General features: G+C 32.1%; 3 protein-coding genes and 1 pseudogene across 3 annotated transcripts in view; 2 read left to right on the plus strand and 2 right to left on the minus strand.

Moving 5' to 3' along the window:
* Positions 1–31,119: 31,119 nt before the first annotated feature.
* Positions 31,120–32,437, plus strand: LOC114169180 (acidic endochitinase-like). Its single transcript, XM_028054218.2, has 2 exons — positions 31,120–31,435; positions 31,520–32,437. Exons 1-2 carry the CDS (start codon positions 31,154–31,156, stop codon positions 32,216–32,218), a joined length of 981 nt encoding a protein of 326 aa, XP_027910019.1. The 5' UTR covers positions 31,120–31,153; the 3' UTR covers positions 32,219–32,437.
* Positions 32,438–32,802: 365 nt separating this feature from the next.
* LOC146880947 (hevamine-A-like) lies at positions 32,803–33,734 on the plus strand (annotated as a pseudogene).
* A 3,763-nt stretch (positions 33,735–37,497) lies between these two features.
* LOC146880948 (uncharacterized) lies at positions 37,498–37,885 on the minus strand. The gene is made up of 3 exons (XM_085669185.1): positions 37,853–37,885; positions 37,676–37,771; positions 37,498–37,593 (listed from the first exon to the last, which is right to left on the minus strand). Exons 1-3 carry the CDS (start codon positions 37,883–37,885, stop codon positions 37,498–37,500), a joined length of 225 nt encoding a protein of 74 aa, XP_085525311.1.
* Positions 37,886–67,210: 29,325 nt separating this feature from the next.
* The window catches only part of LOC114170490 (uncharacterized), a 4,950-nt gene continuing 71 nt past the window's right edge, over positions 67,211–72,089 (minus strand). The window contains exons 1-11 of the mRNA XM_028055977.2: positions 72,001–72,089; positions 71,118–71,174; positions 70,473–70,559; positions 70,190–70,279; positions 69,960–70,049; positions 69,791–69,859; positions 69,182–69,271; positions 69,028–69,117; positions 67,906–68,001; positions 67,660–67,767; positions 67,211–67,480 (exon numbers count right to left, since the gene is read on the minus strand). The exon at positions 72,001–72,089 is cut by the window's right edge and continues 71 nt beyond it. Of these exons, the coding sequence (XP_027911778.1) occupies positions 67,369–67,480; positions 67,660–67,767; positions 67,906–68,001; positions 69,028–69,117; positions 69,182–69,271; positions 69,791–69,859; positions 69,960–70,049; positions 70,190–70,279; positions 70,473–70,559; positions 71,118–71,174; positions 72,001–72,086 (975 nt within the window). The 5' untranslated portion in view covers positions 72,087–72,089 and the 3' untranslated portion in view covers positions 67,211–67,368. The remainder of the gene's footprint in view (positions 67,481–67,659; positions 67,768–67,905; positions 68,002–69,027; positions 69,118–69,181; positions 69,272–69,790; positions 69,860–69,959; positions 70,050–70,189; positions 70,280–70,472; positions 70,560–71,117; positions 71,175–72,000) is intronic.

The following is a 72,089-nucleotide window of genomic DNA, read 5'->3' on the forward strand; positions in this document are numbered from 1 at the left end:
ATTAAAGCATTATCTTCACATTAATTAAATTAGGATTATATTTATAAAAAAATATATTATTTTGATTGAAAAACGATAAATTTAAGTAATTATTATGAATGTTTTATTTATTTTTCTGTAATTTATGTTATATATTTATTACATTACAATAAGAGTGAATTGAATTAATTTATTTTTTATAATAGAGGAATCAAAACGTTCTCTTAATTCTCAAAATATTAATATAAACATTCAAAATTATCAAATATTATTGAGGAACATTCTAAAATTTAAAAATATGTATATAACTTGACAAAATAAATTAATTAAACATTCAAACTATTCAAATATTATTGAGCAACATTCTAATATTTGAAAATATGAAATTGTAAACTTATATAATTAGAAGTAGTAAATAATTATAACAAAAAAATTTAAAAAAATGTAAAAAAATGTTGGTGGATTAAGTGAGACTGGTTCAGTTTAACCCACTCTTGAAAAAACTAAAATTTTCTCAATCCAATCCGACTCAAACTCGTGGTGAGATGGGTTGACTCACCGGTTGAAATTCATTTTGAAATATGGACGTACTAAAGATGCAATGCAACAAAAATGGGACACATTCCATTCAATTTCGCCTTTCATGTACAAGTATTTCATGACCATAAGAAAAAAAGTGAGTTCCACTTAATTTAATAAATTACGTATTGAATTTGTATCATTGTATCCATAATTCAAAAGTAGATGAAGATTAAGAAATGTTCATAATAAATCCAGTTGTTGCTCCTAATTGTTTCTCCTGTCCTTCCTCTACTATAGTCTAACTTGAAGAAGTAAAAGATAGGAGGGTCCTATGACAAATATGATCATAAATCCTTAAATAATGGTCCCATACCAATTTATCATGCCATGCAAATGCCCAATTAGCGCGAACCATGCATGCATCTACACTCAAATATAGGTCACCTGTTCATAAGCCATGCATTACTTGTATTATGTAAACAAAATCCGAAATAAATTTAAGTATATGATCGGGTCCAATCATATAAAGGATATATTAAATAAATAAATTGACTAAAACTGATAATTGTGATTGAGTTTGGATAACAGACTAGAATTTTATATATAGTCGACTCAATTCAAATTTATATTTTAATATTTATAAATTTGTAAACATATTTTAAATATTAAATTTTGAACAATCTAAATATGGTGCTTGTCTAATTGCCCTAGGATAATTGAAGCATATAAAAATCCTAAGAAGAAATACAAGGATAGTTGTAAAGAGATGGATGTTTAGAATAAAGCTTGCACCTACAATTGAATTAAAAGTTGAGTATGATTGGATTCAAAGTGAAAATATTATTCTTTGAGCATTAATTGTCAAGGATGAGTTCCCACAAGCCTTAATAGCCTCCAAGCACTCCAAAATGTTAAGGATGAGTTTCCCTTGCGAAAACACGAAGAAATAGGTCCAACTTGCAACATCAGAAAAAGTGGCGTCTGACGGAAGCCTCTCAGCGTCAGGTGCGACCTCTAAAGCAGGTGCAGAAAATCTTTGTGTACCGCCTGACGATCTCCAGGTTCCGCTGGTGGTGAGTCCCTTGAAAGCCTGTCCCCTGGCGCTTGTTGTTGCTTGCCAGACGCTAAGTCCCTGGAAACATGTTGTGACTTGGCACTAGCCTTATGTCGCCCGACGGTGGTTGTTTCTTTCATATTTTGATGTTTTTAAACTTTGTCTTGCTACTCAATATTACTCACTTGTCTGGGTTTTTGGAACAAAGCTTTCAATCTACAAAAAGACACAAAAAATTTTTGCTAATAAAATGTAACTTAGATAATAGTACAAATTAACATTATCATAGACATCTTAAGTCCTACAAAGAACACTATAGTTATGACTCTAGGAAAATTGATACTTGCAACTCAAATTGATAAAAAAAAAGTATATATATACCCAAACCTTCAGAAGACGAAAACGAAAAGAATACTTATGGATGAAACCTTTGGAGTATATAAGTTTTGAACCTTGGGATCCGGAAAAGATGAGAACACACAAGTTGGAAAACATGGAACCTTCTAATATAGAAGGGTTTTAAAGTTATGACTTGATGAACACAAAGACTACATCCCTAACTAGAGATTAAACAAGGAGGATGGAGAGAAAGAGAAAAAAATGATAACCTCATATGAAACCAACAACTAGAGACAAAATAGCATTGGGTCAACCAAGGAAGTTATAGAACCTACTGGGGTTCTAACACAAGCATATCAGTTGAGGAAAAACCTGTGAGCTCAAGAAGATTAAGTCCTTAACTAGAAGTTGAAAAATCAGTAACACAAGAATCAAATGAAGTTCCTGTGTAAACTGCTAAAAGGAATAAAAGTTCACTGTCACCAACATGACAAAAAGAGCAAGGACTATATGAACTAGAGCACTCGTTCAATCCCAAAGGAAGATAGCTCAACCGAAATAATTATTAGATAATAATGGGTCAATTATGGCTTCCTTTGTAAGACCCGAGAAATTTAAATAATTAAATAAATAATTATTTAATAAATACAGGTAGTGGGAGTCTTTATGGCATTTAATGCTGGCTATTATGATGTGAAAGAGTATTAGCTCAAATGGTTGAGAGTACAAAGTTATGTTGAAAGGACTTGGGTTCGAGTCTTGTGTATGTCAAATTGTGTGTTATTTTAGGAATAATCCTAGATGGAAGGGTTAGGAAACTATCTATTAATCTCTTCCTATGAAAGAAGATTTTAAGTTTTGTTTGATTGAATTATTGTTTACAATAAAAAAATATGTGATGCATTTGTTTTATATTTTAGAAATTTTGATTGTAATGGTGATATAATATCATCAAATTTTCATTTGAATGTTAAGTATGTGATTGATGAATTTTAGTGATACGAAATCTAATATAGCATGAATGCATTGAGGTTTTCTTGATTTGTGGGTGAATGATGCAAAGGAAAGGTTAGGGTTTATGTTTTTCTTTTACAGTAACGTGACTTGGGGTTGCATTCTAGAGCTTTCATTTTTTTAGTTATATGAAAAAGTAGATAAATCTGGTGTTATGTTATGTTATAATATGTTAGAAGGATATTTTACGACATTTATCATATAGTAATTTAAATAATATTAAAAAAAAAGAAACAAATTATTTGTTTTGGTGCAGAGCATCGATTACACTAAATAGTTTTTTTAATATATTTAAAGAAGGTTAGAAGTGGGACTGACTTTCTTTCTTTTTTGTTGTATTTGTTATTATATATGACTTGTAGCTTTTGGGCATTAAGCTTTGGTAGTGACTAAACTTTCCGTATGCTGTAGTTAAGGTTTTAGAATAATTAATAATTTTCTTTGGTAGTGTTTTCTTATACAAATTATGATGTGGTATAATTAGTAATTTTTAATATTAGTAATTTGTAAGAGGGGAAAGGAATAGTTGTAGAAAGTGGTTTATAAATGGGGATTGTAGAGGTGATTTTATTAATTTGGGTTGGTATTTAATTAATTGACTTTAGTTGTATTCGACTTCTAGGGTGCCTGTTTAGAGTTCTTCTAAACACAACAAATTTATTATTATTATTACTATTATTATTATTATTATTATTATTTTACTATTATTGTTATTATTATTCTTATCATTATTATTATTACTATTATTATTATCCTTAATATTATTATTATTTTTAATTTATTTTACTATTATTATTTTTATTTTCATTATTATTTTTATTATTATCATTATAATTATAATTATTATTCTTATTCTTATTATTAATTTTATTTTATTTTATTATTATTATTATTTTAATCATCGTCATCATCATAATTATTATTATTATTATTTTTATCTTATTTTATTATTATTATTAGTATTATAATAATAATTATTGTTATTTATATTATAATTATAATTATAATTTTTATTTTTATTGTTATTACTATTTTTATTTTTATTATTTTATTTTACTACTATTATTATTGTTATTATTTTTATCATTGTTTTATTTTATTTATGCTTTTATTATCATTATTATTGTTTTATTATTTATGCTTTATTTAATTATTATTATTATTTTATTTTATTAGTATTATTATTTTATTATTATTGTTTCATTTTATTTTATTATTATTTTCATTAATTTTATTATTATGATTATTATTATCATTATTATTGTTGTTATTTTTATTATTATCATTATTACTATTTTATTGCCAGTACAATAAGTATTATTATCAATGGACAAAATATACTTTTATTCTTTATAACTTAAAAAATGTCTTCCTCGTTATTTATTGATAGAAATAGAAACAAGATAAATAATAATTTATTAATATTTCATGAAAATTTAAGTGGAGTTATTTACACAGGATCTTCTATCCTAACCTATGATCCTGACATTCCCACCCTGCCAAGTCCCTGCTGCGGTGATAAAAGACAAACTAATGGAACCAAAGATGTGTTAGTAAAAAAATCTCAAATGTACAATCATAACTCAACATTATAAACAACGATCTCCACATGTTAGGGTTGTTAGGTGGTTACTAGTTTATTGGACTTACATTGATTTAATTAAGAAAAATAAAAAGAAAGTTTTTTTATGAGCTCTTGGTCCATTATGGAATTTAAATATGCACCCTTTGCATCATATTTGTTATGAGAGAAAATAGTGTGAAGAGAGAGAGATATAAGTTGTGAGTGTCTCTAGTGAAAAGCCATTAGAGATAGTGAAGAAGAAGAAAAGAGCAACCAGTCCATCCTGTGCAAGCCTGTGTAGAGAAGTTACTCTGGAGAGAAGGTTTCATTCCTCATCTCATATATTGGGGTTTCTCTATTGTTTATTTAAAGTACCCATTGGGGTTTGTTATTCCCCTTGTTGGTGAAGAGAATAATGCTCTATTGATCCTTAAAATCTCCAAGAGAACTTGTGGTGTACCCATTAATTATTATTAGTGAATTTTTTTATTGAACTAGGTCCCATGGGTTTTTCCTCCATATTGAGGTTTTTCCATATTAAAAAGTTTTGGTGTTTGTTGGTTCGTCCCTTATCTGTTTTATGCATTTTATTATTTTGCATATTACTTATTTAGGGAAGATTTGATCTAGGTTTTGCTTCTGCTTGTTTATCTTTTAATTTTGAGAGAGATCTTCACAACAATTGGTATGAGAAAGAAGAAATGTAGAAGATTCCATATTTATCTGCAGTTGGTAGCTTGATGTATGTCATGGTGTGTACAAGGCTAGGCATTGCTCATGTGGTTGGTGTTATGAGTCCTTTCCTTGCTAATCTTGGAAAAAAGCATTGGAAAGTTGTGAAATGGATACTAAGGTATCTCAAAGGTACTTGTAGATTTTTTTATGCTTTAGAAGTGGTAAGCCTATGTTGAATGGTTACACAAATGCAGACATGGTTGGTAATGTCGATTCTAGAAAATCTACTTCTAGTTATATGATGATTGGAGGAGCAATGTCATAACAATCTAGACTATAAAAATGTGTTGCTCTATCTTCTACAGAGGCAGAATATGTTGTTGTTACATAAGCTACTAAGGAGCTCTTATGGATGTACAAATTCCTATAGGAGTTGAGATTATCACAATTGTGATAGACAAAGTACAATCCATCTCAGTAAAAACTCAACTTTTCATTCAAGGTTAAAACATATTGAAGTCCAATATCATTAGAGAAAATCCATACTAATGAGAATGGGTCAAATATGATGACAAATATCTTACCTGCAAGAAAATATGCTATTTGCAAGGAGAAAACCAGTTTGGTTTACTATGGTCCAAATTAATTATTGAGGGAGAGATTTTTTAGGTGGTCACAAATTTATTGGGACCACACTGATTTAATTAAGAAAAATAAAAAGGAGGTATTTTTTTTATCGAATCTTAGCCCATTATGTAATTTAAATATGCAACCCTTGCATCATATTTGTTATGAAAGAAAATATATTGGGGTTCCTCTGTTATTTATTTAAAGTGCCCATTGGGGTTTGGTATCCACCTTGTTGGTGAAGAGAATAATGCTCTGTTGATCCTTGGAATCTCCAAGAGGACTTGTGGTGTACCCATTAATTATTATTAGTGAAAGTTTTTACTAAACTAGGTTCCATGGGTTTTTTCTCCATATTGAGGTTTTTTCACGTTAAAAAGTTTTAGTGTTTGCTTGTTCCTCCCTTATTTGTTTTATGCATTTTATTATTTTGCATATTATTTATTTAGGGAAGATTTGATCTAGGTTTTGCTTCTGCTTATTTATCTATTAATTTTGAGAGAGATCTTAACAAGAGTTATATATGTTTGTCGTTATATTTTCATGAATAGATATTGTAGAACCAATAATCATCATTGGCTTTACCAATAGAATAATGTGTTGAAAGTAGTTCTCATTAAATTAGGCTTGAGTTCATACCCTTAGAAGCGAATGAGAGTATGAAAATGAAAGAGATAGAAGGAGTTTCTGAGTACATCGCTCAGTTTGAAACTTTGGTGAACCAACACAACAAAAATGGAGAGACGTTACACGCTAGTTGAGCTGTACAAAAACAACGAAAGAAGAAACTTTGGTGAACCAACACCAAAAACCTTAGGGCAATGAGTTTATGGATCTTCCTCCTTATATAATGCTCCACTTTCTCTAGCCAATATGGAACTTAGACTCACACTTGGATTCCGATAATCTCCCTCTCATGGGTGAGTCCCTTCCACCACATTGGTACACTCCCCCTCCAGCAGAAGCATTCGAGTACCTCCTTCTTGTACCACCGTTCTTCTTAACGGGACACGCTTACTTGGAACATTTGCCAGGAATACTTTCGATACAAAGACATTGTACTCGTTTGAGCTGGTCACCAAGACTAATCATCGACTATCATACCACTTGTTAGGTCTATATAGGGGGTTTCACTTGGTTAGAAGTGGACTTTAATCCTAACTCAATCCCACAAGTCCAGCTTGTAAGGTTAACTTTGCACCCACTTATAGACTATGAAATTGTCTTATCTCTAGTCAATGTGAGAGTTCAAACACACCTCCTTCACGTCAAGTTATATACATCTCGTACGTGGGACTAGACATTAATGGGTGGTCTAATAGAGGCCTGATAGCGGGTGGAACAAAATGTCCAAGAAATCTCGCTAGGATAGGATAACTTTTGGCCTAGTGGTGAGCGCTCTTGTCATAATAATTGGTATCAGAGCCAAGATCACGAGTTTGATTCCTAGTGGGTAATTGTTAAGTGGGAGATTGTTGCGGGTTGCACAATAGTCCCATGGTAGTGGCCAAGTGGGTCAAGTCACAATCCAAGAGTAAGATTCCTAGTAGAACAATTGTTGATGGGGAGATTGTTGCAGGTGGCATCAGTCACAATCGAATCGTAGTGCTTGGGCTGTTAAAATTTTAAGTAAAAAGAGTTGCGCCTTGACTAATGGCTATAACTTTTGCCCTAATGGTAGGTGTTTGATCCTAACACACATAAACACTCACTTTTATTTTAGGTGTGAGCACATTTAAATTATTTGGAAAAAGAAAGGTATCAAGTACCACGTGCAGTTACACACTGGTGCAGGTAAGGATTTTGGCACTGATTATTTTGGGCATTCTACTTCGGTTCTTTAAATGAACCATATTCATATGAGGTAAAAAGGATAGGGTATTAGGCCTCAGTTCAGAACCAAGGCCTATTCTTCACTTTATGCTTCGGTTCTTTTTTAACCAAAGCTTATTCCTATTTTTTTTAAATTCTTGTTTCAATGCCAATGCACTTCCCAACACAACCATATAATCACAAAAATATAGAGTCACCATCATCATAAAACCATTAACATTAAATAAAAGGGAATAAAAAAATATTTGCATTAGAGAGAAATAATTATGAAACAGAAAAATAAAATGCAAAAGAAGAGTCAAACCTCTCATCATTTTCAAAATGGGAAGTAAAGGGAATGAAACGTTTGCAGTTGAAACGAGACTGCTAATTCGCATAGGCGACGAAGAATGGAAGGGAGGGAAAAGAGTGGAGTGGCAGTGAATGTAACACACCATTTAATTTAATGAACGAAATTAAAGGAAGCATCACACTAAATAATATCTTAGCGTAGTCTCGGAGTTTAAACACCACTCCTTACAACCCAAGGCACACCACGATGCCCAAAAAGAAACAAGTTATAAAGTTTAATAGAATCATATAGAAATCTAAAAGACAAACTAGTACATGGGCCATAGCCCTAAAGAAAAGCCCAACAAGAACAGGAAGTCCAGCCCAAGAAGACTAAGCAGCGGAATCATCTCTCCCCTGTTGACCACGAGTACCTCTCGCATCTGCTCCCATCAATAAATTGATGATCATCGCAAGAGTAGAAGAACAACATACAGAGCAATCAAATAAACAAAGGGTAAGCTAGAGCCAAAAAGATTTTATCATGCAATCAGATATACTTTCATAGTCCAATATACATCTATCATCCAAGCATGTTATGACCTTCCAAATCAATACACTAAGACTCGACTCGACTCATCCGGATACATATAACCTGGTCAGATTCAGCGAATGCTTGCACTTGTGGTGGATACCTCTGCTCACCCCCGAGCTAAGTGTTACAAGTGTTATAATGAATCAATTCCCTCACACACAAGGTTAGCCCTTAATGAGTTTCAGGCCTCCTACTACTCTCACCACAGGAGTTAGTCCGCTTTAAGTGAGACTAACTGACTCCTTAGTGTCAGGATGCAATCCTTACCTTGAACCCTTACCAAGTTATATTGATGGGGCACCATCATGGACACCCACTAAAAGGGGCCATGGAATTACGTCCCGACCATTGAAGCACGACCCTGAAGTCTCACCTAGAAACTCCAAGGAATTACGCATTGACTCATACCAAACATATTCAAACAGCCAAGTAACATTTCTCATACATGTATATATATAATATGCCAACCTTTATAGCCAATTCCTTTCATGTTCCAGGTCAAACCCATTCCAACTCCTCATACTCCGTCCATGTATGTAGTATTTCAATTCATCTCATTATCATGTTACTTTCATAACCAACCATCTCATGTTCATCACATGCCAAGAGTCATTCAAGTTCATCATTCATAACTCATACACCCTTCCATACATGCATATTCCTTTCCCTCATGTCATCATAAAATAATCAAATCAAATGCAAGCCATACATTCAAGGGTAGGGAAAACGCCAAACCAAAAGCACTCTCGCCCAGCTCTTCGCTCAGGCTAAAGGGCCTCGCTCAGGCGAGCTCCCCTCGCCTAGGTGAGAGTTGACACACATAACAGTGACCTCTGCGCGTTCTCGCTTAGGTGAGACTCTCCTCGCTTGAGCGAGACGCTCGCTCGCTCAAAACTGAGTTGGTCGCCTGGCGACCCCTCGTGTAAAAATGTCTGGGCAAGTCTCTGCTCATCTCGCCTGGGCGAGACAGGCTCGCTTGGGCGAGATTATTAGATCTCGCCACTGTTTCCTGCGACAACCACTCATACCAAATCAAACCAACATGCTAAAACATTCCAAGCATTCAAAACATCATATCAACCATAGACTCTTAGCTCAACAACAAAACAATAGGAAAAACGAAATACATGAGTAGGTTCTAGCTTCCCTTACATGGGATACACTAGTGGAAAGTTCCGACACTTAAGCGAATGAGCACTACAGCTCCAGGAGCAGTTTTAAGAGCTGAAAATCTCAATACAAAGGGAGAACGAGATTATTACGAGGAACCTTAACGGCAAACACAAAGATTAAACTAAAGGGGAATAGTATGCATCGAAAGTAACTTATGTGAGCGGAAGAAAGAGGTTGAACTCAGTTGAACTTGGATAGATTCCAAACCCTAGCAGAGCGTTCTGTTGAGAAAGAGAGAGTGTGAGGGAACTGTGTTTGCAAGAATGCAACAGTGAGAAGGGGTTTGGCTGCCTTAGGGGCCTTGGACACCCTATGGACCAGCCCTTAGACACATTAGATTAGAGGCATCCTTTAAAATTATGGTAGAAAAAAAAAGAGGGTTTTACGGTGAAAGTGGCGACATTTCGCGATGAGAAATGGAGGGGACTGGAATATGGTTAGAGTGGAGGAGTGGAGTGGCATAAATCGAAAAGCTTTGGTAGGGACGTAAAATTTTAAGCCTGACAAATGAATAGGCCTTGATTCTTTTAATACCGCGATCTATAATTGTGCAAAAAAATTCAAAACTGCTAAACAAGGTGACATGTTTGAAAATTTCTGCGCAAGTATAAGCCTTGGTTCTGTACTACTACATGTCTCAATTCTTTTAGAACCAATGTCTATAGTTGAACAGAAAATTTCAAAAATACCGACAAGTTTTGAAGTATAGATTTTTCTTGAAATGGAAACATATGAGATGATTTCTTAAATATTTTTTGTACTAGTTGATATTATCACTCATACCTTTATTTTAGGGTTGTCGGACGATGCAAATGACCAAATATACATCTAAACGACTCTATAAAATAATATAGACTGCATGGTTGTATTAAGAAAATCAATACCAAAAGTTTAAATAAACATGATGTTAGTGACCCTATTTATTAAAGTAGCAAACTTTTAGACTAAAATATAAAATCTGGTACTAAAAATAAATAAACCAAAATTTTAGATAATATACTAATGTGTGCGATTTGTTTATATCTCAAATTGAACAAGAAACGGAGAGGGAGAAATTATGCTATGTGGTCACCCATATTTATTTTTAATTGTTCAGACTTTATTTAGATAAGACTCAGAGTATATTTTGAACTTCAAAGGAAGCATCAGAGTCAAAGACTCATGTGAAGATAAGAAGTTTTAGTGACGATTAAATATTTATGGTAAAGAGTCGTCCTAGTGTTTAACTTCCTTTGAATTTTGTTTGTACCCATTACACGAGGTATTTCCAAAGCAGGATAGATCTTTAAATGGCCAGATGGCTCCATAGCTCCCCAAATTATTTATATTTATGTCATTTAATATATAATTTTAATTTTTTTTTAAATTTAATAAATATATTTTATATATTTGATATTTTTAAAATCTTTTGATGTCTGTATTTATATATAAAGAGAATTTTCTCTACTTTTGTCTATACTTAATTTTTATTCTCACAAAAAAATTAAATACAGTGTTTTTATTTATTTAAATTTTTTTTGATACAATTTGGTCATTTTGTTAAATTTTTTGAAATAGATCAATGTTTTTTCATCAAAATTGAAGTTGTGAATTAGAATAATTTGTTTTTTGGTGTAATTAACATAATCATAGTGTTAACTTTGATGAAAAGTTCTTGATTCACTTCAAAATATTTAACCAAAAAAACTAAAATGCATCAATTTTTTTTTAAAAAAGACCAAATTAAGACTAAAAATATTAGAGGTGCAACTTGACATTTATAGATGAAAACAAGGACAAAGAAATAATTCAACCATAATTTTTGCAGCCAAAATATTGATTGAAGATCTATACTATTTACAAGGCCTTTCTAACTTAGCACATAACCTACATGAAAAGTTGTTTAGAAAATTTTCATTTTTTGAAAATGATATACCAAACAAAGATACAAACGACTCTATAAAATGATATATGTGTAGGGAAGTATTAACAACCTATAACACATATCCAAAAATGGTACCTTTCATTATACGTAATGTTGTAGTTTTTTTTAATTTTTTTTTCCAAAAATAACTACACAACCATACACAAAAAATAAATAATATTTTTTGAAGATTTTGGGTCCAATAAAAATTGACCTCACTACTATATATTTTCATTCACAATAAAAAAAACAGGATTTTTGTAATTCAAATAGAAAAATTATTTAGAAGATTTTTCATTTTTGTGAGTGACCAAACGTATACATCTAAACGACTATATAAAGTAATATAGTATACATTGTTTAATAGGTTAAATATATTTTTGGTCTTTTAATTTTCAGTGACAATTGGAATTAGTTCCTCTTCGAAACTTTAATCTAATTTTTTAGTGTTCGAACTTTATAAATGTTTGAATTTAGTCATTTTAACCAAATTTTGTTAAGTTTATTTGATGTTTCAAACGTTTTTCTTGATAGCATTTGAGTTGTTAACATCGTTTGACACATTTCCGCTTCAATTTTAGTTTAGAGACTATCATGAAACATGTTTGAGATGTTAAATAAACTTAAGAAATTAGGTTAAAATGACTAAATCCTACATATCTAAAGCCGAGGGGCTAAATTGGACTAAAGTTTCAAAGATAGACTAATTTTAATTTTCACTTAAAGTTAAAGGACAAAAACACATTTAACCCTTGTTTTATTAATAGAATCAATGCGAAAATTATAAATAAAGATAATGCTAGAGACCATATTTGTTAAAGTATAAAAATTTTAAACTATAAAAAATAAAATCTGTAACTAGAAAAAAAAATCTTGACTTTAAACAATATATGTGTGTAAAAAAATCAAATGCGATAGCTACAACGGCCAACTACATTTTGCATGATAAACTATATATAATCACATTGTAAACGCATAAGCACCACACCTTTGTTTATCTCAAATTGAGCAAGAAAATCACCTAATAAAAGATGTGGATCCCACGTATGTTTGGAATTCTCTTATGTAAAGAAAGCCGAACCCACAAAACACCGTTCATATTCCCATGTTCACATATATGGACGTACTATGCATTCAATGCAACAAAAATGGGGCCACATTCCATTGAATTTGCAAATTTCATATACAAATATTTCATCATAAGACAAAAATGGGTCCCACTTAATTCAATAAATACCCTGGAAGAAAATCTCCATGCGTGGCCATCGAGAGTTCATCGATCCATAAATCAGGAAGGCATGCATTAGACAAAAGTTAAATTGGTGTGAAAAAAAAAATCAAATCATAAGGTAATGTGAAAATCAAGTGTGAATTGATCAAAGAGATCTAAAGGTTAAAATTGATGATAAAATCAATTAAAAGAACTGTGATCAAAGTTTCAAATTTAATAAGATATTTTGATTAAAGATTTAATTTGAATAATATCATAAATGATCGAATATCTCTAACAGGAAATTATGTCTAATTGAATATCGCTAATGTTGTCGTATGTTTATCGACCAATCACCAAAAAGAGAAATAATTTACAAATCATAGACCACAAGAGAATTTTTAGAAGATTGAAGTCACAATGCACTATATTTAAAATTCAAATTATTGAATGACCGAAAAAGGAAAAAAAGTGATAATTCACGAGAAGAAATATACTATGAAGCCAATATCAACAACTTTTGGATGAAGAAGGAAGAAGATATATTGAAGATATGCATTATTGAATATGCATGGTGACTATAAGTACCAAGATCAAGATGATGAAGATGAGAGAAAATATCAAAGTGTTGAGACATTGTCATATCAATTCTTGAAGATTCACATTGTATTATCCTTTACAATTAAGTATATCTAGTGAGCGTAACTGTACTCTCTTGAGTGAGAGATTGTTGTGTTTATTGTAATATTGAGTTTTATATCTCATCGGGAGATGAAGAAAGATATCACGAGATGTTAAACTCGTTGTAACTTGAAGAAGTTTATAGTTCTATTTCTTGGAGAAGGTTAAACCTGTGATACGTGGAGATGATGATACTTGTTGTAATCTAGAGAGGTTGATACTCGTGCTATGTAAGGAATTTGATCAATGAACGATTTTGTTACCGAAATTAGTGACCGATTTAATGACTAAAATCAATCATCAATTTAGTGACTAAAATCAGTATGTAATCTCCATGAACTTACTTACAGGGTTATTTGTATGTAATTACATACAGAAATTACCTATAAATAGAATTGAAGAAATTACCTACAAATCTAAAAGGTTTACCTATGGATTTCAAGTTATAGGTAACTTTATTTTACCTATGGATTTTGATTATTACTTTTGAATTGGTTGGTGGTAATCAAACATTTTTTGTTGTAAAATTTATTTCAATAGCTTACTATTATATGTTCTGCTTTAATGGTGATTTAATCACTACAAAAAAAAGAATATATAGCATGGGTCATTTTATGGAGGTTAAAAAGACCTCCACAAATAAAGATCGTATGGACCGATTACGATAGATCTAATAAAAGCTGAAAATAAAGGGGGTTTTTATTTTTTTTAGGAGGTTTATGACCTCCACAGATTGCAACACATTCTTCTCTGGGTGAATTCACGTGTTCCCTCCCAAATCAGAAAACTTAATAAATTTTCCCTTTCACTCAAAAACCTAAGTAGTGCCAATCGAAAACCTAAGTTCAGATTTCACTCGATTCACGTGTCGTAGCCTCCGTTGCACTGATCTTCGTCGCGCCAGCTCCGTCGCACCGTCTTTGTCGTGCCAGCTCCGTCGCGTCGTCTCCGTTGCGCCAGCTCCGTCGTGCCGTCTTCGTTGCGCCAGCACCGTCGTGCCGTCTTCGTCGCGCCATCTCTGTCGGCGTTCTCTTCGTCGCGCAATCTCTGTCGGCGTTCTCTTCGTCGCTTCATCTCGGTCGCGTTGTCTTCGTTTCCCCGTCTCCGTCGCGCCATCCCCGTCGTAGCCTCGGTGATAGCCTCTTTTGTAGCGAATCAGTGACTTTGTGATTCAGCTTCGTTACGCCCTCTCCGTCACTCTGGCCCTCCATCACATGTGGTTGTGATCCAGTGGCTTCTGTAGAGTCAAGGTACACCTAGATTTTTCGGTTACCTAGGTTCCTTATCGATATATCTTTTATGTTCCTGGTTAAAATTTTATGTTCTAGTGGCTTATGTTTTGTTTTTTCTTTAACAGGCGATTCAAACATTGCTATCAAAAAGGGTGTTGCCTCTATGTCCTATCCCGGTAGTTATTCACTTCTCTAGTAGATAAACATTAAGGTTAATTTTGCTCTGTTAGCTATTTTATGTGAACAAAATAAGAAGATAAAGTGAATTGAACTTTTTCAGTATGTTTAAGTCAACTTCTGCATTTTAGTTGCATTTGTATTTGTTGGTGGAGCCTTATATATTAAGCATTCTAACTCATTAGTAACTCATTCACTTTAGAATGCATTTGAGTGTGCCATGTTGAGATTGATCAAAACCAAGGGTATTTATATTCAATGGCATATGCATAAGTGAACAATTCTGGCATGTTTGGATGAGTCTATAAACAAAGTTAATCACAAAATAAAAAAAAAAGAACAACATGTTTATGTAGGCAAAAAACTTCCAGCTTCAAAGTTATTATTCAAGTTATTTCAAATAGTTGAACATGTTTGTGGCAAGACAAGCATATATCATACACAGTGCAAGTCTTCATTTCAACAACATCAAAAATGGGTTTTGAACCTGTTGTTTTGGTTAGAAGAGAGCAATACACTGCCTCTTCATTTAAGATGAGAAATAATAGTTATGTTTCAAGAAACTGATAAAAACCTAGTATTAATGCTTTGAAGAAAGAGTGGTTGAAATCAAGTTTTTTGAGATTTGAAGTGGTTTTTTACTTGAGGAAAGTTCTATTTCCATTTAAGATGGTGGAAGGATCTGGGAGGTTGCAAATGCAGGCACCAGAGCTGTTGCAGAAACCAGTTTTGCAGCGATCATCTTCACATTCAAAGGAATACACATTCAGTGGCCCCAAAAGAAATGAAACAACAACTACTTGATATATTCCTGTTGTGATTGACATTTTGGACATTTACTTGTTTTGTGTGTGAGGTTTTTCCTTCACTTTATATTTCTTTTTCGTTGATACAATGGTTTAGATCAGTGAGATAGTTACTTAAGATTCAAGCAAAGGTTAGAAAGTTTTTTATGAGCTCAAACTTGGAAATTAAGTTAAAGCTGAGAAAGAGAGGATATTTTAATTTTAGTTACCGATATTGGGTTTCATAACATAATTCTTAATTCTTGAAGACTATTTGTTAGAACATGGAATTTTTTAGGTCGAAAGTGGCCTTTTTGATATTGGAAACTGTGAGAGTTTAAAAAGGTACGGATTAGGGATGTCAAAAATATTCGTACCCGCGGGTATCCGCGGATAAAACCCGCAATGGGTAGAAAACAGATATTAAAAATGGATACCCGCTACCCGCGGATACGAGTATTTTTGATACCCGCATGTTAACGGGGCGGGTACGGGTATCATAGTATCCGTACCCGTAGATACCCGTACCCGCTAAACTTTAATTCACAAAAAGAAGACCTACAATCGACCGCAATCATCCTCACAGAAATTACGATGCTATAACTGTGGAGGAGAGCACTTGAGGAGGGATTGTACAGAGCCGGCTGGTAGCGGAGGGAGTGGTGCTAGCACTCGCAAATGCTATGCATGTGATCAGCCGGGGCACTTCGCTAATAAGTGTCCTAATAGAAAGACCACATCGGGGGCACGATCTTTGCATTGACCAACACGGAGGCCACTCAATCAGGTAGCCTTATACTCAACTTTTGCTTATTGTTGGGTAACCAGGTGTTAGTGTTGTTTGATTAAAGAGCTTCACACTCCTTAATATCTCACGACTGCGTGAAGAAGCTGGGATTGTCGACTCGTGATCTGGGATGTGAGTTAATAGTCTCAACACCAGCATCTGGACAGGTTTCAACTAATTATGCTGGTGTTGGATGCTCGATGGAGGTAGAGGGCAAGCGATTCAAGATGAACCTCGTATGTTTGCCTTTGGAGGGACTAGACGTGATATTAGGAATGAACTGGTTGTCAAGCAATCACATAGTCATTGATTGTGGACGACGTAGAGTGGTGTTCCGAGAATTGGAAGGGATTGAGTTGACCTACTTGTTTCATGATAGTGGCTCATGGACAAAAGAAAAACTCAGAAGAACATATCAGAAGTATACCAGTAGTAGACGAGTATGCTGACATCTTTCCTGATGAAATACCCAAATTGCCACCTAGTAGGGATGTAGAATTCTTTATTGATCTAATTCCTAGAGCGGGTCCTGTGTCGACGGCTCCTTACAGAATGGTGCCAGCAGAGTTGGCAGAGTTGAAAAAGCAGATCGAGGATTTGCTAGAAAAGAAGTTTATCAGGCCGAGTGCCTCGCCTTGGGGAGCTCTAGCGTTACTGGTGAAGAAGAAGGATGGGAGTTCTCAGCTTTGTGTGGATTACCGATAGTTGAACAAACTGACAATAAAGAACAAGTACCCGTTGCCGAGGATTGACAATCTGTTAGATTAGTTGAGAGGGCAGGCGTGTTTTTTAAGATTGACTTACGATCTGGATATCATCAGATCTTAGTCAAACCAGAGGACGTTCAGAATACCGCGTTTCGATCAAGATATGGGCATTATGAGTATGTAGTGATGCCATTCAGAGTGACTAATGCTCATGCAGTCTTCATGGATTACATGAACCACATTTTCCGCCCCTATTTGGACAAGTTTGTGGTGGTGTTCATAGATGACATCCTCATCTACTCTCAGAATAAGGAGGAGCATGCAGATCATCTAAGGATTCTGTTGGAGGTATTGAGAGAACACCAGTTGTATGGTAAATTGTCTAAATGTGAGTTCTGGTTAGAAGAGGTACAGTTTCTGGGCACGTTATCTCTTCCAAGGGTATTGCAATAAACCCGAGCAAGATTGAGACAATGTTGAAGTAGGAAAGACCTTAGACGGTAATGAAAGTCAGAAGCTTCTTAGGGCTGGCAGGATACTACAAGAGGTTTGTAGAGGGGTTCTCTAAAATGGTGAGTCCTTTAACTCAGCTCACTAGAAAGGACCAACCTTTCTCCTGGACGGATAAGTGTGAAGTGTGTTTTGAAGAGATGAAGAAGAGATTGACCACAACTCCAGTACTTGTTATTCCAAACACAAGTAAAAAGTTTGAGGTATACTGCGATGCATCCTATCAAGGTTTGGGATGTGTATTGATGCAGGAAAAGAGGCCAGTAGCTTACGCTTCTCGACAGTTAAAAGTGCATGAGAAGAACTACCCCACCCATGACCTAGAATTGGCTGCTGTAGTGTTTGCTCTCAAGACATGGAGACACTACTTGTATGGCTCCCAGTTCCAGGTTTTCAGTGATCACAAAAGTCTAAAATACCTGTTTGATCTGAAGGAGTTGAATATAAGACAACGGTGATGGATGGAGTATCTCAAGGACTACGATTTTGAGTTGCTTTATCATCTTGGTAAAGCAAATGTAGTGGCGGATGCCTTGAGTCAGAAGAGGATGCATATATCAGCAATGATGGTGAAGGAGCTGGAATTGATTGAGAAACTCAGGGATAACCTAGGTATACAATTGGGGGAAGATTCTATTAGGTGTAGTGTTCTGACATTGACCAGTAATATTTTAGAAACTATCCGAGATCAACAGAAGAATGATGCTGAGCTGCAGCAATATGTGAGCTGGTTGGGTACTGAAAAAGGGAATGAATACAGGATGGGATCAGATGGCATCCTGCGATTCAGAGATAGAATTTGCGTGTCGGGAAATTGGAGATTGAGGAAGCAGATTCTAGAGGAGGGACATAAAACTCGTCTTAGCATGAATAAGATGTATCAGGATCTGAAACAGTCCTTTTGGTGGAATGGTATGAAAACTGATGTTGCCGACTTCGTGGCATCATGCTTGGTGTGTCAGAAGGCCAAGATTGAACACTAGCGACCTGGGGGTACTCTAGAGCCGTTAGACATCCCGTAGTGGAAATGGTATAATATTGCCATGGAATTTTTTGACTCACTTACCGAGGTCTGTTAAAGGGCATGATTCAATCTGGGTAATAGTGGACAGGTTGACTAAGTGTGCCCATTTCCTCGCCATTAATTAGAAGTGGTCTTTGGATAAGTTGACTGAGTTGTATGTTCGATAAGTGGTCCGGTTGCATGGTGTGCCAACCAGTATAGTATCCGATAGAGACCCAAGATTCACATCTCGCTTTTGGCAGTCTCTATAGGCAGCATTGGGGACCTAGTTGAGGATGCGTTCTGCATATCATCCCCAGACTGATCTTAATGCCCAAAAGCTACAAGTCATATATAATATCAAATACAACAAAAAAGAAAGAAAGTCAGTCTCACTTCTAACCTTCTTTAAATATATTTTAAAAAAATTATTTAGTGTAATCGATGCTCTGCACCAAAACAGATAATTTGTTTCCTTTTTTTAATATTATTTAAATTACTATATGATAAATGTCATATAATATCCTCCTAACATATTATAACATACCATAACACCACATTTATCTACTTTTTCATATAACTAAAAAAGTGAAAGCTCTAGAATGCAACCCTAGGTCACGTTATTGTAAAAGAAAAACATAAACCCTAACATTTCCTTTGCATCATTCACCCACAAATCAAGAAAGCCTCAATGCATTCATGCTATATTAGATTTCGTATCACTAAAATTCATCAATTACATACTTAACATTCAAATGAAAATTTGATGATACTATATCACCATTACAATCAAAATTTCTTAAATATAAAACAAATGCATCACATGTTTTTTTATTGTAAACAATAATTCAATCAAACAAAACTTAAAATCTTCTTTCATAGGAAGAGATTAAACTAGTTAGCTCCCCTTACCCGGTTCTCCTTGCTCAAATGAAAAATGCTAGAGTCCTCCTGAACCACAATTGATCAAACTCGTATTCCTTCCCTCACCCTTGCAGAAACGACCCCATGTGTCCTTCGTTCAGCCTCTTTGTGTGCATAATACTCTCCTCTAGCCCCCACAAGTTTAAAGTCTCAAAAACTCACCTTATCACCTTTCACTCTCTTCTTAACTAAGCCTTAATTAGGAGTGATGATGGGAAAACGAAAATTAATAAAAGTTTGATTGATGGACATCGGAGAGCCATTAATAAGTAGTTTCCTAACCCTTCCATCTACTCTTCTGACCCTTCCCATCCATGCCAAAAACAATTTTAGCAAAAAGAATCCTTATTTTGCTTAAGTTAAGGTTCGGACACACAACTATACAAATGTTAAGTCAATGCATAACCATTAAACCAATTCAGATTTCATGATAATTCCTAAAATTCTAGGATTATATTATCACTCATCATGATCAATGATAATATCAAAATAATACACAATTAAAATAACACACAATTTGACAGACACAAGACTTGAACCCAAGTCCTTTCAACATAACTTTGTACTCTCAACCATTTAAGCTAGTATTATTTCACGTCATAATAGTCAGCATTAAATGCCATAAAGGCTCCCACTACCTGCATTTATTAAATAATTATTTATTTAATTATTTAAATTCCTCAGGTCTTACAAAGGAAGCCAGAACTGACCCATTATTATCTAATAATTCTTCCGGTTGAGCTATCTTCCTTTGGGATTGAGCGAGTGCTCTAGTTCATATAGTCCTTGCTCTTTTTGTCATGTTGGTGACATGGAACTTTTATTCCTTTTAGCAGTTTACACAGGAACTTCATTTGATTCTTGTGTTACTGATTTTTCAACTTCTAGTTAAGGACTTAATCTTCTTGAGTTCACAAGTTTTTCCTCAACTGATATGCTTGTGTTAGAACCCCAGTAGGTTCTATAACTTCCTTGGTTGACCCAATGCTATTTTGTCTCTAATTGTTGGTTTCATATGAGGTTATCATTTTTTTCTCTTTCTCTCCATCCTCCTTGTTTAATCTCTAGTTAGGGATGTAGTCTTTGTGTTCACCAAGTCATAATTTTAAAACCCTTCTATATGAGGAGGTTCCATGTTTTCCAACTTGTGTGTTCTCATCTTTTCCAGATCCCAAGGTTCAAAACTTATATACTCCAAAGGTTTCATCCATAAGTATTCTTTTCGTTTTCGTCTTCTGAAGGTTTGGGTATATATATACTTTTTTTTTATCAATTTGAGTTGCAAGTATCAATTTTCCTAGAGTCATAACTATAGTGTTCTTTGTAGGACTTAAGATGTCTATGATAATGTTAATTTGTACTATTATCTAAGTTACATTTTATTAGCAAAAATTTTTTGTGTCTTTTTGTAGATTGAAAGCTTTGTTCCAAAAACCCAGACAAGTGAGTAATATTGAGTAGCAAGACAAAGTTTAAAAACATCAAAATATGAAAGAAACAACCACCGTCGGGCGACATAAGGCTAGTGCCAAGTCACAACATGTTTCCAGGGACTTAGCGTCTGGCAAGCAACAACAAGCGCCAGGGGACAGGCTTTCAAGGGACTCACCACCAGCGGAACCTGGAGATCGTCAGGCGGTACACAAAGATTTTCTGCACCTGCTTTAGAGGTCGCACCTGACGCTGAGAGGCTTCCGTCAGACGCCACTTTTTCTGATGTTGCAAGTTGGACCTATTTCTTCGTGTTTTCGCAAGGGAAACTCATCCTTAACATTTTGGAGTGCTTGGAGGCTATTAAGGCTTGTGGGAACTCATCCTTGACAATTAATGCTCAAAGAATAATATTTTCACTTTGAATCCAATCATACTCAACTTTTAATTCAATTGTAGGTGCAAGCTTTATTCTAAACATCCATCTCTTTACAACTATCCTTGTATTTCTTCTTAGGATTTTTATATGCTTCAATTATCCTAGGGCAATTAGACAAGCACCATATTTAGATTGTTCAAAATTTAATATTTAAAATATGTTTACAAATTTATAAATATTAAAATATAAATTTGAATTGAGTCGACTATATATAAAATTCTAGTCTGTTATCCAAACTCAATCACAATTATCAGTTTTAGTCAATTTATTTATTTAATATATCCTTTATATGATTGGACCCGATCATATACTTAAATTTATTTCGGATTTTGTTTACATAATACAAGTAATGCATGGCTTATGAACAGGTGACCTATATTTGAGTGTAGATGCATGCATGGTTCGCGCTAATTGGGCATTTGCATGGCATGATAAATTGGTATGGGACCATTATTTAAGGATTTATGATCATATTTGTCATAGGACCCTCCTATCTTTTACTTCTTCAAGTTAGACTATAGTAGAGGAAGGACAGGAGAAACAATTAGGAGCAACAACTGGATTTATTATGAACATTTCTTAATCTTCATCTACTTTTGAATTATGGATACAATGATACAAATTCAATACGTAATTTATTAAATTAAGTGGAACTCACTTTTTTTCTTATGGTCATGAAATACTTGTACATGAAAGGCGAAATTGAATGGAATGTGTCCCATTTTTGTTGCATTGCATCTTTAGTACGTCCATATTTCAAAATGAATTTCAACCGGTGAGTCAACCCATCTCACCACGAGTTTGAGTCGGATTGGATTGAGAAAATTTTAGTTTTTTCAAGAGTGGGTTAAACTGAACCAGTCTCACTTAATCCACCAACATTTTTTTACATTTTTTTAAATTTTTTTGTTATAATTATTTACTACTTCTAATTATATAAGTTTACAATTTCATATTTTCAAATATTAGAATGTTGCTCAATAATATTTGAATAGTTTGAATGTTTAATTAATTTATTTTGTCAAGTTATATACATATTTTTAAATTTTAGAATGTTCCTCAATAATATTTGATAATTTTGAATGTTTATATTAATATTTTGAGAATTAAGAGAACGTTTTGATTCCTCTATTATAAAAAATAAATTAATTCAATTCACTCTTATTGTAATGTAATAAATATATAACATAAATTACAGAAAAATAAATAAAACATTCATAATAATTACTTAAATTTATCGTTTTTCAATCAAAATAATATATTTTTTTATAAATATAATCCTAATTTAATTAATGTGAAGATAATGCTTTAATAACAATAGCAATATATAATGCACCGATATTTCGATTTGGATCACGTATCTATGTCCGACATGTATTTGTGTTCGATACTTGATAAAATTTTATTAATATTTATCAATGAAGGATATAGTGTGTAAAGCAATACTACTTGTATGAATAATAATTTATAAATTTTTTATGTTGACAATTTAATAAATATGGTTTTAATTTGGATTTATACCATAACAATCATATATTTATGACATTTTTAAGAATTAATGTTCCTAAAATATATTAAAAAAAGGTACTATGATGGAAAAATGTTCAATGAGATAAAAGTCACCCTAAATAATTCATATTAAAAGTTCCTAAAATAGATTAGTTTAAATTTCTTACAGTAAACACTAGTAAATTTAGTTTGTAAGCTAAAAACTAAATTATTAACATTGGCGAAAACACTGTTAAATTATATAAGTTGTAAGAAAGAAAAAAAAAATCACTTATGCACTAACGTATAACAAAAGAACAAAAATATGATGTTCTCACTAAAAAATGATTTTTTTCAACAATTGATTAATGCATTTTCACACACATATGAGAAACGTGATGGCGGCAAAAAGAATTGTCATGATTGACATCATTTGTTTAGTAAAAAGAATTTTCTATTCTTATTTGGGTGTTATTAGACTTGTTCAATCAATATATATAAACTTAATTAATGATAATATAGATATATTAGTTATATTTTAAGATAATTTATTACTTAGTTTTTACTTTTTGTTTTAATCTTACGAATGTTTTGAAGTTGAAAATATTAAAATATAAATTGAAAAATTATAGAATGAAATTTATAATAATCAAAAGTGTGATTTTTTTAATTACAAATATCTAATTTAAAATTTTGAAATAAAATATTAAATATAATCTTTTAATTTATTCTTTTACAAATATAATTATCGAAAACATTATAGGGAGTTCTATTTAGAAAAGTTTTAAAAATCAAAATGAAAATTTTTAAAGAAAAATAAGACTAACAAATAAGTCTTTTATTTATTATAAAAAAAGTAAAACAAATAATACACAATAAAAAAGAAAATGAATTACACTGCTCACACAAAAAACTGGTACAAGAACCTCTATCGGGACTAAGAGGTATGAATGATCCTCATATGTCGGTATTCGATTGTAGGAATTTTAATAAAAAAATAATAATTACTTAAATTTATCGTTTTTTCAATTAAAATAATATTTTTTTTATAAATGTAATATTGTTTTAATTAATGCGAAGATAATGCTTTAATAACAATACCGACAAAAAGAAAAAGCTTTATTATTTAATGAATACATTTTATGTTTTTAAACAAAATAAGTTTAGTTCTTATAGTAAATCGTAGTAAATTTAGTTTGTAAGCTAACAACTAAATTATTAATATTATATAAGTTTTAAGAATTTAAAAATAAATAAAGATATGAATAATTTCATTTATGCGTTAAGGTCATCGATCATAAAAGAACAAAAATATGACGTTCTAACTAAAAAATGAGTTTTATTTTTTCCAAACAATTGATTAATGCATTTTTACATACACAAGTTATACTCCCAACCGGAGCGAACAATTTTCTCTTCATACACAAACTTTGGAAATTATAAATCATTGACAAAAGAGGCCATAAACTATGATTGGTACTTAAATTTTCATAAGCATTCATTCCATCTATAGCTATTTATGAACTGATCTGTTTTTTGAACTGGACTAACCGAATTGTACTATTTTAAAATCGAATTGTACTGATTTTAAACCAAACTGTTCTATTTTTGAACTAAACTGTGTTATTTTTCAATTAAATTGTACTAATTTTGAATTAAACTGCATTATTTTTAAACAAAACCTCATTATTTTTGAATTGAACTGCATTATTTTTGAACTAAGCTAAACTACTTTTAAATTGAATTAGTTGTGAACTGTTTTTGAATTGCTTAACTAAATTATTCTACTAAATATTGTATTTCAATTAAAAAACTAGAAAAGGTAGTATTTGCCTATCATCATTACTTCATAAATCACATTCTATAGTAAACTAATATTTCACTAACCACCAGTTTTTCTTTTTTTTAATTGATGGAATTTGAAAAATATTTAGAAAAATGAAAAAATATTAGGAATGAAAAAGTGGAAGATGGTCGATGGAATTGAAAACTTGATGGTAATCCTTGTCTTTTGTCTAGCTGTACATAGGTTGGAGAGAAAAAGAAAGACCTTGTCGAATGTATTTTTATTTCTTTTGAATCGAAAAAATTCAGCTTCAAGTTATATGCAGTTAACCATTTAACCATTGGTTCTGTTTTTATTAAACTGTTTTTATTATAGTTCAGTTTAATTTTCTCTTTAATCAGTTTAGTAAATTTAGTTTAATTTAGTATCGTTAATTGATAATTTGGTACAATTCAATTAATTTTGTCCACCCATACACTAAAGTAATAACAAAAGAACAAAAATATGATGTTGTCACTAAAAACTGATTTTTTTTCAATAATTGATTAATGCATTTTCACACACATATGAGAAACTGTGATAGAGGCAAAAAGAATTGTCATGATTGACACCATTTATTTGGCAAAAAGAATTTTCTATAGTCATTTAGGTGTTGTTAGACTTATTTGATTAATGTATGTCAAATTTATACTCAATTAATGACAATATATAGATGTAAATTTTGGTAGTAAACCCTAGTAAATTTAGATTATAATCTAACAACTAATTATTAACTTTACCAAATACACTTTTAAATTATTTAAGTTTTAAGAAAGAAAAAAAATGAATTATTGCATTTATGCATTAAGGTAATCATGAAAGAACAAAAATATGATGTTCTAACTAAAAAATGACATTTTTTTCAACGATTGATTAATGCATCTTCACATATCAAAAACGCGATTGAGGAAAAAATGATTGTTGAAGATAATTAGTTTGTTAGTTTTTACTTTTGTTTTAGTTTTATTAAAGTTAGAAGGTCTTAAAAAAATTAAAATTTTATAAAATATAATTTATAATATTAAGAAATATGATTTTTGTAATTACAAATATCTAATTTAAAACTTTGAAATAAACTATTGAATAAAGTTTTTTAATTTATTTTAAAAAAAAATATAATTATTTGAAAACATTACAGGGATTACTATCTTAAAAAATTTTAAAAATCGAAATGAAATTTTTTAAATAAAATAAGACTAAAAAATTAGTCATTTATTTATTATAAAAAAAGTAAAGCAAATAATACACAAAAACGAATTACACTGCTGAAACAAAAAAGTGGTACAAGAAGCTCTACCGTGACTAAGAGGTATGAATGATCCTGATATGTAGGTATTGGATTGTAGGAAATTTAATATAGTAAATTTAGTTTGTAAGCTAACAACTAAATTATCAAGATTATATAAGTTTTAAGAATTAAAAAAAAAAGATATGAATTATTTCATTTATGCATTAAGGTAATGAATCATAAAAGAACAAAAATATGAGTGATATGCATACATGTTAATACTTTAATTCTTAACTACTATCTTTATAGTAATATTTTGAGAATTAGTTCAACATTTTGATTTCACTATTATAAAAAATAAATCGAGTCATTTCACTTTTATTGTAATACAACAAATCTATAAAATAAATTGCAAAAAAAAAAAATCATTCGTAAATGAATCAAGTTACTAACCCACCAATCTTTAGTGGATCGAATCGGATTGCGAAATTTTTGGTTTACCAAAAAATAAGCCAGATTGAACGGGTCAATTTTTAATTCAACCGGTGATGAGCTAACCTGTGTGAGCCGGGTTAGCTTACTTTGATACCCCTAATAAAATTCTTTTATGTAAAGAAAAACGGGACCTCAATACACCATTCGTACACATGGACGTACTACACATGCAATGCAACAAAAATGGGTCGCATTCCATTCAATTTCAAGTTTCATGTACAGGTATTTCATGACCATAAGACAAAAGTGAGTCCCACTTAATTTAATAAATTACGTAATGAATTTGGATTATTGTATTCATAATTCAAAAGTACATGAACATTATGAAATGTTCATAATAAATCCAGTTGTTGCTCCTGTTGAAAAGTATATGAACATTATGAATTGTACCAATAATTCGAGTTGTTGCTCTTAAGTTTTTGTCCGGTCCTTCCTCTACTATTGTCTAACTTGAAGAAGGAAAAGATAGGAGGGTTCTATGAAAAATATGTTCATAAATCTAGAGTCATGCGTGCCATTGGAGTGCATCAATCCTTAAATAAAGGTCCCATACCAATTTATCATGCCATACAAGACAGGCCAAAACGATCTAATTAAAAATTAAAACAGACAAATTGAACTGAACTATTTTTTTTTTCTAACAAATTGAACTACATTGCATTATAATATGAATTGAATTGAACTATTTTAAACTGAACTCTTTTTCGGATTATACTACTTTTGAATTGAATTGCACTATTTTAAATTGAATTACACTAATTTTGAATTGTATTTTCTAAAATTATTAATAGTAGTGTTTACTATAATATCATGCTTACTTGCCTATCATCATGACTTCTTAAATCACATTCTATAGTAAAGAAATAGTAAATCACATTCTATAGTAAAGAAATAGCGAGAGAAATATTTATAAAAAAAATGAAAAATATTAGGAATGAAATACAGTGATATATTTCACTAACCACCCATTAATTTTTTTTTTTTTGAATTGATGGAATTGAAAAATATTTACAAGAAAATGAGAAAATATTAGGAATGACAAAATGGAAGATGGTTGATAGAATTGAAAACTTGATGGTAATCATATTTTTACAAAAATTCTCATAATTGAAACCATTTGTTTGGCAAAAATAATTTTCTATATGCATTTAGGTGGTATGGTTAGACTTGTTTGATCAATATATGAAGTATACTCAATTAATGATAATATAGATGTATTAGTTATATTTTAAGATAATTAGTTTGTCAATTTTTATAGTAAACACTAGTAAATTTAGTTTGTAATCTAACAACTAAATTATTAACTTTACCAAAAACATTTTTAAATTATTTAAGTTTTAACAAAGAAAAAAAATGAATTATTGCATTTATGCATTAAGGTAATCATGAAAGAACAAAAATATGATGTTCTAACTAAAAAATGCCTTTTTCAACGATTGATTAATGCATCTTCACATATCAAAAACGCGATTGAGGCAAAAAGGATTGTTGAAGATAATTAGTTTATTAGTTTATACTTTTGTTTTAATTTTATTAAAGTTATAAGCTCTTAAAAAAATAAATTAAAGTTTTATAAAATAAATTAAAATTTTATAAAACAAAATTTATAATGTTAAGAAATATGATTTTTGTAATTATAAATATATTCTAAAGCTTTGAAATAAACTATTGAATAAAATTTTTTAATTTATTTTTTAAAAAATATAATTTAAAAATCGAAATGAAATTTTTAAAATAAAATAAGACTAAAAAATTAGTCTTTTATTTATTATAAAAAAGTAAAACAAATAATACACAATAAAAAGAGAAAACGATCTCCTCACACCAAAAACTGGTAGAAGAACCTCCACCGTGACTAAGAGGTATGAATGATCCTTTATGTAGGTATTCGATTGTAGGAATTTTAATAAAAAAATAATAATTACTTAAATTTAACGTTTTTCAATTAAAATAATATTTTTAATCTTTATTTAATTAATAACAATACCCACAAAGAAAAAAGCTTTATTACATGAATACATTTTATGTTTTTAAACAAAATAAATTTAGCTCTTATAGTAAATCGCAGTCAATTAATGCATTTTCACATGCACAAGTTATACCCTCAACCGGGAGCGAACAATTTTCTCTTCATACACAAACTTGAAAGTTATAAATCATTAACAAAACAAGCCATAAACTTTGGTACTTAAATTTCTATAAACATTCATTCCATCTGTAGCTATTTATGAATTGAACTGTTTTTTGAATTGAAATATAATCGAATTACAGTATTTTAAAATCAAATTGCACTGATTTTAAATCAAACTGTTCTATTTTTTAACTAAACTGTGTTATTTTTCAATTGAATTGCACTAATTTTGAATTAAACTGCATTATTTTTAAACAAAACTTCATTATTTTTGAATTGAACTGCACTATTTTTGAACTGTACTATTTTTGAACTAAGCTAAACTACTTTTAAACCGAATTAGTTGTGAACTGTTTTTGAATTGCTTAACTAAATTATTCTACTAAATATTGTATTTAAATTAAAAAACTAGAAAAGGTAGTACTTACCCACTTCTTTCATAATATATGTTTCTCATAAACTAAAAAATAAAAAGACATAAAACTAAAACTAAGTAAATAGGAAACAAAAAATTAATGCATTTTCAAATATAAGTTGCAGTATAAAATACAACTTCTCAACACATCTTCCATCATCAAAATTAATAGCATTTGAAGTTTCCATTTTATCTTGAGAGGTTATCTGAAAAAATAAATCATATTTTATAATCCATTTCATTTATACGATTACTTTTTTTATTTTAGTTTTTGAACAAATCAATATAAATTATTGATTAAAAGTATGACTTTGGTTTTTACATCCTATTGTGAAGATAATAATAGAAAAACTCCATGAAATAACAAAGAATTAATATTTTATTTATTCGAATGATGAATGATGTTAATTGTTTTTCTATTTTTTATGTTTGTATTTTCTAAAATTATTAATAGTTGTGTTTACTGATAATATCATGCTTACTTGCCTATCATCATGACTTCATAAATCACATTCTACATTAAAGTAATATTTCACTAACCACCAGTTTTTTTGTTTGAATTGATGGAATATTGAAAAATATTTAAAAAAAATGAAAAAATATTAGGAATGAAAAAAAGATGGTTGATGGAATTGAAAACTTGATAGTCATCCTTGTCTTTTGTCTAGCCGTGCATAGGTTGGAGAAAAAAAGAAAGACCGTATCGAATATATTTCACTAACCACCCGTTATTTCTTTTGAATTGGAAAAAATTAGTTTCAAGTTAACCATTGGTTCTGTTTTCTTAAAATTTGTTTTTAATATAGTTCAGTTTAATTTTCATTTTAATCAGTTTAGTAAATTTAGTTTAATTTAGTACCGTTAATTAATAATTTGGTACAATTCAATTAATTTTATCCACCCGTACACTGAGATAATAACAAAAGAACAAAAATATGATGTTCTCACTAAAAAAATGAGTTTTTTTTCAACAATTGATTAATGCATTTTTACACACATATGAGAAACGTGATGGAGGGAAAAAAATTGTCATGATTGACACCATTTATTTGGCAAAAAGAATTTTCTATACTCATTTAGGTATTGTTAGATTTATTTGATCAATGTATGTCTAATTTATACTGAATTAATGACAATATGGATGTATTAATTATATTTTAAGATAATTAGTTTGTAAATTTTGGTAGTAAACCCTAGTAAATTTAGTTTATATAATCTAACAACTAATTATTAACTTTACCAAATACACTTTAAAATTATTTAAGTTTTAAGAAAGAAAAAAAAATGAATTATTGCATTTATGCATTAAGGTAATCATGAAAGAACAAAAATATGATGTTCTAACTAAAAAATGACATTTTTTTCAACGATTGATTAATGCATCTTCACATATCAAAAACGCGATTGAGGAAAAAATGATTGTTGAAGATAATTAGTTTGTTAGTTTGTATTTTGTTTTAATTTTATTAAAGTTATAAGCTCTTAAAAAAATTAAAATTTTATTTAATAAAATTTATAATATTAAGAAATATGATATTTGTAATTATAAATATGTAATTTAAAACTTTGAAATAAACTATTGAATAGAATTTTTTAATTTATTTTTTAAAAAATATAATTATTTGAAAACATTAAAGGGAGTAATATTTTAAAAAATTTTAAAAATCGAAATGAAATAAGACAAAAAAATTAGTCTTTTATTTATTATAAAAAAAGTAAAAGAAATAATACACAATAAAAAAGAAAACGAATTACACTGCTGAAACAAAAAAGTGGTACAAGAAGCTCTACCGTGACTAAGAGGTATGAATGATCCTGATATGTAGGAAATTTAATATAGTAAATTTAGTTTGTAAGCTAACAAGTAAATTATTAAGATTATATAAGTTTTTAAGAATTAAAAAAAAAAGAAAAAGATATGAATTATTTCATTTATGCATTAAGGTAATGAATCATATAAAAGAACAAAAAAATGAGTGATTATTTTTCAACGATTGATTAATGCATTTTGACATATGAGAAACGTGAAAGAGGCAAAAAGGATTGTTTGGAGAAGGGATTGGCAGTATAAATAGGATAGGTTGGTTGTGTTTGTATTACACACTCAAAGAAGAAAGCCATAAGATAAGAGAAAGCAATGGCCTCTGAAAGAGTAGCTTTGATGATATTTCTCTTATCCCTTTTCACGCTCTCTTCCTCACGCCCTGACAATGCTGGCATTGCTGTGTACTGGGGACGAAACCTTCAAGAAGGCGATTTGGTGAGCGCATGTGACACTGGGAACTACAAGATTGTGCTCCTCGCTTTCCTCAACAACTTCGGTGCAGGGAGAACCTCAGCTTGGGACTTCGCCGCTCACTGCGACAATGGTGCTGCGGAAAAGTGCACCGAACTAGAGTCCGAAATAAAATACTGTCAGGTATTGCACTCAGAAAATATTACTTACTCGGTAGAGTGTTCCTTCGAATTCATTGTTTTTGTTTTTGTTGTGTATTGGTTATAGGAACAACGCGTGAAAGTGTTCCTTTCAATCGGAGGAGACCCTGACGATTCAGACTACTCCCTGAGCTCGCGGGACGACGCAAAGGAGGTGGCGAAATACCTGTACGACAACTTCCTGAGCGGGCAATACGGTCCACTGGGAAGCGTGAAGCTGGACGGCATCGACTTCCACATTGAACAGACGGAGAATTACTGGGACGACCTTGCATGGGAACTCGACTTCTTCCGACAAACGACGAGCCGTCGGTTTTACTTGTCGGCAGCCCCTAAGTGCCTCACATACCCTATCCCCTATCTCGGCAAAGCCATCGCCACCAAGCTCTTCGACTACATCTTCGTTCAGTTCTACAACAACCCTAGTTGCTCCAACACCACTGGCACTGAAGCCCTCTTGAGCTCCTGGAACAAATGGGTCGGCTTGGTCGCTTCCAATAACTCCCTCTTTCTGGGTTTGCCTGCAGGGCCAACCGCCGGTGAGGGTTACATTTCGCCGGATCTCCTCAAACGCCGGGTGCTTCCGCAAGCCAAGAAAGCCCACAACTACGGCGGAGTCATGCTGTGGGATAGATTCCGCGATTTTCAGACTGGTTACAGTGATCAAATATTGCTGAATGTCAACGACCACGTCTCTTCCAACTCCGTTTCCGACGCTATTTACCGCTGCGTCTCCAAGGCCTTCAACCGCGTCATAGATTACTAAGTACTTCAAATCTACCACCACCTTAGACATGTTTTATTTTATCTTACGTACGGAATAAATAACATGTCACTTATCTACATCCCTTCCCTAAACTCTTCCTCCTCCCACCTCCTCTCATCTTTGTCTCTTTGTCTCAGTTCATGTAATGGGAAACAATGGCTCTTTTACTTCCACTTATTATATCTATAATAAACTCTCCCATCTTTTCTTTCTTTTAAATATTCCTTCATTTTCAAATTCCTAAAATTTACTCAACCCCTTTTTATTTATTATACTACAATCTCTTGGCGGGAAACACATATCCAAAGCTTCATTTGAAGCCCTTTATACCTCAGATGCTCGTATTATTACTGGGTATAAATATTTTAAGTCATTACTTTTGAAATTGTTTATTTTATACATAGTATGTGATTTTTTGGTTGAACAAATATTTTTATAAACATATTCTCAAGTATTTTGTTATCTTGACAAAATTATTTAAGATGGACTAGTTTCGTTTAGAGGGCGGGAGAAACATTTTATAGTTTTTAAAAAACTGAACTTTTGAAAACAGTTAATTGACTTAAAACTACTTTATTGATAAAATGTATAGTAACACAATTATCATAAAGATCCAGGGTCGGTTAGGTTGAGATGAAGAAAGACGAATTCAATACAGTTTAGTGTAATTTAATGTAGTAGAAAATAGTTCGGTTCGTCTAAAAAAGTTTTCAATTCATTTCTGTTCGGACAACCTATTTTTTAGTTCACAGCGGTGTTAACGTTGAGTTCGTTCAGATCAGTGGAAGTTCATTTTGTCCACAGGTGTGTACTTTAAATCTGATTTAATTCATTGTTTGTGTTTGTGTATTGGTTATAGGGGAAATGCATCAAAGTGTTCCTTTCAATCCGAGAAAACCCTAGCAATTCAGACTACTCCCTGAGCTCGTCGGATGACGCAAAGGATGTGGCCAAATACCTCTTCAGTGCCTCACATTTCCAATCCCCTATCTCGGCAAAGCTATAGACACCAAACTCTTCGACTACATCTTTGTTAAGTTCTACAACAACCCTAGTTGCTCCTACTTCGGTGGCCCCAAGGCCCTCTTGGGCTCCTCGGACAAGTGGGTGGGCTTGGTCGCCTCCCCTAACTTGCTCTTCGTGGGCTTGCCAGCAGCGCCAAACGCCGGTGAGGGTTACATTCCGCCGGAGATCCTCATACGCCGGGTGCTTCCTCACGCGAAGCAAGCCTCCAACTACGGGAAAGTGATGCTGTGGTATACATACCGCGATGTTAAGAACGATTACAGTGATCAAATATCGTTCAGTGTGAACAAATCCAACGTGCAGGTGTCTGGGGCCTCCGTTTCCAACGAAATTTACCCGCGCATGTCCAAGGCGTTTAACCGCGTCTTAGATTACTAGGTTGAAACGTAGAACCACCTTAGCCATGTATTATGTACGGAATAAATAACATGTCAGTTACGTATCTCTTATCTAAAGTCATGCTCCCATGTGCCTGATCTTGATCTCAATAAATGTAACGGATGTTGGTTGAAATTGGAATAATGGCTCTTTTAGTTCTCATCTCATATAAGAAACTGTAACATTTTTTTTTATCAGCAATACAAGATCGAAAATAGGGACAATAGGTTGTCCCTACTCTTATAAAAAAAAAAAAAGGAATATGATAGTGAATACACCAACAGACAATTTGCTAAAAGAAAAGTGAACCCCATTTTATTTTATTTATAAGAGGACAATTTCTTTCTATACCCGTAATCTTTTTCTGCATTTTTATAAGATTAACTATACTTTGACATTCAAAAATGTTTTGATATTGTCCTTCCCTATCTTTCATTCTTTTTCTTTTCATTATAAAAGTAATTCAAAATTGTACTTTTTCCATTACTATTTTACTTTTACAATATATTACCAAATGAATGTAACATCAGTCAAAGTATTATTACTCTTTTCGTATCGAAAAAAACAAAAATTATCAATACATGAAAAAGAAATATAATTTTTTTATAACTTATTTTCTTTTAATTGTTTTAGTTATTTTTTCTCCCTCTTTCTTCTCCACATACTTTAAATTCTTCCTTTCTTGTGTCTATCACTACTAGAAATTTTCATATTTTATGTAATATTTTTTCTAAAAATTTTAATTGAGAGATTTTTTAGTGAATAAATATTTTCTACAAAATTATAAAACTCACAAGTATTTATTGCAAAGTTTGCTGTAAAAAGTGTTTTGTTCAAATATTTTTCAAAAATATTGGTGGCAATTTCTTGTAAATTATTATTCATAACAAAATTTGTAAGTATTACCTAATAAGAAAAAGTTAAAAAAATTAACAGTATTATTTTAGTAGTATATCTCAAGGTCATCATCAACTTTTTTCTCTAGCAATCACGAAAAATGATAATACATTTTTAATAATAGTAATAATTATGATAATTTAAATTTTTTATTTCTTAAATAACTAATTTAAATATAAAAACCTATATAAATTAATTACAAGATTTTTAAAAATAAAGAAATAAACTAGAAATATATAAATATTTTTTATAAAAAATAATAAAAATAATCCTTACTTTCTCCACAACAACAACACCCTATTCTTTCTCCCACAATCCACTTTCTCCACATCTCTCTCAACCTCTTGCACCCACTCTTTTGCTCCACAACGTTCAAATTTTTGTCCTTCTCGGTGTAGAAAAAGGAGGCAACGACATTAGAGAAACAACGAAACCAACAATACACAAGAGGCAGAGTTGAAAGTGAGGGAGGAGAGAAGAATAAGAGAGTATTGACGGAAGAAGAGAGCCTTCAACGGCCCTGCCTCCTCTCTTTCAGTCTTGGGGAACTTCAGCAGCAACTTTTTTGCATAATCGTTATTTAAATTTTAAAATCAAATTACAATTGTATGATTTGCCCGTCAAAGGAACTAATTAGAGATGCTCTAATTCATTTCATTTGATGTCTTTTGAAACACATTAATCGTGGCCTTTCTTAGAGTAGATGGTGAAGAAATTCTATTCATGGCTCAAATGAGATCATGGACATCGATAAGGAAAAACAACCTGATTGGGTTTTATGTCCCGAGCATTGCATTAAAACACTATACAGTAAGAATCGTATACATCCTAAGAATCATATACATAATTGAATGCAAGTAGTCAGTGGCGGAACTTTGACGAAAACTTTAAGAGTACCAAATTATATTTTTTATATATCAATTATTATTATTTTAATTAAAAAAAAGTCTTCATTTCATCTCTTCATTTCTTCTATAATTGAATCAAGGGTTAAATATGTTTTTGGTCCCTCAAGTTTCAGTGAATTTTGGAATTAGTCCCTCTTCGAAACTTTATACCAATTTAGTCCTTCATCTTTAGAAATGTGTGGATTTAGCCCTTCTTACCAATTTTTATGAAGTTTATTTGATATTTTAAACACATTTTGTGATAATATTTGAGTTAACATTGAAGTAAAAATGTTTCAAACGGTGTAAATAATTCAAATACTATCATGAAATGCGCTTCAAACGTCAGATAAACTTAACAAAATTTGGTTAAAAGGACTAAATTCACGCATTTTTAAATATGAAGGACTAAATTGGTCAAAAGTTTTGATGAGGGACTAATTTCAAATTTTGCTGAAACTTGAGGGACCAAAAACATATTTAACCCTTGAATCAAAACTACAGTTTGTTGTAATATTTTTTTCAATATAGATTACACAGTATTTGCTCAAGAATTTTCAAATTCATTATATATAACGTTATAAACTTTAGAGAGTTTGTTTTATTTATTTTTTTTTATTTTTTTTACATTTCTTCAATTTTTGAATTCATGAAATTTCTCAAATTTAGTTGATGTAGATGCATTTTTTTCATCTTCATCGCAAACCTTCCTCTTACAAAAGAAACAATACTTTTACCCTAAACTCCTCTTACTCAAAAGAAGAAATTATTCAGTTCAAAATGATCTTTAACTCCTCAATGTCAATGTGGTGGAAATTGATTTTGAAAATAATAAAAGATTGAGGTTGAGAATTGAGATAGATTACTAAGTACTTCAAATCTACCACCACCTTAGACATGTTTTATTTTATCTTACGTACGGAATAAATAACATGTCACTTATCTACATCCCTTCCCTAAACTCATCCTCCTCCCACCTCCTCTCATCTTTGTCTCTTTGTCTCAGTTCATGTAATGGGAAACAATGGCTCTTTTACTTCCACTTATTATATCTATAATAAACTCTCCCATCTTTTCTTTCTTTTAAATATTCCTTCATTTTCAAATTACTAAAATTTACTCAACCCCTTTTTATTTATTAAACTACAATCTCTTGGCGGGACACACATATCCAAAGCTTCATTTGAAGCCCTTTATACCTCAAATGCTCGTATCTTTGTGGAACCCTAGTCTTAACAGCGTTAGAATAGTTCAGTACCATACTGAATCCTCATGATAGAAATTTGGTTTGATTGGAGACTCTGTACCTACACCTCGGGAGATATGAGCTCATTTTTTATACAGGTAGAAAATCAAAGCTTCATGTGTGTCTCTACTATTTTAGGTTCCGAAAAAAATGTAACAATCAAATTGCGTAAAAACTACAAAAATATAAGATCCATAGATGTAACGTCCCATTTAATAAACACTAGTGCAGGTAAGAAAAATGACAGCGGTTATTTTCAGCTTTTAGCTTTAGATGTGTAACCGAAACATATACTGTCAAGGTAAAAAGGTAGTACTTTACGCCTTGGTTACAAACCCGAGGCATATTTAATATTTACTGCCTCGGTTTATGCCTAACCGAGGCCTATTGGGTATCAGAAATTCAAAAAAATAAAGAAAATTGAATATACTTTCTGCTTCGGGTCTGTTTTAACCGCGGTAGAAAGCTACATTTACTTCCTTGGGTCTGGTTCAACCGAGGCATATGACCATTAAAAAGAAAAAGAAAAATTCGAATAATCTTCTAATTAGGTTTTAGTTACAACATAGGCATAAAGGCATATTTTTTTTTAAAATTCTGGTCCTATTTCATTCAAATCTAGCACATTTAACCTGCAAATTTTGAACAAGAAAACCATAACCAACCAGAAACAATATCATATTACAATTGATGGACTCATTACAATACTTAAATACTATTCATTACAATATCATATGCTTCCATAAACTTAAACACTTAAATACTATTCATTACAATTGATGGACTCATTACAATACTTAATGTAGCACTCATTACAATATCATATGCTTCCACAAACAAATATACTAAGTACAATTGTACATTTGTATAATGTACTTTGCCAAAGCTATCCTTAAATATTTGATGGACTTGACGGGGATTGATGTACTGGTATCGAATCTCTGCACACAAGAGAATAATTTAAATTAGTATATAAACTATGACAAAATTGCAGATAAGTATTTGATATAGTGAAATTATTACTGTTTCCCAACCACTTGTGATATGAGCACGTACAATGGTTGATATCCATTCCATTACATAGTAACCGCACTCATATGAGCCGGTTTGTAAATTACACTACAATGAATGCACATTTATAAGTAATTGATGAAGAAAAGAAATTGAATAATTATAATATTGTAGACCAAAATAGCAAACCTGGAAGCCAAACCATGCTAGCCTTTTTGTCATAGCAGTTGATTTCCCTAACAACATGCTATGTGCAGCGATTGCACAATGAAAAAGGTAAGGTGTTAAGATACAATTATATAGGAAAGAAATTCATACAATTGAGGTTCTTACCAATTTATAACTTGTCTGAGATGGTTAGAAGGAGGCCTGTGCAAGGAACAAAGCCACACAACAACGTTGTCCTCTCATCTTTGTCTCTTTGTCTCAGTTCATGTAATGGGAAACAATGGCTCTTTTACTTCCACTTATTATATCTATAATAAACTCTCCCATCTTCTCTTTCTTTTAAATATTCCTTCATTTTCAAATTACTAAAATTTACTCAAGCCCTTTTTATTTATTAAACTACAATCTCTTGCCGGGACACACATATCCAAAGCTTCATTTGAAGCCCTTTATACCTCATGCTCGTATCATTAGGCATTGATGCTCATATATGGACTTCCTTTGAAATATTAGTTGTTAATGACAATTTTTTCAATTGTTCATATTGGAGGCAACCTATAGAAATATATCAGCACAATATTCACGCAGATATGGTGCCAATCTAGAATGGGCTTTGATTGACAAATCAAATCCAATCAAGAGATTTATTTAGCATGTTTATAGGAATCATGTTTGTTAATTGATATGTAAATATTTTGTTCCCGTAAACGTTGCTGTAGTAATATGTATATATATGGCTGGTTCATTGATAATAAAATCATTACAAATTCTCCCACTGATACTTTCTAATACAGTCTGATATGGCATCAGAGCAAGATCTATAGGAAGAAGGAAAAGTTGATCAACCTAAGGGTGAATGTGAAGCAAAGATTGGTGATAAAGGGAAACGTGTGTTTTCTCCTTATGACCTCAATTCAAATGACAATCCAGGAAACATCATTACTCAAGTTCAACTACGAGGCGAGAACTATGAGGAATGGGCTCGTGCCATGCGAACATCCTTACGCGCTAGAAGAAAGTGGGGGTTCGTTGAAGATATTGTTGAACGACCCAAAGAAGGAACAACGAAACTTGAAGATTGGTGGACAATCCAATCTATGTTGATTTCATGGATTATGAATACCATAGAGCCAAGGTTGCGCTTTACAATTTCATAGGTAGAAAATGCAAAGGAACTATGGAGCGATATCCAAGAAAGGTTCTCAATTGCAAATGGCCCAAGGATACATCAACTTAAATCAGAACTGGCAGGCTGCAAGCAAGGAGGGATGGCCATAGTCGAATACTATGGAAAGCTAAAAGTGCTATGGGATGAACTCGCTAATTATGAGAAAGTCCCAATATGCACATGTGCCAACTGCACTTGTAATCTTTCCACCAAGTTGGAAAAACGTAAAGAAGAAGAAAAGGTGCATAAGTTTCTTATGGGGTTAGATGATGCCACATATGGAACGGTGCGCTCAAGCTTGCTCACATGTGATCCATTGCCTTCTTTGAATTGAGTATACTTGATCATAATCGAAGAGGAATGTGTCCAAATAATTACAAGAACACAAGAAGAACGAGGTGAAATTATAGGTCTTATGACACATGCAAAGGGAAGAAAACGTTGGGAAACCAAGGACAAAAATCAAACCTGTAGCAACTGTAGCAGATCGGGACACACTACTGAAAGTTGCTTCCAATTGATTGGATATCCCGAATGGTGGGGGGAAAGACCCAAAACTGACGGGAAAACGAGTGGAAAGACCAAGATGCTGCATCGATCTGGTGTAGGACGAGGGAGAGGATCAAGTTTGAAAGCCAATGTTGCACAAGCACATGCAATCGGTGGTGCAGTCGAACCCATACAGACACAGACAAATCTGGTCTTGCCGGATTAACAAATGATCAATGGAAAAAGTTGGTAGACATGCTGAACAAAGGAGAAAATAATGAGAAGATGACAGGTATTTACAAATTTGCACCCTGGATTATTAATACAAGAGCCTCAAATCATATGACTAGAAGCATGAAAGAAATGCATGATGTACATGATATTCTGCCATGTCCAGTTGGATTGCCCAATGGAAAACAAACAAATGCAACAAAAGAAGGAACTGTGTGTTTAGGGGGACAACTGAAACTTGCCAATGTTCTCTTTGTCCCGAATTTGAACTGCAATCTCCTATTTGTATCGCAATTGTTAGATGAGTCAAATTATGTTATACAATTCACTAATAAATTGTGTGTATTGTAGGACTGCATTTCGAGGATGGTGATTGGAGTGGGTAAACGTAAAGATGGGCTTTATTACCTCTGTGGTGCTCAGAGACTACAAGTTAACAAGGTAGAGAATATGGATTGTATGGAATTGTGGCACAAACGCTTAGGGCATCCATCCTTTAAAGTTACAAAACTCATTTCTGGATTTGGTAAAAATAAATTTGAGAATTGTGATATATGTTTTAGAGCTAAACAATGCAAAGAAAAATTTCCCATTAGTGAACAAAGAGCCAGTGGTATTTTTGAAATGATACATTGTGATTTGTGGGGTCCTTATAAAACTCCATCTTCATGTGGTGCTTATTATTTTATGACTATAGTGGACGATTTTTCTCGCGGTGTGTGGATCTATCTACTTGTCGATAAAAAGGAAGTATCGAAATTCCTCCTTAATTTCTTTGCTTTAGTTATGAGACAGTTTAATAAAAGTGTAAAAGTGTTTCGAAGTGATAATGGTACCGAGTTTCTTGGCTTGAAAAATTACTTCTTGAATCAAGGAATAATATTTCAAACCTCTTGCGTCCACACACCACAACAAAATGGGAGAGTTGAGCAGAAACACAGGCATATTTTAAATGTTGCACGTGCACTAAGATTTCAAGGTAATCTCCCAATTGATTTTTGGGGAGAATGTATACTCACCGCTGGTTACTTAATTAATAGAGTTCCCTCAAAAGTGCTGAATGGGAAAACCCCCTTTGAAGTACTCTATGGAAAGCCTTCTCCTCTTCAGCATTTGCGGACCTTTGGGTGCTTATGCTATGCACACAATAAAGGAAGACAAGGTGACAAATTTGTTCCCAAAGGTAAGAAATGTATTTTCATCGGCTATCCCTATGGGAAAAAAGGGTGGAAAGTGTTTGATTTGGAAACAAAAGAAAGCTATGTCTCTCGAGATATACACTTCATCGAAAATGTTTTTCCTTTCAGTCAACCACATATAGAGGACAAAGATAATGCTTGGAATCTGCCACATTTAACCAATATTTCTCACGAAGATGAAGATGGTTTCTATCGTGGTAGGTCCTTCGAAGTGAGGGGGGCCATGATACAACCGACACAACTCCTAAGGCCACGAATGATGTGCCCTCATCCGTTGAACCTACCGATATAGCACCTATCGCTCATGATATTGAGGATGATCAAATTAATGGTGTGCCCTAAGCTAGTGACATGCATGTGACCTCTTCACCCAACAATTCACAAGACTTGCTGACTACAGAAACTGATCGATTAGGTCGCGGGCAACGACTCAGGCAGCCTTCCTCACGATTGAAGGACTACGTGACCAACATTATCCATCGAATAAGCCCATCTGCATGTTTGCCCACACCACCTTCATCCTCAGGTAATCCTTATTGTATTACACAATATGTGAATTGTAATAATTTCTCCATAGCACATCGTAGTTTTCTTGCTACTCTTGAACAGGAAACTAAGCCTTTGACATACAAAGAAGCTATGAAAGATGTCAGGTGGCAAAAAGCAATGCAAGCTGAAATTTCTGCCTTAGAGAAGAACCAAGCTTGGGAGTTAGTGAGGCTCCCTATTGATAAAAAGGCTCTTAGATCAAAATGGGTTTACAAGATAAAAAGAAAGTCAGATGGGACGGTGGAACGGTTCAAGGCAAGGTTAGTCATTCTCGGAAATCATCAAGTTGAAGGGATCAACTACATGGAAACGTTTGCACCAATGGCTAAAATGGTCACTGTTTGTATTGTCCTCGCGGTGGTTGTTGCCAAACATTGGGAATTACACCAGATAGATGTGCATAATGCCTTCTTACATGGTGATTTGTAAGAAGAAGTCTTTATGAAACCACCTCCCGGTTTCACTATTTCTCGAACTAGACTAGTTTGCAAACTACATAAGTCACTCTACGGACTTAAGCAGGCACCTCGTTGTTGGTTCGCTAAACTGTGTCAAGCACTTAAAGGCTATGTTCGTACAATCCCTATGTGAATACTCCTTATTTGTATTGAACAAGTTCAAGACAAATATTGTTGTCCTAGTATACGTGGATGATCTTATTGTGGCCGAAAATGATTGCCATGCAATTAAACATTTCAAGTCTTATCTACGTGCTTGTTTTCATATGAAGGATTTGGGTCCACTCAAATACTTTCTTGGGGTTGAGGTTGCTCACTCTAGTTCTGGAATTTATCTCTGCCAAAGAAAATATACCTTAGACATCATTCGTGAAACTGGTCTTTTAGGTGCCAAACCTGCTACTACCCCGCTCGAACAAAATCACCACCTTGCCCTTGCTGATGGACCAATTTTCCCCATCCTGACCGCTACCGTCATCTTGTCGGTCGTCTTATTTATTTATGTTTCACGAGACCAGAATTTCCCTATTGTGTTCACATGTTATCACAATTTATGCAGCAACCAAAAGAAGATCATTGGAATGCAGCTCTCCGTGTGGTTCGATACTTAAAAGGCAACCCAGGGCAAGCAGTTCTTCTACATAGAGACAACAATCTTCTTCTCTCAGCATGGTGTGACTCTGATTGGGCTAGCTGCCCTCTCACCCGACGATCTCTCATAGGCTGGATCATCTTCCTTGGCAATTCTCCGATATCTTGGAAAAACCAAGAAACAATCGTTCGTCCGCTGAAGCTGAATATCGATCCATGGCCACTACTACGTGTGAACTTAAATGGTTAAAAAGCATCTTGCACTGTCTTGGAATAACTCATAGCTCACCTATTCACCTCTACTGCGACATTCAAGCCACATTACACATTGCAAAGAATCCCGTCTTCCACGAACGCACAAAACACATAGAGGTTGATTGTCACTTTATGCGTGATGCAGTCCTTGCTGGTGTCATCCAACCATCCTATGTTTCTACTCGAACTTAGTTGGCTGACCTACATACTAAGGCTCTTGGCAGAAATCAATTTCATTTCCTAATTGGCAAGTTGGGCATTCATAACCTTCATGCACCCACTTGAGGGGGGTATTGGAGGCGGCCTAAATATGGAAATATATCAGCACAATATTCACGCTGATATGGTGCCAATCCAGAATGGGATTTGATTGACAAATCAAATCCAATCAAGGGATTTATTTAGCATGTTTATAGGAATCATGTTTGTTAATTGATATGTAAATATTTTGTTCCCGTAAACGTTGCTGCTGTAATATGTATATATATGGCTAGTTCATTGATAATAAAATCATCACAAATTCTTCCACTGATACTTTCTAATACAGTCTGATATGTCCTAAATATGGAAATATATCAACACAATATTCACGCTGATATGGAGCCAATCGTTCATGACATCGAAACACCTGTATCTTTAGATAATTAAACTAAAAATAAGTCTCGAAGTTTTTTTTTTCGTGTTTTAATGGATATCGATTTGTTATCTAATTTGCCTAATTAAAAATTTACTTTTTCTATTACTATTTTACCTTTATAATATATTGCCAAATGAATGTAATATTATTACTCTTTTCGTATTGAAAAAAAACAAAAAATTATCATGAAAAAGAATTATAATTTTTTATAACTTATTTTCCTTTAATTTTTTTAGTTATTTTTTCTCCCTCTTCTTCTCTGCATCCTTTAAATCCTTTAATTCCCTTTCATGTCTATCATTACTAAAAATTCTCATATTTTAAGGAATATTTCTTACAAATTTATTATAAAATTTTACAAGAAAGGATTTTTTTTTCTCTATTTTTCCTATAAATTTTAATTGATAGACAAATTTTTTTGGATAAATATTTTTTACAAAATTATAAAATTTGTAAATATGTTTCTGTAAAATTTGTTGTGAAAAGTGTTTTGTTCAAAATATTTTTCAGAAAAAATTGATAGCAATTTTTTGCAAATTATTATTGATAACAAAAATTTTATAAGTGTATTTTTTTAGTAGTGTATCTCAAGGTCATCATCAACTTTTTTCTATAGGAGTGACGAAAAATGGTAATAAATTTTTAATAATAGTAATAATAATTATGATAATTTTAATTTTTTTATTTCTTAAATAACTAATTTAAATATACAAAACTATATAAACTAATTAAAAGATTTTTAAAAATAGAAATAAACTATAAATATATAATTTTTTTTTGTAAAAAATAATAAAAATAATGCCCTTACTTTGTCTACAACAACAACATCCTATTCTTTCTCCCACAATCCACTTTCTCCACATCTTTCTCAACCTCTTGCACCCACTCTTTTGCTCCACAACATTCAAATTTTTGTCCTTCTCGGTGTAAAAAAGGCGGCGACGACATTAGAGAAACAGCGAAACCAACAATACACAAGAGGCAAGAATTGAAAGTCACGGGGGATAGAAGAATAAGAGAGTAGTGGCGGAAGAAGAGAGCCTTCAACGGCCCTGCCTCCTCCCTTTTAGTCTCGGGAATTTCAGCAATTACTTTTTTGCATAATCGTGATTTAAATTTTAAAATCTAATTACAATTGTATAATCAGCTCGTCAAAGGAACCAATTTCATTTTATATCTTTGAAACACATTAATCGTGGCCTTCCGTAGGGTAGATGGTGAACAAATTCTGTATGGCTCAAATGAGATTATGGGCATGGATAAGGAGCAAAAACAAAACAACAACCTTCGTATATTCTGATAGGATTTTATGTCCTGTGCATTGCATTAAAACACTATCATAAGAACTATATACATAATTGAATACAAGTAGGCTATTTGTAAATAGCGACTACGTAGAAGGCAATATTAAACTAGTCAAAGGTAGATGAAATACCTTGGAAAAATATGGTTAAAAAGTAATGGGCTTATGCACAAAATCTTGAATTCTTGAACATATTATCATTGGAGGATGATGGCTAACTCACAGGTAGTCTAGAGAATTATTTTTCTTTTGTAGGGATGATGAACAAAAGGTCAAAGGCAAACCCCTGAAAAAAAAAGGCTCAACATATAGCTGCTAGATGTAACATCCCGGTCGGATATTACTAATTTAAATAAGATGAAGTAGAAAATAAAATTAAAACTGCATTTATTACAATTCCTCTTCGCAAAATGCAAGAAAATTAAATCATTTATTACATCGCCAAATATTCAAAATCCTCAAAATATAAATACCAACTACAAGTTCCAAGTATGTAAAATCCATAAAATCATAAAAGTCCATAAAAAGATTTCCCACGCTAGCCCCTCTCTGGCACTATGCCTCACCAGCATCACCTGCAACATCACATGCTCTCGTGTAACAAATTACACGATCATCACCAAATACAAGCAAATAGGGTAAGCTAACAAATAACCATACAGACAATTCAAATATATAGGCATACACCCATCAAAGGAACTTTATCCTTTGATTCCATACCACATGACCACCACCATCTTATCCATGTTCTACGTCTTTAGATGATAATCTCAAGATACTCTTTGCTGCCACAACTTGTAGAACACATGCGGGAAAACATGCTACGGACCACACTCCGTAACGCCAGGTGGAGTTCCCAATATGAACCATAGTTCGTACTCTCAACACAAGATTAGCACATCACTAGCGACAACCTGTGATTGCTCAATCAAGTGGAGACCCTCCGTACGAGTCACAACTCGCACACTCACATCGGTAACACTCGTCAATCTGAGCCACTACTCAAGGAATGCTCGTGTTCATCCGCCATCTCGAGCCACATCTCAAGGAATGCCACGTGTTGACCCTCTATCCCGAGCCATAACTCAAGGGATATCATTTTGAGCCACAACTTAAGGAATGTCTTCAGCAAATTCCATCTTTAAGGTATCACCCAAAGTCTCGTAGACCAAGCACATCCAAAGAAACAAGCCATAAGTCGTGCAAAGCAATAAATCTCGTTATGCACATGAACTACTATTCCAAGCACACCATACAAATACTTGACCATGGGCCTAGGATATACATGTTTCCACGAACCTTCTCGCTCGTTGTCCTGCCTCTACGAACCTCTCTACTCGTAGTCCAACTCTATGGACCTCCCTACACGTAGTCCAACACACGTGATCCAACAGCTACGAACTTCCCTGCTCGTAGTAGCCTTCAAGTGTGGTCATGGAACATACAAACCTCTTCGCTCGTATCCTCACACGAAAGCATCATAAGATGAACTTCCCCGTTCATATTATCACGTGTTCACCACCAGCCATGAACCTACCCGCTCATGACAAAAAAGCATCTCCTGGTCCAAGCCCAACATCACAAAGACATAAAACACAAACCAGCATAACACACTGTTCTCTATGCTATCGCCTAGCGCTGCCAAGCAACATTCCAGCGTAGACCGCCTAGCGGAACCAGACAGATTCTAGAGCCACTCTTTAAAGGCTATCGCTTGGCGGTTCACACCTCACCGTTAGGTGCCACTCACTCTAGGGACATCCCTAGTTCTTCTATCGCCTAACGACCTCCCTTGCGCCACTAGGCGTTATACCAGTAACGTGTCAGCCAGTTGCAGTACTTAGAAGGGACAGGGGGAGCCATGGCCCCCCTAATTTTTTACAGCACAGAAAAACAAATACTAATGGGTGTCATAATTTTGTATTGTATTTTTACATTTTGTTCCTAGATTGCTATAGGTGTAGGGGTCTACTTTTAAACATGCGTGTAAGACCCTTGTGGTGGCCAAATACATGTTTGAGTGAATTTAGTTTCATGAATGCACAGTAACAATTAGAAAAACTTTTTAAATTATATATGGTATATTAAAAATGGATAGAAATTAAATTACGTATCTTTTTGTTTCTTTTATAAGGCACAATATTAAATGTTAATAAATCATAAAATATAAAATAAAATATAGTAAAGAATAAAAAAATCTATTAAGATATTTATTTATTTTTATTGTCTTTTAAGTTTTTTAAATATGGTATTAATCTCTCTCTCATTTGTTTTCTTTTTGTTTGTAAAAAGAAAGACTTATTATTTTTTCTCTTATTTCTCCTATGTTCTCTTCCATTATTCAACAATATTTTTTTTATCTCACTTAATAGTGAAATATTAGTTTAATTATTATCATTATTTTTTATCTCATAAGTCTATTCAATTTTTTATGAATATAGAAGAAAAAGTATTGTAGTATGTGTTTTTTCATAACCGATTTTATCAACCATGTCAATCTTTGCCGAAAAAAGTAAAATCAATTATTTTTTTCTTGATTGATCGTTTAATTCGTCTTATTTTAAGTCTACATGTTTCTATCTTTCCAATATAAAGATCATCTTCTGTCATGGAAGATAATTTTTTTGTCGACAATATGGTTATTTACATTGAAATAGAAATAACTACAAATTTTTGTTATGATTCAATTATTGGTGGTGGTCAAGGATTTCAAGGACGAAATGTCAATCATTTATATATTGTGATTTCTTTAATAGTTACCGTTATATTAAATGATATATTCAAATTTATTAAATGACAATCATTTATATACTGTGATTTCTTTAATAGTTACCTTTATACTAAATGATATATTCTAATTTATTGCATTACTGACAGTAATTAAGTATACAAATTTTGAATGAATTATTTTGGCTCCCCCAACAATATTGGTCAAGATCCGCCACTGGTGCCAGCTACTGATTTAGCAACCTAAAACAATTTTATATCCTCAAATAGTCCATGCATAAGTCCAGTTTACTATTTTACAAGTCTATATTTAGCAACCTAACTAAAGATTACACTCCAACATATTATATAGTTCAATATTATAAATTCGTAGTATGCACAACCATGTACTCTCATGCCAACACTTGAGTGAAACCAAAATCATTATCTTCTCGTACTTGCCAAAACCCATCATGATCATGCAGCACTCCGTCATAGTGATATCATCAATAGTGACCTTTTTCATACACTTATAACATCATGCATTCAAGCTAACATATATAGATTTATATATTCAACATGGCTCAGCAAGTATTACCAAAAATATACTCATCAATCTCGCATATATATATATATATATATATATATATATATATATATATATATATATATATATATATATATATATATATATATATATATATATATATATATATATATATATATATACATTCATCAATCAAGGCTATACCAACACTTAAGTATCCATTACTAATCTTACTCTTAGGGAATTCAAACCAACAATCATGAGTAACATATATCTCTAGCTACAAACCTCCAATTCAAATCTCCACCGTTCAAAGTAAAGAATCACCTGTTATGAAGCCTTTGTCAAAAATTCAACTAAATAGGACGGTTAATGAACTGGGAAACACATTTTTACAAAATCGGCGCAAACTAGAAAAATTGCAGTCGCCCAACAACTAGATCTTGCCGCCCAGCGAAACAACCAGAGACTTGGCGCCTAGCAGTAGGAAACCACCGCCCGACAGTCCTTGCTGCGTGAAAATTCCGAAAAATAGTTTTTTTTTTTCATGAAAAGATAGCTATTATGCACCTCCAAAGCATCCAAATACGTTATCTACTCATGCAATTTATAAAGCACACGTACAAAGAGATTACATAACTCCTCAAAACACCAAAACATGTCACATAAATCAACAACAATTGCGGAACTGGGAAAGTCTAGTTCGCGTCGCCTAGCGGTTTTGACCCTACCGCCAATCGGTTCATCACCAACCCAGAAAAACAACACAAGATTCATGCATCGCCTAGCGGACCTTCAAAACCGCTAGGCGGTTTCTGAAAATTTCCTAGAAACGCAATAACAAATTACTTTTGATCATGCAGAGGCACCACAATCACACATCATGTTACGAAAACATCATAAAATGAATGTACATGTGAATGAGCTCCCCTAACCTGGACTCCTTGCTCAATTTTCCAAAACTTTGTTTGTGTAAGCAACATGCCCTCTCCTTGAATCCTTCCAACTCCCTTCTTCAATGTGCTTCCCAATTTCGTCTCAACTCTCTGTTTTCAGTACTAGTTGTTTGCTTGTACCAGAAGGACATTGTACCTCTCTAATTTCCCTATTACCCTCACTCTACCACCTTAATTTTAATGGTCATAATGAGAAAACAAAAATCGCATTAAAAAATGTTTAATGTTTAATCAATGGCCATTCAAGATAGTTTTCCAACCCCTTCCAAGCTGCCCTCTTAGACGACTAGGTATTTATAGGTGTTTAAAGGCATGTATATGTAGAAAAGTTTAAGGTGGAGATAGTGTGATATAGTGAGGGAGTAGCGTGTCTTGTGGGAGAGAATTTCTTGCATACGTCAGTAGGGGAAAGGAAGAAACATGTAAATTTAAATGTTCTCTAGTTTGAGTTTGAAGTACACACTCTTTTAGAAACATATGGTAGATTTTAAAGGGAAAACTCATTAATAGCTTAAACTATAGGATAGCCACAATTATATATATATTGTTCTTATAGAGATAAAATATACTTTTCACCAACTCTATAAGAAGCACTTTTTTCCCTTTCACCAACTCTGAAAAATCCATCGGTAATTACCGACTGAAAAGTTTGTCGGTAATTACCAAAAAGTCCTTTAGTAAATAGCGTGCACTAGTTCATCTTCTTCATTCTCCTTCTTTCTTTGTTTTTTTCTTTTATGATTTATCTTTTAATTCTTTTTTCTTCTAATACCTCCTCCGCTCCATCTCAGTAAATCCATCCCTACCACCGCCATCGCCAGTGTCATCATTGTAGTCATCAATTTCCCGCACTTTTCTTTCTTCCTTCTTTTCTCTTTCTCCTTCACCATCCCTATTGTGCCACCACTACATCTTTGTTGCACCACTGCTTCTCTCATTAACAAATTGAAGGAATAACAAGAATGTACATGAGACAAGGAAGGGTGTGGTAGTGGATGAAAAGAATGGTTTAAATTTAATAATATATCAGTAATATTCTCTGAGAAATTAAAATTACATCAAAATCTAAATGCACCACCAAAAATAGAATGAATTCCTTAGTCCATAAAGTCAGATAACATAGCATTCCTTTATCCAAAATAACTTTAGAATTTGGACAACTTCTAGCTTTCAAAATGCTTGGGGGCATATAGCCTAAAGCGCAAATGAAAACTTTTGGACCTTAATAAACCATCTAGACCATTTTCGACTTATGCAAACAAGCGAAAAAAAATCAAGGAAATCAGTAGAACCCCAAAACGAGCAGGATAACCACAAAACAAAATCAGGGAAGTTAGGGCAAAATCAAGAGATAAATAAACAAACATGTTCGTGGTGAGAACAGTGAGAGGCACGTTGAAATCGAAAAACGAAATTGAACTAAGATGAAAATAAAAACACGGAGATGAAATCAAAAGAACTACGAAATTGAAAGAAGTGGAGATGAAATTGAAAGAACGACGAAAGTGAAAGTAGAGAGAAAGGAGTTTATTACCTAATTTCAGGGAGAACGATGAAATTGAAAGAGAGAACATCTTCCTCATAGAACACAAGCCACAACTCCCAAGGCACGAACAATGAAAGCAAAAGACGAAATTGAAATTGAGATCGAAAGAGATGAAATCAGAAAAACGAAAATGAAATTAAAAGCCACAATTTAGCTTGAGCGAAGAGCATGAGCCTGCTTCTTCTTCCTACCCCACTAACACCTTCTTCATTCTTCCTTAGTGAAAAAGTTTCTTAAGCCACCGAGAAAGAGAAAAATCTCTACCCAAATTAAAATTTTAAAAATTACAAAATAAGGAGAATAATTTTACCGGGTCTAAAAAACCTTATACTTACTTATGGTTTATAAAATCTCTATTATGTATATATTTTAGTAGAGACTATTACAACAAACTCCAATTAAAATTACATATTTTTGTAGTGGTGTTTGCTCTCTGATCTAATCATGAATGTTTATGATAAAATATTTGCCAACATTCTATCGTTTATTGTAGTGTTAATTAGTATGTGTATCTAATTTTTTTATTATGGCTGGCAAGTCATTCTTTAACAGTTTTGGCTGCAACTTTCTGTCATAACTTCAATGTTTTAGGTCTCGATAGAGGAGGGGTTTTAGTGTTTATGATTGTTTCTATATATGATTTATGAGCTTAATTTCTTTTTTCTTTTAAATTCATTTTTAGCTATTAAATACAAAAATATTACATAGCTTCTTTTATTTTTTAGAGTTTGTATTGCTAATTATGATATATTTATATTGTAGGTTTTAAAGTGTACCATACCAACTGATATAACAAATTTTATGTTTTGAGAATCATTTGTAGTACTTCATGATACTTTTTTCTAGTTTCTTTTAATTAATATTGTATTTAAATTTGAATTTTAATGTGGATATTTGTTATATTTTGATATAAATTTAGTTATTTATATTTAACTGGTTAACGAGAAGAGTGTTATATCTATTTTTTATAACTAAATATAGTTAAAACAATTTTTTGTTATAATAAACATAGAGGCAATCTTAACGCTACAGACTCCACACCTAAGAACCAATCTCGAAAACCCCTGGGAATTTCATCTTCTTCCCGATACTCTTTTTCATGGATCGGCTTTCGGAACCTTAGCACCACGACTACTGAACCAAACGGAGGATATCTTCAACCCAGGCGACGCCGGCAAAACTCTGATGAACTTTGGCCACCATCGCGCACCAGCATTCATGCCAGACTTCGTCGAACAGGGCTTCCAGTTTCGCCCCAGGGGACGCCACCGTTTAAGCTCGTGGCTGTCACGAACCTCCGCACTGCGTCTTCAACCATCAGCGGCAGCGACAGTAGAAGCTTCATCGCGACCTCCGACAACGAGAGCGGCTACGTGTCTTCCATTTCAGCTCCGTAACTGCAACTACTCCCGCTACTTGAAGAAGTTCAACTCCCGATTCCCCCTTTCTCTGTTCTGCTTATTTTTGGGATTCATCGATTCTGTATTGGATTTAATTAGCGAAGTTTATTCGTTCTTTTTTACCATAATCTGCTAAAGTTGATTAGATTGGGATGTGAACTTAGCGCGTGAATTTGGTTTTGTTCTGAGGATAATTGAGACTATAGGCATGAGAACATTGTATCATATTTCTTTTGATGAGTGGTTTAGTTTCCTTTGGGGTTTAAATTGATTTTGCTTGGGTTTAAATACACTCGGCGTAGTGTTTGTGTTTTGGTTCTCGATTGAATGTGAGTTTTATGGGATTGATTTCATGATTGATGGGTATTTTAGAGAAAATCTGTGAATGAGGTTATGAATTGTTCTAGTGTTATTTTGCATAGTTGTGTAAGCTGTTTGTCTCTTGGTCTTTGGGCTGCAATGGATTGAAATCGTATAATATATATCTAGGTTTGGTTTTCAATTCATTCAAAGTTTAGCATGAGATGTTGTTGCGCGATGGTGGAAAGGTTGAGTTTAAGTGGGATTACTCTGCGCTGTTTATCTTAGATGAGAGGTTTCAACGTTTTTACAAGTGGTGATTGTTGTTTCTTCTTCTGTTGCATCGGTAAGGAATAGAATGTTCTACGTTTATTGAATTCAAAGAGGCTATTAAAAAGACAGTAAATTGGAATAATAACTGAATACATGAAAATTGCTACGTGATAAGATAACAATGAAACATAAAATACTCCTGAAAGCTAGGCTTTATTATGCAGTAACAGAAAACACCCCTAGAAAGCTTTATTATGCAGCAACAACAATAAAGATCTTTTCATTCCCTCCCTTAAACTGACTGCAGTATGCAGTGAGTTTATTTCAAAAAAAATCAAGCATTCCCATCTTTTTCTTGAGAATCTGGAAAGTCTCGAGTTTTAAAGTCTTGGTCATTAAATCTGCAACCTATTCTTTAGTTCCGCGGTGCACCAACTCTCCATCTTGTACAAGATCTCTTAAAAAATGAAAACGCACTCTAATATGTTTGCTCCTACCATGCATTATTGGATTTTTGGAAAGTTTAATTGTTGAACTATTGTCACACATAATAATAGTGCTATTGTCTTGAGTATGCATTAAGCTTCTCAAAACTCTTTTCATCCACATTGCTTGACAGGCACGGGCAGCAGTAGCCACAAACTCTGCCTTTGTACTTGAGAGGGTAACAATTGGTTGTTTCTTGGACATCTATGACACTGCTCCTAAACTTAGCAAAAATACATAACCAGAAGTGCTTTTAGAATCATCCTCATCTCCTGCATAATCAGAATCTGTGAAAGCAAGCAGATTTTCTTCTCCCCCTTTTCTGTAGAATATCCCATAACTAGTAGTTCCTTTTAAATACCTCAAGATTCTTTTAGCAGCTTGTAAGTGCATCTTTCTTGGCTTTGACATGTACCTGCTAATTAAGCTTCACTGAACATGATATATGGTCGTGTAGTTGTCAGATATAGTAGACTTCCCACAATTTGCTTGAAGTAAGTGTCATCCACAGTTGTACCCTCCATATCTTTGTTAATCTTACTACCTGAAACAATTGGACTTTGTACATGTTTGCTCTCTGACACTACAAACTTCTTTAGCACATCCTTGGTATATTTCCGTTGACACACAAAAATTCCTTCTGGTTTTTGTAAGTCATCAATGCCAAGGAAGAATCTCATCTTTCCTAAGTCAGTCATATCAAAGGCATGCATCATAGACTTCTTGAATTTAAGCATCGTACCTATGTCATTGCTAGTATAAATCAAACCATCACATATATGCTCACAATTAATATGCCTTCTCCAACACTTCGTTTGATGAATAAGGTTTGCTCACTTGGACATTTTTGAAAGCCTTCTTGTGTGAAATGTGCTTCTATGCGGCTGAACCAAGCCCTTGGTGCTTGCCTTAGACCATATAAGGCTATATGTAACTTGTAAACTTTATGCTCTTTCCCCTTTTTGACATACCCTTTTGGTTGTTCTACATATACATCTTCGCTTAACTCTCCGTGTAAGAATGCAGATTTTACATCTAGCTGAAATATGTCCCATCCTTTGCTTGCTGCAAGTGCCATAATCAACCGTACTATATCCATGCGTGCAACGGGGGCAAAAACCTCAAAAAAATCAAATCCATATTGTTGAGAATACCCCTTAGCGACCAATTTTGCCTTATATTTATCAACCTCACCTAACTCATTCAATTTTGTCTTATGTAATCCATTTGACTCCGATTGCTCTGTTTCAAGCTGATATGTCCATTAGTTCCCATGTTTGATTCTTTTCAATTGAATTTATTTCGCTATCCATAGCCTTTCTCCATTTCTCGTGTTTGACAGCTTCCTCAAATAGAATTGGATAATCACTTATGACATCTTGTACTATGTATGCTGCTGTATCAACTTCTTCTTCTTCATTTAATCCTTCTCTAGTGACAAATTCTCCCATCCAACTTGGCCTTCTTCTTTCTCTCCTTTGAATCATGTGTTCTTGTGAACTCACTGTTGCTTAATTTCTATCCCCATTGCCCTCATTATGCTCACTATTTGCACCATCACTATCATCTTCCACATCTTCCGCAAACCCATTTTCACCATTTTCACATATGTTTTCCTCCGTAGAGTCATCACTATGTAATTCATCATCACCCCACACCAATTTAGTTTCTATTTGCTCTTTATAAGTTGAACCCCAATCCCAACTTTTCTCTTCTTCAAATATAACATCTTTACTAACAACAATTTTCTTTGTCTTAGGATTAAATAGTCAATAACCCTTTGACTCATCACTAACACCCAATAAAATACAAGAAAAACTTTTATCATCAAGCTTACCTCTTTTTGCCTCTGGTATGTGCACATGAGCTAGGCATCCCCAAACTCAAAGATGTTTTACTGAAGGTTTGATTCCACTCCAAGCTTCTTGCGGAGTGATGTTCCTCACAGCATGTGTGGGACAGCGGTTCAACAGATAAAATGTCCAGTTGACCACTTCAGGCCAAAAAAATTTGGGAACCCTTTTTGCAGAGAGCAAACAACGTACCATATTCATAACAGTTTTGTTCGTTCTGGGACTCCATTTTGATGTGGTGTATAAGCCGTGGTAAGCTGCCTTTTATTCCATGTTCTTCACAAAACAACTTGAATTGAAGAAAGGTAAATTCTCCTCCTCTATCTGTTCGTAAGCATTTGATGGATGCTTCAACTTCTTTTTCCACCATTTTCTTGTAGGATTTGAAGCACTCCAAAGCTTCAGATTTTTCAGATAGCAAATACACCCAACCTTTACGACTATAATAATCAACAAAGCTTAAGAAATACTTTTTTCCACTATTTGAAATGGGTTCTATTGGACCGCAAATATCTGCATGTATAAGTTCCAAGACCTTGCTAGCACACCATTCACTCGCCTTAGGAATTGGATTATGATGTTGTTTGCTAGTGAAACAATCAACACACATAATACTTGAGGCGCTGAGTTCAGGCAATCCATGAACCATTTGTTGTGTTTGTAGTGTCTTCAAGCCTTTGTAGTTTAAATGGCCAAACCTTTGATGCCAAAGGTAAGTGAGGTCAGAGGAGGTATATAGACATTCTTCAATGGCATTAAGGTTAGAACTTTCATTAAAGAGAATAAACATACGGTTGGTACTCATTTTTGTATGTGCAATCAATCCTTTAAGGGGTGATAGATGTTGCATATTCCATTTTGTATAAGAATATCAAGGCCCTTTTCTTGCAACTGTCTCATGCTCAACAAATTTTTATGAAGCTTTGGGATGTAGTATACATCTCGAATAAGAAAGGCAATGCCATTAAACATCAATCGCACACTTCCTCTGCCAACAACAGTCATCCGAGAGTTGTTTCCACATTTGACAAAGTGTTGATCTCCTGATACCATTTCTACAAACATACCTTTATCACCACACATATGATTAGAACACCCTGAATCCAGAAACCATGCGCCATTCCTTTTGGACCCCTTTTCAACCGTAGCCATCAAAAGAAGCTCTTCCGTTTCATTTAACTCCGCATAATTTGCTTCTTCTTTGTTCCATTGGGGACATTCATATTGGAAATGTCCCAAGTTGTGGATCTTGAAGCATTCCACAGTGGCCTTTGAAAATTATTGTCTTCCTCTTCCCCATCCACGACCTCGATATGTGCCTCTTCCTCTTCCTCTGCCTCTTCCCTCCAATGTAAGTACTTGCCCATTATCTCGACAGACCTTTTTAAACTTCTGCTCATGGACCACCAAAGAGCTTTGAAGTTCGTCAATAGACATTGACTCTGTGTCTTTTAACTCTTCAATCGAAACCACGACATATGTGAATTATGTTGTCAAAGTTCGAAGGATTTTTTCAACGACCTTTGCATCGGGCATAAGCTCTCCATTGCTTCTCATTTTATTTGCCACTATCATGACTCTAGCAAAATACTCTGTGATGGTTTCTGTTTTTGTCATTTCAAGCACCTCAAACTCCCTTCTCAATGCATTAAGCATTGATTTCTTCACACGATCATTTCCCCCAAATTTCTTTCTCAGGGATTCCCAAACAATTTGAGATGTGCTCCTATCCAGAATTTGTTCGAAAACTGATCTATCAATGGCCCTAAAAAGGTAATGTTTGACTTTGTGATATTCAGTTCTGGATTTCTCCAACTGCTCTAATTGTGCAGCAGTCAAAACAATACCTTCTATAGGCTCCTCAACACCATTTTGAATTAAATTCCATAGACCCTTGACACGTAGAAGATTCTCCATCAATTCACTCCAATGGTCATAATGTTAGCCATCAAAGTAAGGAATTTTTGAAGAGAGTTTGTTGTTTTTCATTGTCGTAAGTTTCTTCTCTCACAGGTAAGTTGCAACTTATGTATCAGGCCCAGTGGGGGCTCTCTCGGTTTGGATTTGGAGTTGTTTTCTTTTGTGATGGGATCTTGCACAAGGTCTTGTTTTGTTATATCAAAAGCATTCAGGTTCATTGAAGTTTACAACAATCATGACATAATAGTGGTTTTTCTTTCTCACTTTCAAGAAGATCTTATGCCACATTTGCAGGATTCATGTACTATTTTTGAGCCAGTTGCAGAGAAGGAACTTGTCTATACTTTTAGAGAAAATGCTGAGTTTAAGGTCTTTAAATGTTGATATGAATAATAATGAGTATTATTTTTTGGGGCTTCTCCCTATACCCCAAAACATTCTCTAGTGTCTCTAAAACTCTTTTAAATTTTGTCTTTGTCCCTAGTAAAATTAAAAGAAGAAATAGTAAAATAATTCACCCACTTCCTGCACCCCCAACCTCGTGCACCCCTAAAGAATATCCACCCACCTCCTGCACCCTAAATTAATACCCAGACCTTACACCTTTTGAGTTGCAGATGTCAACAGTTTCCTTTTTTTCTTAACATTGCAGATGTCGACATCCGCTTTGCAAATTTGAGTTATGGATGTCGACATCCATTTCGTTTATTTTTTATTTTTGGTCATTGCAGATGTTGACATTCGCTTCACAAATTTGAATTGCAGATATTGACATTTGTTTCGTTATTTTTTTTGCCATTGCATATGTTGACATCCACTTCAGAGATTCAAATTGCGGATGTAGACATTTGTTTCCTATTTTTTTTTTCATGAATGTTTGCTTGCGAATAGTTTGGCCACGTGGATCAATCCTTGTCGAGCACAAGAGAAGTTTCTTTATAATGGAGAAGTAGTAGTCTCTAGTGGTGGTTTATCTAAGATGATTACATGAGTTAGTGCTACTTCCCCCAAAAAGAAAGAGCCGGCTTTCTCTTGTCAAACCTTGTAAACATTAGTTTCAGTTATCACGATTCTTTTGAATATCATATAAAAGAAGAGAACCAAATTCTGCATAGTCTTAATCTTAATACCCTAATTCATGCTCAATATTTTTGTGTAGAAAAAAAAAATAAAAAAACAAAAGTTACAAAATGGATGTCGATATCTGAAATAAAAAAACAAAAAAAAATTACGAAACGGATGTTGACATCCGTAACACAATTTTCTGAAACGAATGTTGACATTTGTAATACAAAAAAAAATAAAAATAAAGTTATGAAACAGATATCGACATCTGCTACACAATTTTCTGAAACGGATGTCGACATCCATAATACAAAAAAACAAAAAAAATTACAAAATAGATGTCGATATCTACAACATAATTATTTGAGAGACAAAAATATAATTATTGGAGGTACAGGAAAAAAAAAAGGTTGGTGGTGCAGCGAGAAACCCCTTTCGATTTGTGGTTTGGACTCTAATAAATCCATTTATGCGAAGACGAGAGAATCTTGGGTTTTCTTTTTTATGTAGCAATGTTACTATTTGAATGATGATTATTGGCCCCACTTTCTATTGAAATTAATGGTTGACGCACCACAATTGTTAGCCGACTTTATTTATTTTGATAGGTTGAAAATTTTAGCTTCATGAGTATGGTAAGGGCTACATGTGCGATTTCTGGATTCAATTATATGATCTTTACGTTATAAGTTTAAATTCTATTTATAAAATTTATTGGCTAAAATAAATTTTGGATATCTTGTATGGCTCTGCATTATAATTAATGTATGTATGGAGCAATGGATTTAAGGCTGATGCTTATTACACACCATCGAATTTATTTTCCACCCCCCACATTAGAAGTTTCCGGCAAGTATTTTTTGCATTAGATGGGATGATTTCTTTCTTGAATTATTTATTATAATCCGGAAAATAAAATTCCGGTAGTTCTAAGGTGCCAGAAGAATTTTGTTAGGAAGCTGGAAGTAATTCCCTGGATTTAGTTGCATTAAGAGTTAAGCCTATTTTAATTTCAGGCCCAAGGGCCTGGTTATGAATAATCGCAGTTTATTATAAGTACACTTTTTAATTACAATAAGGTTTCTTTTCTTGATTTTGTGCCTAGCTTGGATCTCTTACAACGAAGTGTTTATTTGTTGCAGTTTTGATATTGTAACTCCTTTTAACCAAATAAAATTAGTTTCATATATTTTAAAATAAATTCTAGATATATGTACAATCACACATATCATTTGGTATTCGACCCTTATTTCGAAAAATTAAAAGATGAAAATTTAAATTCACTTTTAAAAAGTACAAAGTATTCGTGTGATCATGTGTGTCATTCTAATATTTAATACTTTTTCTTTTCTTAAATCATTAAACAATTCGTTTTTCGTTGTACGATTATTCATATCAATTGAAATTTTTATAATAAAGACATGAATATTTGTGTGATTTTTTTATCGTCCTAGTACTTTAAACCTTTTTTTTTTCAATAAGATTAAAAGATAAATTTTCACGTTCTTTTTGAATGTTTGTATGGTTGTCTGGCATTTTTAAATAAAGATATGAATAGTAATGTAATTGTTTATGTCAACCTAGTACTTAATATACATTTTTTAAAGGTCTAAGTACTCGTGTGATTGTCTGTATCTTTTCGATACTCGGTACTTTTTCTTTTCTTAAAAAGTCTAAAAAATATATAATATTTTCAAAATCAAATATCAACATCTTCACTCAAACTTTTTTCAAAAAAAGAATTATATAACTCTGATCTTCCATTTTCAATGAAGATATGTAGAAGCGGAGTTGTTGGACCCACAAAACCAAAAAATGACCCACAAAACCAAAAAATGTTTTTGTCCATTCTTTATTATCATTCTCGGGAAAATTTAAAAATTTTGAATCCACATCATTTTACATATTTAGTGAAAGGTACTATGTCTTCGAGCGAACACGGTGGGGTGCTAACAATTTCTATATGCATAACTGATCCCTAAACTTAAAGTCCAATTTTCGCAGACTTTATTTTATTTTTATTTTATGATCTTTTTTATAGTTTTTATGAAAATAAATTATGCTGGCGACTCCTAAAAAATTTATTTTTAAATATCTTTTTCTTGGTTCACCATCCTATCGCAACCTAGGTTGCGACAGTTGGTAATTTTTATTATCTTCATACATAATTACATAAAGGAAAACCTTTGTTTATATATGTTTAGAAAGGAAAACAAAAAACAAAAGGGTTGTTACTTGTATGGTGCATACCCTTTTGGTCAATAAGTCAGACTAAGTGGCAAGTCGACCAATACATTCTTAGGTCGATCACCTTGACTAACTAGTTAGCTGACCAGTACACCCTTAGGTCGATCACTTTGATCGACTGGCAAGCCGACTAGTACACCCTTAGTTGATCACCATGACCGACTAGCAAGCTGACCAACACACCTTTAGGTCGAACAACTGATTGCAGAATTAACTAACTAATATTGATTCAGGTATGATTGGGCCATGATTAAGCCAAAAAAAAAGGCAAAAGCACATATCAATTACTATAAATAAAGGTCTAAGGTATTGTTGTTCATAGACATGCATTGTAGCATGTAATACTCCTTTACTCGGACTTGAGCGTCGACAAGACATGAAACTTGAAAACTAGTTGGAGCAAGGGACGTCCAATGAGCCTTTGAGGACTAGTAAAGTGGAGACCACCCGACCTTACAAAAATATTTTCACGTCTACCAGATAGAGATGACAAATAAACTCGCCCCATTGGTATTGCCCGAACACGTCCCCATTTTGACAAAAAAATCCCCGCATTGACTAGGTATAGGTATGGTGAGTACGTGACTTTTTAAATTGGGTATGGGGATGGGAATGAGGATGTACACATCCACCTTGTTCCCACCCTCATGCCCATCATTCCCCACCATATCCTCGTCCTTGTTTAAACAATTAAAATATTCATTGTCTATTAAGTAACCTTATATCCATTTATATATATATATATATATATATATATATATATATATATATATATATATATATATATATATATATATATATATATATATATATATATATATACACACAGACACACTTTCTATTTTTTATTTTATCTTATTATTTGGTTTGTCATGAAATTCATTCTTATCTCTAATATATTTCTTGTCTTATCCCAACTTTTATACAATTATGTTCAAATGATATATGTCAATTAAATATTTTTTATTTCTCATATTTGAATATTTTTACTTTTTTTTTAATATTTTTATTTTTTGTATATTTTCTTTTCACATGAGAATGTTTAACACTAAAAACCATTTTCTTTATATATCAATCATCAACTAAGTTGATATTTAAACACTTTTCTTAGATCTCTAAGGTATTTTTCATTTTATCATAACCCTTAATTATACATTTGTTTTCCTTTGTGTTATTTCATTCAATAGTCTCTAAAATTGTTTCTAAGACACACATTTAATAATTTTTTTAATATTTTTATTTGTTTTTTATTTTTATAATGTAGAATACTATTTTTATTTTCAAACTCATTATCTTATGTCTAATTTTATCACTATAATTTTATAAATAAATTTTGTTTACTATAATATAATAATTTGATGTAATCATCATGAATCTTTTTATCACCATCCAACATATATTGAAGTTCCAAAGGTGAAAGATCTATGTTAAAATTTTAGTATTATTACTCTATAATAAAAGAGATATCATTAGTATATAATAAAAGAGATCATTAATTTGAAATAAAGAGACATTTAAAATAATTTTTAAATTTGAATATTTAATTTTCTTTTTTATATATATATATATATATATTTTAAATATTTTTAAAATTTATCATCTAGGTTTCATAAAAGTTTGAAAATTTAATCAATATTTTGGTTCTCATGAAATTTTATTTGGTATTCTAATTTAAAAAATATATAATTATAATAAAATTTATTTCCAAATATTTGATATTAAGGAAACAACACTCCTTTTAATATTTTTTATTATTTTATAAAAATTAATTAAGTGATATTAAAACAATAAGAAAGCGGGTACGAGTATGGTTATGAGTATATACTCGTTACTTGGTGGAAATGAGGATGAGACAAAAACTTGATACCCGTTGAGTTTGGGTATGAGGATGTGGATGTGGATGAATTTTTTCCTGTGGATGGGTATGGGATAGCAAAATTCGTCCCCGTTTGCCTTGTGTTCATCCCTACTACCAGTCGGCCTCTACATGTCAACCTTGACCTTATCGACTTCGACCTTTTCGGCCTCAAACTCTCGACCTTTATTGATTGACCTTTACTAATTTAGTGACCAATTCCTTTGATAGCAAAAATCTTGGTAGCTCATCTTTAGTGACTAATTTTCTATAATATATAAAGCATAACATTCCAATTTTAACAACTTAAAACTAATAAAATAGGATCCACCTTAGTGTTCAAAACAGATAAATAAATGTATAAAGTTTATTAATACAGTCTTACAAATGACACTAGTACAAAAATTATGTTCTACATTGGTTTTTTATGCCTATTACATCGATTTTAGACTCGACGTAATAATTAGCGATGTAATAAATTTGGTACCCTTTACATCAATTATGGAACAACCGATGTAACACACGGTATTAGAAAGAAAAAAAAATACAAATATTCCCCAATGATCGAGCTAGCAATCTTTACTAGAAAAGAATGAAAACTTATGCAATATCCATTTCTTACAAAAGAATTACACATAATAGCAATCCAGCAAGCCTTGAGCCAATCAATATGAAAGCATTTATAGAGGGTAGTCTTTAGCAGAAGATAATCAAATCAAATTTCAAAGCAACAACAACTTTCACTCGAAGTATTTTAACATGAACAACAATCACTATGGCAAACTAACACTTATGATTAAAAAAGCAGCAATGACGTTCAACAGAGTAGCAGCAGCGTCGAACGGAACAACAACGACATCGAACTGAGCAGTGATGACAGGCGGAGCAGGGATGACGACTAGAGCAGATCCAACAATGGTGATGACAAACAAGCAAATCGAGTGACGACGATGACGAAAGGATAAGATCTAGCAGCGATGGCGACAGGCATAGCGAATCCAACAACGGTGACGACGAGCATAGTAGATCCAACAGTGTCAGCGATGAGTGAAGCAAAACCAGCAGCGACGACGACGAACATAGCATATATAACAACGAAGCAATGAGAAAAATAGATCTAGCATAAGTAGGGTCGAGTAAAGCAGATCCAACAATGCCAAGGATAAGCGGAGTACAGCGGAGCACCACCGACACCGAGCAAACCACTGTTGGCTTGAGGAGCAACAAGGGTGAGTAGACCAACAATGCCGAACAAAGATTTGAGAGAAACGAAAATCTAAAGATGAATATGAAGAGGAAGGAAGTTGCATTGCGGGAGAAGATTTCAGGCTTCGATGGGAGAGAAAAGATTTGAAGAATAAGAAAGAAATGAGTATTGCATTGCTGTGAGGGAGTCTTTGAGATTTAATAAAAATTTGGTGGCAATTGTGTAATTAAAGAAACACATATTACATCGGTTGTAATTAAAACCGATGTAATATATTGTTGTTAAAAGGTAATTTTGTACTAGTGTGATCAGACTATATAAATATATCAATTATACATACCAAACATTTCTAACTCTAAACACTAGCTAACCATTTATAACAACTTCCCACTGAAACCTCCTTTTGACCTAAAAGATGGCTTCTCAACCACTAGAGGTGCCTCTGAAACTGCAACCACCAATGCTCCCACCGAATAGCTGATCATCGCAAAAGGAAAACATACAACACAAGACAAAAACACATAAGAAGGGTAAACTAATGACTTTTAAAGAATTTTCTTAAACCATATAATATTGATATATCTAACAACTACAAAAAAGCAGATATTCACATACATATATTTATAAACTACGACTCAACTAACCCGGATACATGCATTGAGGTCAGATCCAATCAGTTCTGCACTTGTAGTGGCATCTCATGCTCTATAGATCGACAAATTAAGAGTGAAAACTCTACCACATACAAGGTAAGTCTGTTAACACCTATTGTCAAGGAAAACCCCTAGGCTAGGACTTCCTGCTCCTCTGACCACATACCCCATTCCTCTCTACTTAAGAATTTGAATGGTTATTAGAGCGTCTGGATAACTGCCAAGATAATCCCTACCATAATGCATACACTACCACAACCACTGTTATTCCTCCTTGGGGTAGCATCAACCAATCTCAACTCAATCTCATATAAACAAGCTTATATCATATACTCATCATTCATAATAAGCTTCTATGATAACTAAAATACCACTCAATTTAACTCAAAAATACAAGTTTCATGCTCTAACTCACTCGCCCAGCTAGAAGCACTCGCCCCGTCACTACCCATGCTTACCCAGCTAGTATCACTCGCCCAACCACTGATCCAGGTCTGGAAGTTCCTAACTTGGAAATTCGCCAAGCTAGTAGCACTCACCCCGCCATTGGCCCATGCTCGCCCAGCGAGTAGCACCCGCTTAATGAATTTGCATAATTCTGCAGATTAGTGTTCTACATAATTCTGCATATTAGCTCAATCGCCTAACGAGTGTGCAACTCTGTAGAATTATACAAAAACTGATCTAACATGTTTTATGCATCTTCAACCAACCCATACCACTCTAAAACCAGTGTAAAGATAATTCAATTATCAAACATCAATTCTATCTAATTATTCATACCAATTGAATGTAAATACATATAAACCACCAATTATTCTCAATTAACCAAGAAAAACACACATCTTCATAGGTTTCAAAATCACAAGCAATTCCACATATCAGATATATCAATCAATCACAAATTAAACACACAATATGCATTCTTAACAGGTTTATGAATTAAGACAGAGAAATTAGCTTCCCTTACTTGGTATCCTGCTTAAACAACTCTATAAACGTTAGACATCTCTAACTCCACCGGATGTTCTATCTACACATAGAAACATCACAAGAACGATTAGGACATACCATTATGATCACTGATCAGTAGAGACTCATACTGATAAATAAAATAACGCATGCAAGCATAAGAGGGCTTACATACAAAAGAAAACAGAAAAAAAATCAAAAAGACAGCGAAAACTTAACTTACGCGAACGAAGAAACTGATCGGTCCAAATTGAAGAGCTCCCTACGGTCTCAATTCTTCAATCAGACAACTAGAAAGACAAAAAATTTAGAGAGAAGCCAGAGAGCTCTAGAAAAGTGGTTTCTACAGAGATTGTGTGTTTTAAAATAATGAAACTCGTTTATAACAATTCTATTTATACTAAAACCTTTTTAATATTAAAATAATCGAGTCTCACTATTTTTAAACCACTATCACTTCTAAAATATCATTTTCTAGGATTTCACATAAAGCTTTTGTTGCAAAATTTTAGAAACCAATTTAGAGATTAATTATAATTTTTTATTCATATTAGTGAATATTTTAGTAATCAATAATTTTTTATTTTGTAAATTAGTATTTAAATTGGTTCCTACTGTGATTAACAACTTTTTGTTACTAAAATTATTTGTTAATGAGACATTTTCTTATAGTGATTATTTATATAATAAATCTTAAAAGAATTTAAAGTTTTAAAATTTTAAAAAATAACTAAATTACTTAAAATGATATAATTCTAAGATTTTGAGTCAACTAGAATTTTATTGGGTTATATCTATTAAGATGATTTTATAAGTGATATCAATTGAAAAGTTGGCCAAAAAAAAAAGGCTTAGCTAAGAATGTCGTAAATAACTTCTATTTAAAAACTTAATTAATTGTGACTTTCATCAAATAAAGAGAATTTTGATCGACGTTAATTAAGAGAAACCTTTGTCAATATAAATTAGTTTTTTTTTTTACTTAAAAATAATATCAATTAAGATTAATTAAAACAAATAAAAATAAAAATATTATTTTTATTAAATTTTTATATTTAATTGTTCAAAATATTTATTCAAATAAAAAAAATTAAAATTCAATAAACTTAAATTATTTTGTCAAAAAATATTTAAAATAGTACTTTTAACTCAATAACATCAACTTTTTCATACATGTTAAATGATGTTTTATGCTAATATTTGAATTGGAACAAGTCAAATGGTGTAAACAGTTAATGCTAGTCTAAAACAACATTACATAAAAGAAAATTAATAGTTAGATTAAAATAATTATATTTATTTATTTCAAAATTTCAGGAAAAAAAATGTATCAAAGTTTGTGATTGAGGCAAATTTTAATTTCACTTAAGAACTTAAAAGATATTTAACCATAATTTTATCTTGATTCTCATTATTCTTTTTTATTATTTAAATAAAATTTCAAATTTCTTCTTTTGAATCATGGTGATTCCATAATAATATATGATCTTATACTTTTATTATTCGATGACAATAATATAATCTGGAATTGATTTCTATAATAAATAAAAATTTAATTTTGGAATCAGATTATCCGTCACTGAAAAATATTATGATAGAAAATTAATTACAAAGTATGAGAGAAAATTGATAGCAATCCAACAAGTTTCCATATCAATTCCTTTTTTTTTTTTTAAGAAATGCAAAAATCAACATACTCTTACAGTATTAGTATATGTTAGGATGTAAAAAAATATCTGTACCAGAATGTATCCGTAGATAAAACCCACGGCGGATAGGAAATGAATATTGTAAATGGATACTTGTGAATAACAGACATATATGTATTTTTTATTACCTGCATATTAACGAGATAAGTACGAGTATCATAATATCCATATCCATGGATACTCGTACATGCTATACCTTAATTTAAATTAAAAAATAAATAAAAAAATATGATTAAATTATTAACATATTGATTTTGAATTAATTATTTTTTTATCAATTAGTTTTTTTTAAAAACTACATTTATTTGTAAATTGTATTCAATACTATTTAAATAATATTTAAATAAATTATTTGAACTTTGTTTGAAAATTATGAATGTTATGGATTGTATTTTATTTGAATTCATGATTAAAATACGTTGTTAAATATATTTTTTTAAATACTCACGAGTACCCTGGATATTAAAAAATTATGTGAGTACCCGTATAACAGGTACTCGCGCGGATATTGATACAAATACGGGACAAATATTTTTCCAATAAGTAAGGTACGAAGGATCTACTGTCCGTATCCTACCCACTCATTGACATCCCTAGTACATATGAACCTAAAGATAAAAAAAAAACACAAAAAAAAAAACGGTGAATAATATCACAATGGTGTTAAAAGATGTATTTTTATTTGTAAGATTTAAGTTCCTTAGCATTTAACAATCATAAACAATATTATGTTATTTTACAATCTAATAAACTCCACATCAATTTCTAGAATAATTTCTTATTAAAACAAATCCAAAAATCAACATCTCAAACTGTACGTTTACACTACAAGTGAAAATAAAAAATAAAAACAAATGGTGAAAAATACCTATAATGGTGTTAAAATACCTTTTTTCACATGTAGGATTCAATATAAGCAATGGTATATTGTCGTAGAATATTCTAACAATCTAATATTTCTATTAAAGTTCATCATGGAGCTCTTCATCATGGAGCATTGCATCATGGACCATTGCAACATCGAGCACTGCATTATGGAGCACTGTATTGTTGGTGGACAAAGATTCTTCAGTTCTGAACAATCCATGTAAATTTTGTTAGTAAATTTAACTGTCTTAATTTGTCATTAATTATATATATATATATATATATATATATTATAATTTTATAAAAAAATAATTTTAATAAAATAAAGAAAACAATTTCTAGTTCCAATTCATATATAGTTTATATTTAAGTTATGAGCCACTTACTTTTGCACTTCAACATTAGAATTGACTTCAAGATTGGAATTGATGGACACGTCTCTCTCGATTTGAATTGGTGGTGGAAATGGAGGTATGGGAAGACCACTGAGAATCCTGTTAAAAAAATTCGTAATTATACACACACATCCACACACACACATATATATATATATATATATATATATATATATATATATATATATATATATATATATAATAGATAACTTATGTTTGAGATTATTCGTAACATACTTTCGTCTTGGGATATTGGTATTCTCGGTCACATTGGCATCCTCGGTCTGAGTTGGTGGTATAGGTGGACGATCGTGAGGATCATCATTTTGAGTCCTATTAAAAAAGAATAAGTAATTATTTTATAAAAAAATATTTTAATTATTAGTAACATATTTTTACTTTGAGATTAAAATTACTAGACACCATTGTCTCCATAAGTTAGTGAAAAAGACGGTGAAGTGTGAGATCACTTTAAATTTGTAAAAGAGTTAGTCTTTTTTTTTTCATTTATAATTGATATTTGAGTTATGAGGATGTTTCTTTTGCACTTCAAGTTTGATATATATAATTTATATATAATTAATATTTAAATTACTAAGAAATACTTTTGCACTCGAAGATCGAAGTTGTTTGACATATCTTTGAAAGTTTGAATTTGAGTTATTAGAAAACATTTTTGTACTTCGAGATTGAAGTTGTTTTACACATTTGTTTTTAGATTAAATTGGTTGATGGAGTAGAAAGAGTGTGAGAATAACTTTGAATCTATTTTAAAAAATTAGTAAGTTGTTTTAGTATATTATTGATATTGATGTTATGAGCAACATACTTTTTCTACTTCGAGACTCAAATTGTTTGACACATTCTTTTATATTTGAGTTGGTGGTGAAGGTGGAGGAGTGTGAGGATCTATTAAAAAAAATTAGTGACTTTTTTATATATAATTTATATTAGAAAGATCCTTTTTTATATATAATTTCTATGAAAAAACAATTATTACTTTTTTATACATAATTGGTATATAACATATATTTGAATTATTAACAAAATACTTTTACCCTTTGTGGTCGAAACTTAATGACATAGAGTTTGAATTCTTTGTATAGATAAAGGAAACAGGGAATCACTTTGAGTTTTATCAAAAAAAATTGTAATACATAATTGGTAAGTGAGTTATTGAAAAAATGTATTTGCACTTTAGAAATTGAAGTTGCTTGACATATTCTTGTGAGTTTGAATTGGTGGTGAAGATGAAGAAGTATAAGGATCACTTTTAAGTCTTATTAAAAGAAGTCTTTAATTTTTCTATATATAATTCATATATATATGTAGTTAATATTTGAGCTATTAGTGACATACTTTTTCTCTTGGAGATCAGAATTGCTTGACACATTCTTCTGATTTTTCGTTGGTGATGAAGGTGGAGGAACACGAGCATCATTTTGAGTCCTATTAAAAAAAAGTCACCAATTTTTAATACATATAATTGATGTTTGTGTTGTTTGCAACATACCTGTTGACGTTGATACTTGAATTGTTAGACACATTTTTCTGAGTCTGAGTTGGTGGTGGCAATAGAGAAGTTTGAGGATCACGTTCAGTCCTATAGAAAAAGTGTCAATAATTTTTTTATATACAAATAATATATTATTGATATATTTGCTAATATTTTAAGTCCTATTAAAAGTCAATAATTTTTAGAATTAAATATGTTTTTGTTCCTCAAATTTCAGTAAATTTTGGAATTAGTCTATCTTCAAAATTTTGACCAATTTAGTCCTTCATATTTAAAAATACGTGAATTTAGTCCTTTTAACCAAATTTTGTTAAGTTAACTTGACATTTCAAGTGCATTTCATGATAGTATTTGAATTGTTTACCTCGTTTGACATATTTCCGTTTCAATGTTAACTCAAATATTATCATAAAATGCGTTTAGAATGTCAAACAAAATTTGATAAGAACGACCAAATCCACGCATTTATAAAAATGAAGGATTAAATTGGTATAAAGTTTTGAAGGGGGACTAATTTCAAAATTCACTCAAATTTAAAGGACTAAAAATATATTTAACCCTAATTTTTAAGATGTATAATTGATATTTGTGTTTCTTGCAACATACCTATTGACTTCGACATTGGAATTACTTGATAAATTCTTGAGAGTTTGAGTTGGGAGATCACTTTCAATCCTGTTAAAAAAGGACAGTAATTTTTGTTTATATATAAATGATATATTTGTTGTCATGTTTAAAAAGTCAATAATTGATGTTTGTGTTGTTTGCAACATACCTATTGACTTCAACATTGGAATTATTTGACACATTCTTGTGAGTTTGAGCTGGACGTGGCAGTAGAGAAGTTTGAGGATCAATTTCAATCCTATTAAAAAAGGGTCAGTAATTTTTTTTTATATAAATGATATATTATTACATATTAATGACATTTTGAGTCCAATTAAAAAAAATTCCACAATTTTTAATTCGAATAATTGATGTTTGTGTGTGTAGTTTGCAACATACCTATTGACTTTGACATTGGATTTACTTGACACATTCTTCTGAGTTTGAGTTGCTGGTGGCATCAGTGAAGTTTGAGGACCCCTTTCAGTTCTATTAAAAAAAAAATCAGTAAATGTTTTTTATATAAATGATATATTATTAACATTTTGAGTCCTATTTAAAAAAATCAAGAATTTATAATACATATAATTGATGTTTGTATTGTTTGCAACATATTCTTTTGAGATACCTATTGAGATAAATATATTTAATATTTTTGAGATATTAGTAACAACATACATACATTTGTATTTCTGCATCGGTATTTTGTAATACGTTCTCAGTTTGAGTATCTGATGGAGGCAGTCCTTCTTGAGTATCACTTTCATTCCTTTATATATAAAAAAAAGAAAAAAGCACACACAAACATATTATATATAAGTTAATAGGTGTAGTAAAATAAAGAATTTATCACTAATAAAAAGTAGTAGAGCATGATTGAAATATTTTGAGAATAAAAATACATTTAAATCACAAAGTATTAATTATAAAATTAGTAATTTATAAATTAATTGAATTAAGATATAATTTATTAAATAAATAAAAAAAGCATATTGTGGTGATAGGTCTGATCTGTCCAACTAATAAAAAATAGTCCGATCACATTAATTGAGATTAATATTAGTAATTTAAACAAGATTTAAGATAATTTATGGCTAATAAGTTTCCCTAGCGGACAAAGATTAAAGTGTCATAATAAAGACATTTCTAAATAAGAAAGAGAGAAGATTAGAAAAATATAATTAAAAGAGAACTTAAAATAAGAAAAACAGAAAATCACAATTCTGAATACTCTGAATAATCGACTTAACTAAAACACACATAAATAAAATAACCTCGTATACATGGTAGCTAAATAAAAATTATATTTGAATTAGTTGTAACTTACAGCTTTCTGCTTTCGTTGACGGTGTGCAGGCGACGTGTGAGATTATCACTTTCAGCACTGTGTAAAAGAATTGTAAACAAAATACGAATATAAAAGTTATTTTGATCTTTAATATACCCATTCATTACAACAAACTTAATATTCATCAGAGTACTCTTAATGAATCTTATATCGTATTAAAAAGTGGCTTTTAGTTCAACTCATTTTTACAAAATTAGTTTATTAAGTTAAAATTTATCTTACTTATATCCTATAATTTAGTTTTAAACTTAATAATATATAATTTAGTTTTAAACTTAATTAATAATTTAGTTTTATATTTATATATTTGATTCGTGCATGTTCTTCGTATATTTTCTTACTAAATTGAGTTTTTTTTTTTAAATTCAATTGAGTTCGTAAAAAAGATTTAGTACGGTCAATTTTATTAATATTGTGTTAAAATTTAAATTTATCATAGGTCAAAATCTGATTATTTTTTACTTAAAAGGTGTACCTTATAAAAATGAGAAGGATTTCAAGATAAAAAATACTTAAATTTTGATACTTGTCAAATTTAAATTTTGATACATGTCATTTTTAAATATTGTTAATATCATTTTATAAGATTTAAAAAAAGAAAAATTAGGACTCAATTCAGTCAAAACCAAATATAAAAATTAAAACGAGTCAAAAATATAACAATCAAATTATTAATTAAATAATCATCATATCACTTTAAAACATAAATAAAACCCTACTAACAATCAAATAATGCATCTTCATAACATCTCTTAATCCAATCAAACAAAATCCTACAACCATTTCTATTTTAAACCAATATTTAGGGTTTCTTGAAGGAAGTGATATATAACAAGTAAAAACGTATGAATAACAGTATTACCTTATGACAGAAGTGGGAAAATGATGATGCAGCAACTCTAATGTAAGAAGGAGAACAAACGCGATGACACCATAATGAAAAGCCATTTT

This window comes from Vigna unguiculata, chromosome 11 (genome assembly GCF_037176805.1).
Source record: "Vigna unguiculata cultivar grain cowpea cultivar isolate G323 ecotype 2 chromosome 11, ASM3717680v1, whole genome shotgun sequence".
Classification (NCBI taxonomy): Eukaryota; Viridiplantae; Streptophyta; class Magnoliopsida; order Fabales; family Fabaceae; genus Vigna; species Vigna unguiculata.

Coding starts and splice junctions, on each gene's coding strand:
- LOC114169180 (XM_028054218.2), top strand. CDS start 31,154: ATGGCCTCTGAAAGAGTAGCTTTGATGATATTTCTCTTATCCCTTTTC. Junction 31,436..31,519: donor CCGAAATAAAATACTGTCAG/GTATTGCACTCA, acceptor TATTGGTTATAG/GAACAACGCGTGAAAGTGTT.
- LOC146880948 (XM_085669185.1), bottom strand. CDS start 37,885: ATGACAAAAAGGCTAGCATGGTTTGGCTTCCAG. Junction 37,772..37,852: donor TAGCATGGTTTGGCTTCCAG/GTTTGCTATTTT, acceptor CATTCATTGTAG/TGTAATTTACAAACCGGCTC. Junction 37,594..37,675: donor TCACAAGTGGTTGGGAAACA/GTAATAATTTCA, acceptor TCTTGTGTGCAG/AGATTCGATACCAGTACATC.